Consider the following 71590-nt stretch of genomic DNA (forward strand, 5'->3'; position numbering starts at 1 on the left):
TTTCTGGATTGTTTAAAAGAATGCAGTCTATTGCATTGAGCTAAAATGAATTGGTGCCAATATTCTACTCTTATTAGGAAGTGAAAACAATTTGGGTACAGTTTCCAGAGATGCTCAACTTGATTTCCAAACCATTAGTATTTTGGCTGTCAACACTGGCAGGGCACCTACAATCATGGCCCTTAAGGGTGTCAAAAATCAATTTCCAGACTTTGTAAACAAACATCCAGCTCTTGGTGCATGAATGGTTTCTTCAGAAGAGCCATTGCAAATCGTTGTAAAGCCTTTTTTATGGTGAAGGAGGGGCAACAAAAGAGAAGGGGCAGCATAGGACGTGAACATGTCCCAACACCGTGCCCTACCCTGCATAGAATGCAATGTACAGGTAACAAAATCACAAGGGCCTTGGTGAGATGTGCATTAGAATTGTATACCTCAACATAGGGGGTATATGTCATCTCTGCCACCTACTGCATGAAGACCAGCAGCTTATCACCTGTCCAGTTTGAAGGTGTTGACCAAAGTACGTTTATAGCACAGACTCTGAAATGGGGGGGCCTCTGGGACATCTCTGTAATGCCTGAGTCTGTGGGACAGGAGAGCAGGGAAACTGGTCACATTTGTCACCTCAGCAAAGTGGTAGCAAGATGTGGCCATTCAGTCTCACGAGGTCACTGGCTTACTTATGGTCCAGGCTACGTAACTAATGCCATCAATGTTGTGTTTCATTCTCAAATAGAAAAGCACCTCCAAAGGACTTTTACACCCAGAATATACATTGTGCGTGACAACACATGAGGTTTCGGTCAATGTGAAGGATGCTGGAAATTATGATGTGTTCCTTCCAAATTTCTCTTGATCTCATCTTCAAAACAAAATCATTTCAATGGATGGCTTGTGGTTGACCTAAGTTTAGCTCCTCTGCCATGGCTCTGACCTCCAGATGAGTGCTCCAAATGTTACCTGAGGTGTGCCAGTGACAAATTGTGTGTGTGCCTCTACAACAGGATTGGTCATTTACAGATTCTTTGGGATTTTAAAGGGGCCACTTTTGCTGCCTACACTAACCTGTAGAGGCTCTGCAGTATCTTTAGTTTGTGAATATGGGGATATTTGAAACCTACCGCATGCAGTACAAATTCATCATGCCAAAAAAAGGCCTGAGCTGCTTCATTTGAAGTGCTCGGTAGAACGCAGTTTACCTTGTTGTAGAAGGTGTTGAGCTTCTTGTGTTGTTGGAGCTGCACTCGTCCAGCCAAGTGGAGAGCATTTCATCACACTCCTGACTGGTGTCACAGAATTCCCTACACCCATTAGCAATAATGCCGGTAGTTGCAAACGTGTTACAAGAAATTAACAGCGAGTTGTCAACCCCCTGATCTTTCCTTCTAGTAGTTGACCCAGGCTGCTTGGTTAAGCACTTTTATTTTTATTTATTTATTTTTTTGCAACAATTTTTATACCATTGGATGGGCAGGATATTCCATTGACAAGGTCATTTTTAAAAAAATTCATTTATGGGATGTGGGCTTCGCTGGCTGGGCCAGCATTTATTGCCCATCCCTGAAGGAGGAGGAGGAGGTGGTGGTGGTGGTGAGCTACCTTCTTGAACCACTGCAGTCCATGTGGTGAAGGTGTACCCATAGTGCTGTTAGGAAGGGAGTTCCAGGATTTTGACCCAGCTATGGTGAAGGAATAGCAATATATTTCCAAGCCAGGATAGTGAGTGGTTTGGAAGGGAACTTCTACGTGGTGGTTTTCTCATGTATCTGCTGCCCTTGTCCTTCAAGATGGTAGTAGTCGTGGGTTTGGAAGGTGCTGTCGAAGGAGCCTTGGCGAATTCCTGCAATGCATCTTGTAGATGGTACACGTTGCTACTGTGTGTTGATGGTTGAGGGAATGAATGTTTGTGGACAAGTGTAGCTTAAGCTCGATAGGACAACGTGCTCCTTCAGAGATCCAGCACTGATCTGATGGGTAGAATGTCCTCCAGTGCTGTAACCAATGATATTAGATACTCTGTCCATATCCTAGGCTTTCCCTGTCTATCATCCCAGCTGTGTATGATCTGATGGTGTTCCCTTCACAAGCCCCTGTCGAGGTGCTATGTGTTTGCCTTATTTCAATATTAACTGTGTGCAGTCTCTTTGACCTTATACTGTGACTGAGTGCTTGAGAAAGCAGTTCATACATCACCTTCCTCCCTCTTGAGACTTTGGCCTGCTCTGCAGAGCTCTTTCCATATCCAGAGTATTGATCTCAGTCAGACCTCCCACTCATACCATGCTAACTGGCACTAAGTCTCACTTTCTTATGCTGTGCTCAGCACTAAATTTCTTGGCGTTGTGGGTGTGTTTTCCATAGCCTGGCTCTTTCTTTTCCCAGGAAGCCTTCGTAAACGGCCTCAGCATACAATCTGGCAACGTGCTCTCTTTTCCCCAGCTGCTCTACAAAGGTGACAACTTTACACCCCTGGTGGCAGAAATGTTATTCTTGAATCTGCAGCCTTAGCTGAATGCAGCAATTTCTCAGTTGCAGGATGTACCTTTTTTTTTCCTGAGTGAGCTTGAGAATGAATGAAAATTTTTCAGAGCAAATGGATTTGCCATCCTCCTTCAAATTCCTCAGGAAGCGCACCCTTTTGTGAGCAGGGCTAGAAGGGGTGGAATGTACAGAAGAATGGGGAGAGAGCAGTCCCCTCGCGTGACTCAAGGGGTTCACACAGACTCGAGGGTCAAATGGCCTCCCTTTGCATTGTTACATTCCATGATGACTCCAAAGCAGGATGGTGTGTTACTCAGCAAGGCTTGCAGGCAATGCTATTGTGAACTGGGACAATCAAGATTGTCTGTCTGTACAATTTGTTGCAGCATCAACTACAGTTGTCATCTGAAGCTTCATATGGCAATGTTCATTTAGTGAAATGCTTCCTTAGAGTAGATCAGGCAGGCATCAATTTGCCCTAAAATCCTGGAGCTGTGTAAAGTCTGAACAAGTGCATGACCTAGATGTTAAGTGTTCTGAATGGGTGCATCACATTTACAACACTTGCATTTGGCAGGGCAGTGATGAGTTCATTTTTGTTTTAAAGAAAGGAAACATGGGCTAGGGCGAGTCCTGAGCTCTGGTAATTAGGACACAAGTGATGTGGTGGGCAGATGCTGATACTGGTCAGATGGAATATTGGAAGTGGAGATGGAGGTGAAATGGGTGCTGTGCCACCACCAATTTTAACATCATTTTAACTTCCCAGTGTTTAATGCAGTTTGTTCGTGTAATACAGGATTAAGTTTAAAAACAAACACTGGAATATGACCTTGGAAACTCAAAAAAAGCCCAAATTTTTAAAGAGCACTACTCTGGTTTGGTTTTCCCTTTTCTTTAACAGTAAGATATGGAGCTGTAACATGGGCCTTCTAAGCAGTGACTCTTGGCAGAATGTTTAGTGGCCAGTTTCTGCTGTGTGATTTCTAGCATTTCTGTAAAATCTTGATTTGATTTTAGTGGTTCTTGTGTTCATTTAAGCAAATGTGGGACCCCTTTCCCTCAGCAGACTGTCACTGACAGCAATGAGTGTTCATCTGTCCTTGTCGTGTAATTGATCTCCCTATATTTTCTGAACATCAACTTGAATAGGCAAACAAAGCACCCCTCTCAACATCTTTTGCTTTTGGGGGATTTCTGATAGTACGGTGGACACGTGTTGGGGAGTAAGAAGCTGGGGGAAGTCTGGAGGGTATTAAATAATAAAAAGGTACATGTCTTTATTACATCATCTGATTTCTGGATTGTTTAAAAGAATGCAGTCTATTGCATTGAGCTAAAATGAATTGGTGCCAATATTCTACTCTTATTAGGAAGTGAAAACAATTTGGGTACAGTTTCCAGAGATGCTCAACTTGATTTCCAAACCATTAGTATTTTGGCTGTCAACACTGGCAGGGCACCTACAATCATGGCCCTTAAGGGTGTCAAAAATCAATTTCCAGACTTTGTAAACAAACATCCAGCTCTTGGTGCATGAATGGTTTCTTCAGAAGAGCCATTGCAAATCGTTGTAAAGCCTTTTTTATGGTGAAGGAGGGGCAACAAAAGAGAAGGGGCAGCATAGGACGTGAACATGTCCCAACACCGTGCCCTACCCTGCATAGAATGCAATGTACAGGTAACAAAATCACAAGGGCCTTGGTGAGATGTGCATTAGAATTGTATACCTCAACATAGGGGGTATATGTCATCTCTGCCACCTACTGCATGAAGACCAGCAGCTTATCACCTGTCCAGTTTGAAGGTGTTGACCAAAGTACGTTTATAGCACAGACTCTGAAATGGGGGGGCCTCTGGGACATCTCTGTAATGCCTGAGTCTGTGGGACAGGAGAGCAGGGAAACTGGTCACATTTGTCACCTCAGCAAAGTGGTAGCAAGATGTGGCCATTCAGTCTCACGAGGTCACTGGCTTACTTATGGTCCAGGCTACGTAACTAATGCCATCAATGTTGTGTTTCATTCTCAAATAGAAAAGCACCTCCAAAGGACTTTTACACCCAGAATATACATTGTGCGTGACAACACATGAGGTTTCGGTCAATGTGAAGGATGCTGGAAATTATGATGTGTTCCTTCCAAATTTCTCTTGATCTCATCTTCAAAACAAAATCATTTCAATGGATGGCTTGTGGTTGACCTAAGTTTAGCTCCTCTGCCATGGCTCTGACCTCCAGATGAGTGCTCCAAATGTTACCTGAGGTGTGCCAGTGACAAATTGTGTGTGTGCCTCTACAACAGGATTGGTCATTTACAGATTCTTTGGGATTTTAAAGGGGCCACTTTTGCTGCCTACACTAACCTGTAGAGGCTCTGCAGTATCTTTAGTTTGTGAATATGGGGATATTTGAAACCTACCGCATGCAGTACAAATTCATCATGCCAAAAAAAGGCCTGAGCTGCTTCATTTGAAGTGCTCGGTAGAACGCAGTTTACCTTGTTGTAGAAGGTGTTGAGCTTCTTGTGTTGTTGGAGCTGCACTCGTCCAGCCAAGTGGAGAGCATTTCATCACACTCCTGACTGGTGTCACAGAATTCCCTACACCCATTAGCAATAATGCCGGTAGTTGCAAACGTGTTACAAGAAATTAACAGCGAGTTGTCAACCCCCTGATCTTTCCTTCTAGTAGTTGACCCAGGCTGCTTGGTTAAGCACTTTTATTTTTATTTATTTATTTTTTTGCAACAATTTTTATACCATTGGATGGGCAGGATATTCCATTGACAAGGTCATTTTTAAAAAAATTCATTTATGGGATGTGGGCTTCGCTGGCTGGGCCAGCATTTATTGCCCATCCCTGAAGGAGGAGGAGGAGGTGGTGGTGGTGGTGAGCTACCTTCTTGAACCACTGCAGTCCATGTGGTGAAGGTGTACCCATAGTGCTGTTAGGAAGGGAGTTCCAGGATTTTGACCCAGCTATGGTGAAGGAATAGCAATATATTTCCAAGCCAGGATAGTGAGTGGTTTGGAAGGGAACTTCTACGTGGTGGTTTTCTCATGTATCTGCTGCCCTTGTCCTTCAAGATGGTAGTAGTCGTGGGTTTGGAAGGTGCTGTCGAAGGAGCCTTGGCGAATTCCTGCAATGCATCTTGTAGATGGTACACGTTGCTACTGTGTGTTGATGGTTGAGGGAATGAATGTTTGTGGACAAGTGTAGCTTAAGCTCGATAGGACAACGTGCTCCTTCAGAGATCCAGCACTGATCTGATGGGTAGAATGTCCTCCAGTGCTGTAACCAATGATATTAGATACTCTGTCCATATCCTAGGCTTTCCCTGTCTATCATCCCAGCTGTGTATGATCTGATGGTGTTCCCTTCACAAGCCCCTGTCGAGGTGCTATGTGTTTGCCTTATTTCAATATTAACTGTGTGCAGTCTCTTTGACCTTATACTGTGACTGAGTGCTTGAGAAAGCAGTTCATACATCACCTTCCTCCCTCTTGAGACTTTGGCCTGCTCTGCAGAGCTCTTTCCATATCCAGAGTATTGATCTCAGTCAGACCTCCCACTCATACCATGCTAACTGGCACTAAGTCTCACTTTCTTATGCTGTGCTCAGCACTAAATTTCTTGGCGTTGTGGGTGTGTTTTCCATAGCCTGGCTCTTTCTTTTCCCAGGAAGCCTTCGTAAACGGCCTCAGCATACAATCTGGCAACGTGCTCTCTTTTCCCCAGCTGCTCTACAAAGGTGACAACTTTACACCCCTGGTGGCAGAAATGTTATTCTTGAATCTGCAGCCTTAGCTGAATGCAGCAATTTCTCAGTTGCAGGATGTACCTTTTTTTTTCCTGAGTGAGCTTGAGAATGAATGAAAATTTTTCAGAGCAAATGGATTTGCCATCCTCCTTCAAATTCCTCAGGAAGCGCACCCTTTTGTGAGCAGGGCTAGAAGGGGTGGAATGTACAGAAGAATGGGGAGAGAGCAGTCCCCTCGCGTGACTCAAGGGGTTCACACAGACTCGAGGGTCAAATGGCCTCCCTTTGCATTGTTACATTCCATGATGACTCCAAAGCAGGATGGTGTGTTACTCAGCAAGGCTTGCAGGCAATGCTATTGTGAACTGGGACAATCAAGATTGTCTGTCTGTACAATTTGTTGCAGCATCAACTACAGTTGTCATCTGAAGCTTCATATGGCAATGTTCATTTAGTGAAATGCTTCCTTAGAGTAGATCAGGCAGGCATCAATTTGCCCTAAAATCCTGGAGCTGTGTAAAGTCTGAACAAGTGCATGACCTAGATGTTAAGTGTTCTGAATGGGTGCATCACATTTACAACACTTGCATTTGGCAGGGCAGTGATGAGTTCATTTTTGTTTTAAAGAAAGGAAACATGGGCTAGGGCGAGTCCTGAGCTCTGGTAATTAGGACACAAGTGATGTGGTGGGCAGATGCTGATACTGGTCAGATGGAATATTGGAAGTGGAGATGGAGGTGAAATGGGTGCTGTGCCACCACCAATTTTAACATCATTTTAACTTCCCAGTGTTTAATGCAGTTTGTTCGTGTAATACAGGATTAAGTTTAAAAACAAACACTGGAATATGACCTTGGAAACTCAAAAAAAGCCCAAATTTTTAAAGAGCACTACTCTGGTTTGGTTTTCCCTTTTCTTTAACAGTAAGATATGGAGCTGTAACATGGGCCTTCTAAGCAGTGACTCTTGGCAGAATGTTTAGTGGCCAGTTTCTGCTGTGTGATTTCTAGCATTTCCAGCGACTTTCTGCCCTGGGGTTTCACCTCAGCATACGTATTGTGCACCTCTTGTGCACACTTCACAAGCTTGCTACTGCCAGGATTACTACTTTTGCTTTACTTTGCAAAGTAAGCTACACTTGACTGATCCTCTGCTCAGTGCTAATTTTGCTGTTTGGATGGCGCTGAATATGCTAAAGTTCATCCAGAGGCATCCAAGTCCATGATATTACCCTCGCTGCTTAAGCAACACTTGGCCATAGGCACATACCTGCTGCATAATCCATTTGGTCAGCATCAGCCCTGATAATTTTTGTGTGTTAAATAAACCAATATCATTAGAGGATGATGGTAATACTCAAAAGTATAGCACGCGTGCAATTTCCCTTGTTCTCCAGTCTGAAGTCGCTGGCCATTAGTGACTGATACTGATAAACATTTTGATTATTATCAATGACTCAGAATCCTTGCATTTGAAGAACACTCTTTTTTTCAATTTGTGTGATTACGTCTAATAATGACCCTGGAACAAATTCCAGGCAGATTCTGTGAATCTGCTTTTACAAGCTCCGCTCCTTCTTCCAATCACAGCACCTCTTGCAGATGGAGAGCTTCAAATGCAAAGGGGAATGAGCTGGTTGAGTGGGTGAACCTGCTGAAAGTAATGTCTGGGAAGAGTGGAATCAGATTAAAGCTTAACTGTTTTTATTGTTAATTCAACAATTTACAGACTTTATTATATCCTTTGGGAGGAAGGGACTTGCCTGAAGGTGGCAGCTCCAAGTTTTACTTCGCAGACTTTTTTTGTACAATTATCACATGAGAGATCTGGATTTTGCTCATCGTGTCCAGAGGTGAAATGAGAACTACCAGAATGTTGACTGAAGCTTTGCACTTTCACACCGATTTTAATTTGGCGGGGAGGTTTTCTTTCCGGGACAGAGATGAGCATTTTAGAAGATGCAGGCAGCAAATCAACTTGCAGATTCACACTGTCGGCATGAAGCTTAAATGACCAAATAGTGTCTATGGGGGAGAATTGTTGATACACGTACCTATAGGTCCTATAGGGTGTAATAGACAGAGATACCTTGATGTCAACTGACCCACAAGTTTCAGTTCCCAGCATGTGCACCTTTTGTATGGAAGCTCAGAGCTGGCAATGTGAATTCATAACTTGCACCTTTTATGGAGCCTGCTATTACATACTGACTCAGCTACAATTAACAATTAATGTTTTCAAAAGCACTTGAAGTTATTAAGCAATTAATTAATTAAGACATTAATTGCGTAAAAAGACAGACAATTAAGCACAGCTTGCTTTTGTGTCTGTCTGGGGGTTGAGTAACTGGAATTTTGATGTTGCTGAAATTGTCTGGAGTTGGATTCCAGACTTTGATTTTTCTTGCATCCCCTCCAAAACTTTCAAGAAAAGGATCATTAAAGGAAATTGCATGATGGTTCAAACCACAATGCAGGTGCTGTAGTGTCCGGACTGTCACATGACCGGCTGCGAGAGAAACACAGCTGGGAAGATGCTGGGTTAACAGCAGTGCAGTAATATTTTAACAGGAGCAATTACAGCACGAAGATATCGGGATTGGGAGGGTCCAAAATAACAGGCAACACTGAATTAACGCAAGAGTTATTTGAATTCATCTCTGAAAACAATACTGTTGTGACTTTCTTAATTCATTGGAGCACTTCTAATGCAGTAACTTTAAACTGGTGCTGAAAACTGACAGGTATGTTGGCTGTATATTTCTGCTCTGTTTCTCTGCAGCATCCTTCCTGCTGCACTAATACTGGTTTCAGGCTAGCTGAGCACTGATCAAACAATCAAACCATTACCAACTGAGGCAGGAGGGGATCTCCTAGAAAAGTTTCAGGTTCTCTTGACATATGAATGATTTCATATTTTGCAATTTACATTAACTAATGACGTGAATGTGTTCAATCCCAAGTACCAATACTTGATAGTAATGCAAAAGGGTTTCACCCTTACAGTAAACAGCTCTTAAACTGCTGTTGGAATTGATTTTTAGTTTCACCCTAGATGAAAGCCAATCCAGTAGATTCCAGATAAATTTTTCCATAAGCCCATTTTCATACTCATAGGTTGCTATATTATTCGATACGTAAACATTGCAAAGAATATGATCGAACCTCTCCAAAATATAGGATTGTGGGAGTGAACAAAGCATTTTGAGAAGCTCTTTGTCAGTATAAAAACTCGTGGTCTTAGATTGACAGGTGGCAATTAAACGGTGGAGTTATAATAGGCCCTGATATCTTGGAATGATTTAATAGTAAAAGACAGCCAAGAGTATAAACCGGTACCCAACACTTTCCCTTTCCATCCTCCTTTTTCACTGTCAGTGGTAAAGTAAGAGCTTTCAGCCCAGAGATCAATTAGTGCAGAGGGATTACTGTACATTGAAAGACACGGCATGTCTAACCCAAGCAAACACTTTCAATGTTTCCTGTCATCCAGCCAGCAGTGATCTGCAGCTGGATATTATCATCTCCACACAGAATAGAATCATAGAAAGTTTATGGCACAAAGCGGCCACTTGGCCCATTGTGTCTGCTCGGGCTGAAAAACGAGCCACCCAGCCTAATCCCACTTTCCAGCATTTAGTCTGTAACCCTGCAGGTTCCGGCATTTTAAGGTGCATATCCAGACACGCTTTTAAATGAGTGTTTCTGCTTCTACTAATCTTCAAACTTCTTGATCATTCCCCCTACATTTACATCCAAATTATTAGATATACCTCAAAAAGCAGGGGATCTAATACACGTCAACCCACAAATGCAACTATTTATATGGAAGTATTTCTTCTAGAGCGGCTGAGGTGGGATGTGGTCGTGTTTTATGGAGAAGGTGATGGTTGGGACTGAGCACAAAAAGATCAGTTCTATTGATTTGAAATTTTCACTTGAAATAATAAAGTAATAACGAGCATCACTGCGGTCCTGCAGCTGAACCTTGTAGAGTTTAAAGACTTTCCATTCTGGAACTACCTCACTCATTAAAAATTGGTTCCAGTGTCATTATTAGACCTGCATGTTAAGGACTAGCTGACTACACCTTTTGTAGCCTTCATGTGTACTGTGTATGGAAAAGCCTCAAACCATCCTTGTTCCTGTGAAAGGTCTTTGCATTTTGGTGATGTTTCTTTAACAGGATGTGCACAGCAGCTTGACCAGCTCCAGCTCAAAGGATTTTCCCAGCAGTGGCTGCTCTCACTCCAGGCCTTTATCTGTACCTCAGATCAGCAGGAGCTGAATACAAGATTTGTGCCAGCAGGTACAGGCTAGGTTGGGAGTGGACAAAACTGCAGCATTTCAGGTTCTACTTGGAATTTACTCAGATATAAAGAGTCAAATGTTTCTCCTTTAGCAGCCACTACAAAAAGAGTACAGAGCACTGATCTATTACAGAGCATTGTAAACTGTGAGGAGGACAGTATAGAACTTCAAAAGAACATAGACAAGTTGGTAGAGTGGGCAGATAGGTGGCAGATGAAGCTCAATGCGGAGAAGTGTGAGGGGATGCACTTTGGTACAAAGAACATGGAGAGACAATATAAAATAAGGGGTACAATTCTTAAGGACGTGGCGGAGCAGAGGGATCGGGGTGTTTATGTGCATAGGTCATTGAAGGTGGCAGGACAGTGGTGCGAGCAGTTAGTAAAGCATGCAGTATCCTGGGCTTTATTAAGAGGAGCATAGAGTACAAGAGTGGAGAGGTTATGCTGAGCTCATATAAGATGCTATTTAGCCCTCAGCTGGAGTATTGTGTCCAGCTCTGGGCACCACACTATAGAACGGATGTGAACACATTGGAGAGAGTGCAGAAGAGGTTTACAAATATGTCTCCGGGGTAAGAAACTTCAGTTACGAAGATAGATTGGAAACGTTGGGACTGTTCTCCTTGGAGAAGAGAAGGCTAAGAGGAGATTTGATAGAGGTGTTCAAAATCATGAGGGGGCTGGATAGAGTAGATAGGAAGAATCTGTTCCCGCTCTGAAAAGGATCGAGACCGAGAGAGCACAGGTTTAAAGTGATTTACAAAAGAAGCAAACGTGATGTGAGAAAAATCTTTTTCACACAGCGAGTGGTTCGAGTATGGAATGCACTGCCTGGAAGTGTGGTGGAGGCAGGTTCAATCGAGGCATTCAAGAGGATTATCACTAGATGATTATTTGAATAGAAACAATGTGCAAGGGTAAGGGGAAAAGGGAGGAGAATGGTGCTAAGTCATAATGCTCATTCGGAGAGCTGGTGTAAATATGATGGGCCAAATGGTCTCCTTCTGAACCCTAACAATTCTGTGATTCTGTGACATTATCTGATTGGTTTTCCTTGTGGGAACTTTTATGTTTTTCATTCTAATGGTTCAGTTTCTGCTGTGTTTCTCAACCAAGAGGCAATCATTTCTATTCCTGCTCGCTACTGGATGGTGCAAAATACTTCAATCAATTAAATATTTTTGAAGTGCTGATATCTGTTGTGATGCTGGAAATGTGTCAGTTAATTTACTCACAGCAAAGTCCCACATACAGAAATGACATCATGACAAATAATGTTTTCAGTAATGTTGGTTGAAGGAGAAATATTGGCCAGGAGACCAGGGAGAATTCGGCCACTCTTTCTTGAATAGTGCCATGGAATATTTTGCATCCAGTTATGATGTTAGCTGGAATATCTGCTCAATTCTCTGGGGTGATACTAGATCTCACACAACCCTCTTCCCACAGAAAAACAGCAGTTTAGAGGTCTACTAATGGAAGTCAAATTACTTTTGGTTATTTTAATGGACTATCTCTTTAAATCTATGAGCAGTGGGCAGCCCAGCTCCACAAGCTTTTCACACACAATCTGGAAACAGGCTTTTTATTGGGGTGTGGGGAGCTGTGTAGCTGTTGGGATGAGGCTCTTTGTCAGAACACAGTACTCTCCAAACAAAGGGTCAAAGGGACTCGAAATGTTAGCTGTGTTTCTCTCTCCACAGATGCTGCTGGACCTGCTGAGCTTTTCCAGCATTTTTTGTTCTTGTTTCAGATTTCTATCTGCATCCAGCATCCATCAGCAGTATTTTGCATTTACTCTCTGATCAAATCATGAGTTGTCTGCAATTTTCCGTTTGAATGTCAGACCTGATCTGCAGGGTGTCTTTGTTTTCAATGTGTCTCACTTCTCACTTCCTTGCATGTCTGACCTATCCACATGTTCTTTGTTTTGCTAATGTCTTTAATTTCTTCAATGCTTCTTTCCATTGTTTCCATCTCACTCAACAATGCAGCAGTTTACATCACAGAAACGAGCTGAGATAATTTCACTTTGGGTACAATCGGGAAATTGCACGGGAAGAACACTTGAAATTGTGCAGGTTAGGTTAGGCTTCTGGCCACCAATTCATTTGGAAAATCATGAATGCAAAATCTCCCTGAACCAACGCAACAAGGCAGAATAATAAAAAGTAACTTTATTTTCTCTGTATTCCTTGATGCATTTGAATGGTAGGTGACAGATAATGTTTCAGTGATATATCTGAAACTGGTTTATTGTAATAAAATGAGAATTTGTAATCTGGGTGACCAGTTGTCCCTGAGTAAGCTGATTTAAAATGGCAGAAAAAAAATTATACTGAACCACTTAATTGTTTCATTGGGACACATCAGTAAGTTTCTTATTAAATTAAACAATTCTGATGCGACAAAAACTTTTAAAACATGCCGATGTCCACTACATGCTTTAACCTGGTCTTGCAGGGTATAGCAGAATGGTGCAACTCCCCTGTTTACGATGAGCAGATGTAACAGTCAACAGAACAATGTTTTTACAGCTGCCTGACCATGCTTTACATTTCTTCTGAAACTGCTCCTCATTAAGAGTTGCTTTTCTCACCTTCAATGTGCCATTTACATGTGGGTATTTGCGCTGAAGTTCAGCTCAGGGCCTTGCAATTTTTCTCCTGTGCAGCTAGGCCAGACACTGCCCCCTGTTGGATTTCTGTGCAACTGCAGGCACAACCACACTAAGGCAGTTGTCCACGTTAGAAAATAGGGTGACAGCACCTGTACCCCGCTTCACCCTGTTGGCTGCAGTTTCTTTTGCCTGTGCCAGCCTTCCTATCCTTTGTGCTGTACTCTCCTTCCCTCCACTTTCCTCAGCACAGCCTTAGTGAACCCAAGACCACGGCTCATTCTTCTAAACTCCAGAAAATATTGGCCACTCCATTCAATCTTTACTGAACCATTGTTGCATCCCTACTATGGAAAATATATCCTTCATTTGGTGAGGAGACCAAAACAATGGTACACAATACTCTGGGTATGATCTCGCCAAAGCTCCGTTTGTTGCAGCAAGAATTCATGTAAACACAAATAAGGATCCTCGGCTTTATAAATTGAGGCGTGGAGTCCAAAGGGAAGGAAGTTATGCCAAACCGTTATGATACACTGGTTAGGCTACAGCTGAAGGAACAGGAAGTGACGGAAGGTAAGAAATGCTTTATCTGATTGTGCTGTGCAGCAACACAAAGGTTGACAATTCTTCAGGTGTGAACCCTGGTGAGCACCACTGATCTTTTCCAACTATTAAACCACTGTCCAATAGCACAGAGTGAAATGTGCTCCTGTTACATTTTCCTGAAACTGAAGTCGGTTAAACACAGCAGCCCATGTTGAGCAATGTACATTGAGTTTGGCTGCTGGGTAGTGATGCAGCAATGATGTCATTAGCACAGTGACCTAAGACGCCCCAATGCTCAGGCCCAAGAATCCAGGCCCAAGTGTCACTCCGTGCTGAGATTCTACCTCTTCCCGGTGTTGGGAAGAATGGATATGGCTATGTTACCAGAGAACGCTCCATTCAGTTGGAACCTGCTGTATCACCTATCCCTTGTGGAACAGTTTATGCAGAAAAACCTGTTGACCACAAGTCCATCAGGCAGTGGGCTGCACATATTGTAATGTGGTCCTGCGGGAAAAGGAGATAGTGAATGCTGTCGGGTGGTTTCCTGAGCTGACTGTCAAAGTAATTTGGAAGAATGCCTCATCACCAAAACTTTCAAATTAGCATTAGGATGTAGCTTGGCTGATAGTGACAAAGGCCCTCCCCATCATGTGCATGACGGGTGTGGACACCTGCCTCATCAGCTTGGATCAGGAGAAGGCCTTTGACAGAATATCGCACACCTACATGGGGGATGTGCTCTCCAAAATGGGCTTTGGGGAGGGAATTCGAAATTGGATCCAACTGCTCTACACTAACATCAGTAGCGCAGTATCAATCAATGGGTGGGAAACAGATAGCTTTCCGATTAAATCTGGAGTCAGGCAGGGCTGTCCTCTCTCGCCTGTCCTTTTCGTGTGTTGCATAGAACCCTTTGCCGAGTCCATCAGGAAGGATCCGGGCATAAGAGGAGTGACGATCCCAGGCAGTGGAGGCACTCAGGTAAAAGCCTCCCTGTACATGGACGACGTCGCCGTCTTCTGCTCGGATCCGCTGTCGGTGCGCAGACTGATGCACATCTGCGACCAGTTCGAACTGGCCTCGGGAGCCAAGGTAAATCGTGGGAAGAGCGAGGCCATGTTCTTTGGGAACTGGGCTGACCGATCCTTTGTCCCCTTCACTGTCAGGGCTGACGGCCTGAAGGTGCTGGGGATATGGTTCGGAGGGACCGGGGCATGCGTTAGAAACTGGAAGGAGCGAGTGGCTATGGTGAAGAGGAAACTGGGCATGTGGGAGCGACGCTCCCTCTCCATTGCGGGTAAGAACCTGGTCATCAGGTGCGAGGTACTCTCGCTGTTGCTGTACGTGGCGCAGGTCTGGCCCATTCCAGACTCCTGCGCGACGGCGATCACTCGAGCCATCTTCCGCTTTATCTGGAGGTCGAAAATGGATCGTGTCCGCAGGGAAGCGATGTACAAGCCTCTAGATAAAGGGGGAAAAAACGTGCCCAACATCGCCCTCATACTGATGGCCACCTTTGTGTGCGGCTGCATCAAGCGGTGCGTAGACCCTCAGTACGCAAACACCAAGTGTCACTACGTGCTGAGGTTCTACCTGTCCCCGGTGTTGCGAAGGATGGGTCTGGCCACGCTGCCGCGGAACGCTCCAAGTAGTTGGACCGTGCCGTACCACCTGTCCCTGGTGGAAAAATTTATGCAGTAAAACACCTTTGACCAAAAGTCCATCAGGCAGTGGTCAGCACGTAACGTCCTAGAGGCCCTGAGGGATAAGGAGAGGGTGGACCCTGTGGGATGGTTCCCCGAGCAGACTGTCAAAGTCATTTGGCAGAATGCCTCATCGCCAGAACTTTCCAACAAGCACCAAGACGTAGCTTGGCTGGTGGTGAGAAAGGCCCTCCCCGTCAGATCCTTCCTACACGCCAGGAGGCTCACCCCCTCTGCACGTTGCCCTCGAGGTGGCTGTGGTGGGGAAGAGACCGTTGTTCACCTCCTTGTGGATTGTGCCTTTGCAAAGAAAGTCTGGAGAGAGATGCAGTGGTTGCTGTCGAGGTTCATCCCGAGCAGTTCTGTGACACAGGACTCTGTGCTCTACGGGCTGTTCCCAGGGACACACACCGAGACAAACATCGACTGCAGCTGGAGGATCATCAACTCGGTGAAAGAGGCGCTTTGGTCTGCCCGAAACTTGTTGGTCTTCCAGCACAAAGAGTTGTCCCCGACCGATTGTTGCGGACTGGCACAATCCAAAGTCCAGGACTACGTGCTGAGGGACGCACTAAAGCTTGGGGCAGCTGCCGCAAAGGCGCAATGGGGAAGGGTCGCTGTCTAAGACCTTTCTACCACAGCGCACCGAGAGACTGGGAACTGTTTGGAGCCCCTCGGGCTGTACAGATCAAAATGAAAGGCTGTAAATGACTGTAATATTGTTTGTACTGATGCACCTGGTGATACATTTTGTAAAAGTTTAACCTGGATTGTACCCTTGTAATGTTGTTTTTGAAATGGTTTGGAATGTGGTTGAAGATATTTTATGAATAAAGTATATTTTTACAAATAAAAAAAAAATCTGTTCTTATCAGTTTAATATCTGATACGTCCCTTATCTGGGGACCATATATTAAATTGATTTTTGGAGCAGGGAGATGGAATAGGGGCTTGCTCCGTCCACTCCACGCATCGACCCGGTATTGCAGTATCTCTGGGAATGGTGCACCACCCCTTTCCAGGGGATTTTCAATGCTAAAAATAGTTTTCTTACAAACATCTGCTTTCTTTACTTTTCAAAACCCAACTTTCTTTCTTTCTCACTCACCCGCACCATCTACACACAAAAAACACGCACGCTCACCCAACGCTCACAGACACCACTCTCATCTCACAAACACTCTACCTCACTCATACAAAAACATCTTTCACTTGCAAATACACCTCTCAAACACTCTCTCAGCTGCACCTTTCGCCTCACAACATTTTCAACCAGCTCTCTGCTGCCGCTCCCGCCCGCTGCTGCTGCTGCTGCTGATACAGTAACAGTCAAAACTCACACCTCAAAGCTCACACACTTTACACAGCTACTCGGAAACGTCTACATCCACGTTCACACAATCCTTACACTGCACAAGGAGCCCATTCCGCCCGTCGTGACTGCACCAGCTCTCCCAATGAACATTTCACTTCGTGCCATTCTCCTGCCTTCTCCACGTAACCCAGCACATGCTTTCTTTTCAAATAATCATCTCATTCCCTCTTCAATTGAACCTGCCTCCGCCACGCTATCAGGCGGTGCATTCCAGACCCTGACCACTCGCTGCTCCTATCACTTTTGCTTCTTCTGCTAGTTACTTTAAACCTGTGCCCGCTCCTTCTCGATCCTTTCATCGGTGCAAGCAGTTTCTCCCTATCTACTCTCTCCAGATACCTCATGATTTTCAATACCTCTATCAAGTCTCCTCTCAGACTTCTTTTCCCCAAGGAATACAGTCCCAACTTCTCCAATCTTACTTCATAACTCAACTTCCTCGCCCCTGGAACCAAACTCGTAAACCTCTTCTGCACTCTCTCCAATGCCTTCACTACCCTCCTAAAATGCAAGTCAAAATGCAATCCATCAGAGTCAGCATGGCTTTATGAAGACTAAATCGTGTTTGACTAAATTGCTAGAGTTCTTTGAAGATGTGACAAGCAAAGTGGATAATGGCGATCCTGTAGATGTAGTATGTCTGGACTTCCAGAAGGCATTTGATAAGGTGCCGCACAAAAGATTAATACACAAGATAAGATCACACGCAGCTAAGGGTAATATATTTGCTTGGATAGAGCTTTGGCTAACCAACAGAAAGCAGAGAGTCAGGATAAATGGGTCTTTTGTGGATGGCAAGCTGTAACTAGTGGGGTGCCACAGGGTTCGGTCCTTGGGCCCCAACTATTTACTTGGATTCAGGAGTAGAAGGTACCATAGCTAAATTTGCAGATGACACCAAAATAGGTGGGAAAGTAAGTTGCAGTGAAGAAATGAGAAATTTACAAATGGATATGGACAGGTTAGGTGAATGGGCCAAAATTTGGCAGATGGAGTTTAACGTGGATAAGTGAGGTTATCCAGTTCAGCTCCTACAGGCAATGGTCACGGTGGTGGTCCCACGGGCCATCGATCTGGTCGGGCGGAAACGACTCTCGTTCCTCCGGCCTGGGTATTCTGCTGCGGGGAGGCAACTTCACCGTCTCCGAGGTCAAGGAGGTGGTGGGCGGGCGACTCCTCGTAGCAGACGTAATGTACAAGAACGCTCCACTCCGGTTAATTAACGTGTATGGCCCGTCACAAGGAGCTGAGCGGCTGGAGGTTTTTCAGCAGCTCCCACTGCTGCTGGCGACCTCCAGGCCGGTCATTCTGGGCGGGGACTTCAACTGCATCATCGATGCGGCTGGACGATCCGGCAGGGCCGGAAGCAGATTGGACGCTACGTCCAGATCCCTGATGGAAACAGTTAAGGATGCCAAGCTGCACGACGTCTTCAGCAACCCTGCAGACGGAGCGCAGCGTAGATACACCTGGTCGCGGCCAGACGGGTCCATTCGTTCCAGGATAGACTTCCTCTTTGTGTCCCGTGCATTCACAGTCAGATCCACCGAGGTCAAGCCGGTGTTCTTCTCTGACCACTGCATCCTACTGGCGGACTGCCACTTGGAGAAGGACCTGAGGGTGGGCAGGGGGGCATGGAAGCTATTCGTGCAACTGCTGACCCCAGAGAACATTGAGGAGCTCAAGAGGGCTTATGAAGGTTGGAGAACCATGAAACCCCTCTTTGAGTCCCTGACACACTGGTGGGAAGCGATCAAGGGAAACACCAAGAGGTTTTTCATCCTCAAAAGCATCCAGAAAGCTAGAAAGGAAGAGAGGGAAATGTCCCGACTCCAGAAAAAGATGCAGAATCTGCTCCGGCTGCAGTCGGTGGGGGTCGATGTCAAGGAAGAACTCCAAGAGGTGAAGAGCCAGCAAGCCTCGCACTTTGCCTCCAAGAACATCTTCCGTTCCAGAGTCCGCTCCGTGGAGCAGGATGAGACGTGCTCACGTTTCTTCTTCCAAAAGGAACAGAGAGAGAGCTCTGTGTTCAGCAGCCTGAATGAAGAAGACAGATCAGTAAAGTCAGCGCAGTCCGACATTTTGAGGATCAGCAAATCCTTTTATGCCGGATTTTATGACGTGAAGCCGACGGACAGCACGGCCTCCCAGTCCTCCTTGTCCTCTATCACGGAGGTCTTAGGCGACAGTACACGGGAGAGGCTGGACAAACCGCGAACTCCTGACGAACTGACTTAGGCCCTTGAGTCCTTCGAGAAGAGTAAATCTCCCCAGAAGCGACGGCTTGCCGGCGGAGTTGTATTGGGCTCTGTGGGACTGGATGGGCCCAGACCTGCTAGGGGTGTACGAGAGTATGCTCCTGGCCGGCAGTATGTCAGAATCCATGAGGAAAGGCATCATCACCCTCATGTACAAGCACAAGGAAGAAAGGGAGGAAATTAGAAATTGGCGACCCATTTCACTGTTGAATGTGGACTATAAGATTCTGTCCAAGGTCATCGCCAATCGGGTCAAATCCGCTCTGGAATTGGTGATACACCCTGACCAGACCTGCACTGTGCCGGGCAGGAAGATCTCTGACAGCCTGGCGCTGCTCAGGGATACGATTGCCTATGTGCAGGACAGGGGTGTGGACACCTGCCTCATCAGCCTGGATTAGGAGAAAGCCTTTGACAGAATATCGCACACCTACATGGTGGATGTGCTCTCAAAATGGGGTTTGGGGAGGGAATTCGCAATTGGATCCAGTTGGATCCTACTCTACACTAACATCAGTAGCGCAGTCTCAATCAATGGGTGGGAATCAGATAGCTTTCCAATTAAATCTGGAGTCAGGCAGGGCTGTCCTCTCTCGCCTGTTCTTTGCTGAGTCCATCAGGAAGGATCCGGGCATTAGAGGAGTTACGATCCCAGGCAGTGGAGGCACTCAGATCAAAGCCTCCCTGTACATGGACGATGTCGCCGTCTTCTGTTCTGATCCGCTGTCGGTGTGCAGACTGATCCACATCTGCGACCAGTTCGAACTGGACTCGGGAGCCAAGGTAAATCGTGGGAAGAGCGAGGCCGTGTTCTTTGGGAACTGGGCTGACCGATCCTTTGTCCCCTTCACCGTCAGTGCTGACGGCCTGAAGGTGCTGGGGATATGGTTCAGAGGGACCGGGGTATGCGTTAGAAACTGGAAGGATCCAGTGTCTATGGTGAAAAGGAAACTGGGAATCTGGGAGCGACGCTTCCTCTCCGTTGCGGGTAAGAACCTGGTCATCAGGTGTGAGGCACTCTCGCTGTTGCTGTACATGGCGCAGGTCTGGCCCATTCCAGACTGCTGCGCGACGGCGATCACCCGAGCCATCTTCCGCTTTATCTGGAGGTCGAAAATGGATCGTGTCCGCAGGGACGCGCTGTATAAGCCTCTAGATAAAGGGGGAATAAACGTGCCCAACATCGCCCTCACACTGATGGCCACCTTTGTGTGCGGCTGTATCAAGCTGTGCGTAGACCCTCGGTACGCAAACACCAGGTGTCACTACGTGCTGAGGTTCTACCTGTCCCCGGTTTAGCGAAGGATGGGTGTGGCCACGCTGCCGCGGAACGCTCCAAGTAGTTGGACCGTGCCGTACCACCTGTCCCTGGTGGAAAACTTTATGCAGAAAAACACCTTTGACCCCAAGTCCATCAGGCAGTGGTCGGCACGTAACGTCCTATAGGCCCTGCGGGGAAAGGAGATGGTGGATCCTGTGCGATGTTTCCCCGAGCAGACTGTCAAAGTCGTTTGGCAGAATGCCTCGTCTCCAGAACTTTCCAACAAGCACCAAGACGTAGCTTGGCTGGTGGTGAGAAATGCCCTCCCCGTCAGATCCTTCCTGAAGTCTCACCCTCTCTGCATGTTGACCTCGAGGTGGCTGTCGTGGGGACGAGACCGTTGTTCACCTCTTTGTGGAATGTGCGTTTGCAAAGAAGGTCTGCAGAGAGTTGCCGTGGTTTTTGTCGCGGTTCATCCCAAGCAGTTCTGTGACACAGGTCTCTGTGCTCTACGTGTTGATCCCAGGGACAGGGACGCACATCGAGACAAGCAGGTGGAGGATCATCTACTCGGTGAAAGACGCTCTTTGGTCTGCCCGAAACTTGTTGGTCTTCCAGTGCAATGAGTTGTCCCCAGCAGAGTGTTGCAGACTGGCTGGCACATTCCAAGGCCGAGGACTACGTGCTGAGGGACGCACTAAAGCTTGGGGCAGCCGCCACAAATGCGCAGTGGGGAACGGTCGCTGTCTAAGACCTTTCAGCCATAGTGCACCGAGGGACTGGGAAAGGTATGGACCCCTCGGCCTGAAAGACTCACATTGAATGTATGCAGTGAATATTACATTTATCACAATTGTATTGAAGCACCTCAGAGTGCAACATGATCTATGTAGATAACTTGAATACTATTGCACTGTCTGACTGCCTGTAATGAGCATGTTGAAATGTCTGTAATGTTCATTGATCGTATTGAAGCGTCGCAGGGTGCGACATGATCTATTTGAAAAACTGGAATATGATTGCACTTTTTGCGATGGCCATTTTGAAATGTTTTGTAATGTTCTTTCAGATATTTTATGGATAAGGTATATTTTTCCACAAAAAAACGACAACAGTTACAAAGAAAACCAACAGCAGCAACAACAGCTCTTCTCCACAGTCTGAATTAGAATTTCAGAGTCAGAAAACAGAGCAAAAAAACACGCAGCGTCCTGAAATGACAAACCTGAAATGAAAGTGTACTTAGTGTATCAAGCCTTTAAACTGCATTGCTGAAAACTCCTTCCTGCCTGCTAGTGCAACAAGATGCTGCAAAGTATATTACACAGCGAATCAGGCCTTCAGTCGTCTTGACTTGTGCAGCTCCAGTGACTTCAGGCCTCCAAAAGCAGGCCAGTATTTGAAAGGGCTCCTCTTGACAAGTGTAAGACCCTGATCAAACTAAATATTTTAATTTTCTTAACCAGTGAGATTGAACGAACCGTGATGCATGTCCAAGACAAAATAGAATATAAAGCAATGTAAAGTAAATTAATAACAAATTGAGAAAGTAAATATGGAACACAAAATATTTTAAAACTAGGGCACAGGTTAAAAACATGATCCTAATTTCTGTTGAACTGAATGAGGCGAGTCATTACAGTGCGTGACCGATTTGTTTAAGTGTGCGGGCCCATTAAACTTTTTGCACAGCCGCGCAAATTTAAAGGGGCTTATGTGGCGGTGTGTCTGTGAGGAAACCTCTCCTCATATCTTGTATCCCACTGTGAAATCGTCTTCAGCTCCCAAATTGCACTCAGACAATGTGCTACATTTGCATATTGTGCAGGAGTCGGGGGAGGGGTCATGGGGCTGCCCCTTGTCTCTGTACTTGAAACGGCAGCCAGGCAGCAACTGTAGTGCTTCCTCAAATCCAACCTGAAGAAAAGGCAAGACATGTTGGGTGCTGAGAGGGAGAAGCATTGCCACTTTAGGTTCTACTTGGATTTTACTGAGGTAAAAGGTGATTGAAAAAGTCAAGCCTTTCTCCCCTAGCAGTTACCACTGAGGACAGAAATAATACCGAGCGCTGATCTATCACCGAGCACTGAGGCCGGCCAAGGGGAGGCATCTGAAAGCTGCAGAGAGAGCAAGAAGCCAGGATGGACGACTGAGAATACTGGCTGAGATAGACAGCAAAAACTGTGACACAAGCTCAGGTAAGCGTGGTGTTTTGCAGTTCAAGTTCATCACTTTGTGACAGTATAGGTATTTTTCACTTTCCTAGGATAAGGCTGTTCCCTTTCTAGAAGTTAGAAACAGCCGTGCAGATGTATTTTCTGCGCTCCTTTGCTTGCCTGCTGAATAGGACTGATGGGAGGGGAAAAGGTGATTAAAAGAGAGCCGACATCATTGCAGGCTGGCAGATGGTGTGCTGTGCTGTGCACGCAGGTGGTTTTGTTGTTTGGCTTGTGTGTGACTTCTGGTTGAAGCTGAAAGATTTCTAAAATTTTGAAGGAAATAATCTTCGAGAAGGGGAGAAACATTTTCAACATTTTAACAGGATCTAAGGCTGTTCGCTGTGTCGTACCTGTACTTATCCTTGCTGCCACCTGCCTTCTCACTGCTGATCATCATCTTGTGTTATTATAATGATATAATGCATTGGACTTATTTACTGTGACTTCATAACATGACACATTTCCCTTCTGGTGATGTCATGCTGACATCCCGTAAAGGAAATAGACCAACAGTCAGCCCAAAAGAAGGCCCAATGCCAAGCAAAGGAAGCCCATAAACGAGGATGCTAGACAGCTCGTACAAAAGAAAGCAGGGCATCAGGAAACAACTCAACAGCAACTGACGTAGTACTCTCCAGGTTCAGTGCAGGAGAAGCACTGGAATCAGTAAAAAGTAATGCCCCTACATGTCTGAACATACAACTTAGGAGCAGGAGTAGGCCACTGGGCCCCAAGAGCCTGCTCCACTACTCAGAAGATCATGGCTGATCCGATTGTAACCTCAACCCCACATTCCTGCCTACCAGCGATAACCTTCCAACCCCGCCTTGTTAATCTATCCAGCTCTGTCTTGAAAATATTCAAAGACTCTGTTTCCACCACCTTTCGAGGAAGAGAGTTCCAAGGACTCTCTACACTCTGGGAGAAACGCTGCTGACTTTGCCTTCCCTGTAGATGTGGAAGGACTTTAGCTGCATACCTGGTCAGCTGGCAAGCTCCACAGACCGATCGGCGCAGGCTTGGAGGGCCGAAGTGCTGTACTTTTTTTTCTTCTTTGTTCTTTGACTGCTCAAGCTGAAAGCAAAGACAAAAATACAGCAGGCCTCGATCGAAGAACTCCTCTGCGCTGTGAGCTAGTTGCTCACACGGAAACTCAGCTACAAAGACTCATGGATTGTCTCTCATGCCTGTCACGTGTTCTCCCTTGTGACTGAGTGTTTCTCGAAATTTTCCATTACCTGCCAGTTACACGACACATCTAGCGCAACCGTAGACAGCGACCTTTCTCCATTACGCCTTTGCCCCAAACTTTAGTGCGTCCCTCAGCACGTAGTCCTGGACCTTGGAATGTGCCAACTCTTTGCAATGGAAGACCAACAAGTTTCGGACAGCCAAAGAGTGTCTTTCACCGAGTGGATCCTCCGGCGGTAGTTGATGTTTGTCTCGGCGTGTGTCCCTGGGAACAGCCCCTGGAGCACAGAGTCCATACCTGTGTCACGGAACTGCTCGGGATGCACCTCGACAAGAACCACGGCCACTCTCTTCAGAGTTCTGGTGATGAGGCATTCTGCCAAATGACCCTGACGGTCTGTTCGGCGAACCGTCTGCCGGAATCCACCATCTCCTTTTCCCGCAGGGCCTCTAGGGTGATACGTGCTAACCACTGCCTGATGGACTTGCGGACAAAGGTGTTTCTCTGCATAAGTTTTTCCACACGGGGCAGGTGATACGGCACTTGGAGCGTTCCGCGGCAGGGTGGCCAGACCCATCCTTCGCAACACCAGGGACAGGTAGAACCTCAGCACGTAGTGACGCTTGGTGTTTGGGTCTACACACAGCTTGATACTGCCATACACAAAGGTGGCCATCAGGATGAGGGTGATGTTGGGCATGTTTTTTCCCCCTTCATCCAGAGTTTTTTTACATCATGTCCCTGCAAACAGGATCAACTTTTGACCTCCAGATAAAGCGGAAGATGGCTGGCGTGATCGCCACAGCGCAGGAGTGAGGAATGGGCCAGACCTGCGCCACGTACAGCAACACCTGTCCCTGGTGGAAAAATTTATGCAGAAAAACACCTTTGACCACAAGTCCATCAGGCAGTGGTCAGCACGTAACGTCCTAGAGGCCCTGAGGGAAAAGGAGAGGGTGGACCCTGTGGGATGGTTCCCCGAGCAGACTGTCAAAGTCATTTGGCAGAATGCCTCATCGCCAGAACTTTCCAACAAGCACCAAGACGTAGCTTGGCTGGTGGTGAGAAAGGCCCTCCCCGTCAGATCCTTCCTACACGCCAGGAGGCTCACCCCCTCTGCACGTTGCCCTCGAGGTGGCTGTGGTGGGGAAGAGACCGTTGTTCACCTCCTTGTGGATTGTGCCTTTGCAAAGAAAGTCTGGAGAGAGATGCAGTGGTTGCTGTCGAGGTTCATCCCGAGCAGTTCTGTGACACAGGACTCTGTGCTCTACGGGCTGTTCCCAGGGACACACACCGAGACAAACATCGACTGCAGCTGGAGGATCATCAACTCGGTGAAAGAGGCGCTTTGGTCTGCCCGAAACTTGTTGGTCTTCCAGCACAAAGAGTTGTCCCCGACCGATTGTTGCGGACTGGCACAATCCAAAGTCCAGGACTACGTGCTGAGGGACGCACTAAAGCTTGGGGCAGCTGCCGCAAAGGCGCAATGGGGAAGGGTCGCTGTCTAAGACCTTTCTACCACAGCGCACCGAGAGACTGGGAACTGTTTAGAGCCCCTCGGGCTGTACAGCTCAAAATGAAAGGCTGTAAATGATTGTAATATTGTTTGTACTGATGCACCTGGTGATACATTTTGTAAAAGTTTAACCTGGATTGTACCCTTGTAATGTTGTTTTTGAAATGGTTTGGAATGTGATTGAAGATATTTTATGAATAAAGTATATTTTTACAAAAAAAAAAAAAAAATCTGTTCTTATCAGTTTAATATCTGATACGTCCCTTATCTGGGGACCATATATTAAATTGATTTTTGGAACAGGGAGATGGAATAGGGGCTTGCTCCGTCCACTCCACGCATCGACCCGGTATTGCAGTATCTCTGGGAATGGTGCACCACCCCTTTCCAGGGGATTTTCAATGCTAAAAATAGTTTTCTTACAAACATCTGCTTTCTTTACTTTTCAACATGCACATCTTTCAAAACCCAACTTTCTTTCTTTCTCACTCACCCGCACCATCTACACACAAAAAACACGCACGCTCACCCAACGCTCACAGACACCACTCTCATCTCACAAACACTCTACCTCACTCATACAAAAACATCTTTCACTTGCAAATACACCTCTCAAACACTCTCTCAGCTGCACCTTTCGCCTCACAACATTTTCAACCAGCTCTCTGCTGCCGCTCCCGCCCGCTGCTGCTGCTGCTGATACAGCAACAGTCAAAACTCACACCTCAAAGCTCACACACTTTACACAGCTACTCGGAAACGTCTACATCCACGTTCACACAATCCTTACACTGCACAAGGAGCCCATTCCGCCCGTCGTGACTGCACCAGCTCTCCCAATGAACATTTCACTTCGTGCCATTCTCCTGCCTTCTCCACGTAACCCAGCACATGCTTTCTTTTCAAATAATCATCTCATTCCCTCTTCAATTGAACCTGCCTCCGCCACGCTATCAGGCGGTGCATTCCAGACCCTGACCACTCGCTGCTCCTATCACTTTTGCTTCTTCTGCTAGTTACTTTAAACCTGTGCCCGCTCCTTCTCGATCCTTTCATCGGTGCAAGCAGTTTCTCCCTATCTACTCTCTCCAGATACCTCATGATTTTCAATACCTCTATCAAGTCTCCTCTCAGACTTCTTTTCCCCAAGGAATACAGTCCCAACTTCTCCAATCTTACTTCATAACTCAACTTCCTCGCCCCTGGAACCAAACTCGTAAACCTCTTCTGCACTCTCTCCAATGCCTTCACTACCCTCCTAAAATGCAAGTCAAAATGCAATCCATCAGAGTCAGCATGGCTTTATGAAGACTAAATCGTGTTTGACTAAATTGCTAGAGTTCTTTGAAGATGTGACAAGCAAAGTGGATAATGGCGATCCTGTAGATGTAGTATGTCTGGACTTCCAGAAGGCATTTGATAAGGTGCCGCACAAAAGATTAATACACAAGATAAGATCACACGCAGCTAAGGGTAATATATTTGCTTGGATAGAGCTTTGGCTAACCAACAGAAAGCAGAGAGTCAGGATAAATGGGTCTTTTGTGGATGGCAAGCTGTAACTAGTGGGGTGCCACAGGGTTCGGTCCTTGGGCCCCAACTATTTACTTGGATTCAGGAGTAGAAGGTACCATAGCTAAATTTGCAGATGACACCAAAATAGGTGGGAAAGTAAGTTGCAGTGAAGAAATGAGAAATTTACAAATGGATATGGACAGGTTAGGTGAATGGGCCAAAATTTGGCAGATGGAGTTTAACGTGGATAAGTGAGGTTATCCAGTTCAGCTCCTACAGGCAATGGTCACGGTGGTGGTCCCACGGGCCATCGATCTGGTCGGGCGGAAACGACTCTCGTTCCTCCGGCCTGGGTATTCTGCTGCGGGGAGGCAACTTCACCGTCTCCGAGGTCAAGGAGGTGGTGGGCGGGCGACTCCTCGTAGCAGACGTAATGTACAAGAACGCTCCACTCCGGTTAATTAACGTGTATGGCCCGTCACAAGGAGCTGAGCGGCTGGAGGTTTTTCAGCAGCTCCCACTGCTGCTGGCGACCTCCAGGCCGGTCATTCTGGGCGGTGACTTCAACTGCATCATCGATGCGGCTGGACGATCCGGCAGGGCCGGCAGCAGATTGGACGCTACGTCCAGATCCCTGATGGAAACAGTTAAGGATGCCAAGCTGCACGACGTCTTCAGCAACCCTGCAGACGGAGCGCAGCGTAGATACACCTGGTCGCGGCCAGACGGGTCCATTCGTTCCAGGATAGACTTCCTCTTTGTGTCCCGTGCATTCACAGTCAGATCCACCGAGGTCAAGCCGGTGTTCTTCTCTGACCACTGCATCCTACTGGCGGACTGCCACTTGGAGAAGGACCTGAGGGTGGGCAGGGGGGCATGGAAGCTATTCGTGCAACTGCTGACCCCAGAGAACATTGAGGAGCTCAAGAGGGCTTATGAAGGTTGGAGAACCATGAAACCCCTCTTTGAGTCCCTGACACACTGGTGGGAAGCGATCAAGGGAAACACCAAGAGGTTTTTCATCCTCAAAAGCATCCAGAAAGCTAGAAAGGAAGAGAGGGAAATGTCCCGACTCCAGAAAAAGATGCAGAATCTGCTCCGGCTGCAGTCGGTGGGGGTCGATGTCAAGGAAGAACTCCAAGAGGTGAAGAGCCAGCAAGCCTCGCACTTTGCCTCCAAGAACATCTTCCGTTCCAGAGTCCGCTCCGTGGAGCAGGATGAGACGTGCTCACGTTTCTTCTTCCAAAAGGAACAGAGAGAGAGCTCTGTGTTCAGCAGCCTGAATGAAGAAGACAGATCAGTAAAGTCAGCGCAGTCCGACATTTTGAGGATCAGCAAATCCTTTTATGCCGGATTTTATGACGTGAAGCCGACGGACAGCACGGCCTCCCAGTCCTCCTTGTCCTCTATCACGGAGGTCTTAGGCGACAGTACACGGGAGAGGCTGGACAAACCGCGAACTCCTGACGAACTGACTTAGGCCCTTGAGTCCTTCGAGAAGAGTAAATCTCCCCAGAAGCGACGGCTTGCCGGCGGAGTTGTATTGGGCTCTGTGGGACTGGATGGGCCCAGACCTGCTAGGGGTGTACGAGAGTATGCTCCTGGCCGGCAGTATGTCAGAATCCATGAGGAAAGGCATCATCACCCTCATGTACAAGCACAAGGAAGAAAGGGAGGAAATTAGAAATTGGCGACCCATTTCACTGTTGAATGTGGACTATAAGATTCTGTCCAAGGTCATCGCCAATCGGGTCAAATCCGCTCTGGAATTGGTGATACACCCTGACCAGACCTGCACTGTGCCGGGCAGGAAGATCTCTGACAGCCTGGCGCTGCTCAGGGATACGATTGCCTATGTGCAGGACAGGGGTGTGGACACCTGCCTCATCAGCCTGGATTAGGAGAAAGCCTTTGACAGAATATCGCACACCTACATGGTGGATGTGCTCTCAAAATGGGGTTTGGGGAGGGAATTCGCAATTGGATCCAGTTGGATCCTACTCTACACTAACATCAGTAGCGCAGTCTCAATCAATGGGTGGGAATCAGATAGCTTTCCAATTAAATCTGGAGTCAGGCAGGGCTGTCCTCTCTCGCCTGTTCTTTGCTGAGTCCATCAGGAAGGATCCGGGCATTAGAGGAGTTACGATCCCAGGCAGTGGAGGCACTCAGATCAAAGCCTCCCTGTACATGGACGATGTCGCCGTCTTCTGTTCTGATCCGCTGTCGGTGTGCAGACTGATCCACATCTGCGACCAGTTCGAACTGGACTCGGGAGCCAAGGTAAATCGTGGGAAGAGCGAGGCCGTGTTCTTTGGGAACTGGGCTGACCGATCCTTTGTCCCCTTCACCGTCAGTGCTGACGGCCTGAAGGTGCTGGGGATATGGTTCAGAGGGACCGGGGTATGCGTTAGAAACTGGAAGGATCCAGTGTCTATGGTGAAAAGGAAACTGGGAATCTGGGAGCGACGCTTCCTCTCCGTTGCGGGTAAGAACCTGGTCATCAGGTGTGAGGCACTCTCGCTGTTGCTGTACATGGCGCAGGTCTGGCCCATTCCAGACTGCTGCGCGACGGCGATCACCCGAGCCATCTTCCGCTTTATCTGGAGGTCGAAAATGGATCGTGTCCGCAGGGACGCGCTGTATAAGCCTCTAGATAAAGGGGGAATAAACGTGCCCAACATCGCCCTCACACTGATGGCCACCTTTGTGTGCGGCTGTATCAAGCTGTGCGTAGACCCTCGGTACGCAAACACCAGGTGTCACTACGTGCTGAGGTTCTACCTGTCCCCGGTTTAGCGAAGGATGGGTGTGGCCACGCTGCCGCGGAACGCTCCAAGTAGTTGGACCGTGCCGTACCACCTGTCCCTGGTGGAAAACTTTATGCAGAAAAACACCTTTGACCCCAAGTCCATCAGGCAGTGGTCGGCACGTAACGTCCTATAGGCCCTGCGGGGAAAGGAGATGGTGGATCCTGTGCGATGTTTCCCCGAGCAGACTGTCAAAGTCGTTTGGCAGAATGCCTCGTCTCCAGAACTTTCCAACAAGCACCAAGACGTAGCTTGGCTGGTGGTGAGAAATGCCCTCCCCGTCAGATCCTTCCTGAAGTCTCACCCTCTCTGCATGTTGACCTCGAGGTGGCTGTCGTGGGGACGAGACCGTTGTTCACCTCTTTGTGGAATGTGCGTTTGCAAAGAAGGTCTGCAGAGAGTTGCCGTGGTTTTTGTCGCGGTTCATCCCAAGCAGTTCTGTGACACAGGTCTCTGTGCTCTACGTGTTGATCCCAGGGACAGGGACGCACATCGAGACAAGCAGGTGGAGGATCATCTACTCGGTGAAAGACGCTCTTTGGTCTGCCCGAAACTTGTTGGTCTTCCAGTGCAATGAGTTGTCCCCAGCAGAGTGTTGCAGACTGGCTGGCACATTCCAAGGCCGAGGACTACGTGCTGAGGGACGCACTAAAGCTTGGGGCAGCCGCCACAAATGCGCAGTGGGGAACGGTCGCTGTCTAAGACCTTTCAGCCATAGTGCACCGAGGGACTGGGAAAGGTATGGACCCCTCGGCCTGAAAGACTCACATTGAATGTATGCAGTGAATATTACATTTATCACAATTGTATTGAAGCACCTCAGAGTGCAACATGATCTATGTAGATAACTTGAATACTATTGCACTGTCTGACTGCCTGTAATGAGCATGTTGAAATGTCTGTAATGTTCATTGATCGTATTGAAGCGTCGCAGGGTGCGACATGATCTATTTGAAAAACTGGAATATGATTGCACTTTTTGCGATGGCCATTTTGAAATGTTTTGTAATGTTCTTTCAGATATTTTATGGATAAGGTATATTTTTCCACAAAAAAACGACAACAGTTACAAAGAAAACCAACAGCAGCAACAACAGCTCTTCTCCACAGTCTGAATTAGAATTTCAGAGTCAGAAAACAGAGCAAAAAAACACGCAGCGTCCTGAAATGACAAACCTGAAATGAAAGTGTACTTAGTGTATCAAGCCTTTAAACTGCATTGCTGAAAACTCCTTCCTGCCTGCTAGTGCAACAAGATGCTGCAAAGTATATTACACAGCGAATCAGGCCTTCAGTCGTCTTGACTTGTGCAGCTCCAGTGACTTCAGGCCTCCAAAAGCAGGCCAGTATTTGAAAGGGCTCCTCTTGACAAGTGTAAGACCCTGATCAAACTAAATATTTTAATTTTCTTAACCAGTGAGATTGAACGAACCGTGATGCATGTCCAAGACAAAATAGAATATAAAGCAATGTAAAGTAAATTAATAACAAATTGAGAAAGTAAATATGGAACACAAAATATTTTAAAACTAGGGCACAGGTTAAAAACATGATCCTAATTTCTGTTGAACTGAATGAGGCGAGTCATTACAGTGCGTGACCGATTTGTTTAAGTGTGCGGGCCCATTAAACTTTTTGCACAGCCGCGCAAATTTAAAGGGGCTTATGTGGCGGTGTGTCTGTGAGGAAACCTCTCCTCATATCTTGTATCCCACTGTGAAATCGTCTTCAGCTCCCAAATTGCACTCAGACAATGTGCTACATTTGCATATTGTGCAGGAGTCGGGGGAGGGGTCATGGGGCTGCCCCTTGTCTCTGTACTTGAAATGGCAGCCAGGCAGCAACTGTAGTGCTTCCTCAAATCCAACCTGAAGAAAAGGCAAGACATGTTGGGTGCTGAGAGGGAGAAGCATTGCCACTTTAGGTTCTACTTGGATTTTACTGAGGTAAAAGGTGATTGAAAAAGTCAAGCCTTTCTCCCCTAGCAGTTACCACTGAGGACAGAAATAATACCGAGCGCTGATCTATCACCGAGCACTGAGGCCGGCCAAGGGGAGGCATCTGAAAGCTGCAGAGAGAGCAAGAAGCCAGGATGGACGACTGAGAATACTGGCTGAGATAGACAGCAAAAACTGTGACACAAGCTCAGGTAAGCGTGGTGTTTTGCAGTTCAAGTTCATCACTTTGTGACAGTATAGGTATTTTTCACTTTCCTAGGATAAGGCTGTTCCCTTTCTAGAAGTTAGAAACAGCCGTGCAGATGTATTTTCTGCGCTCCTTTGCTTGCCTGCTGAATAGGACTGATGGGAGGGGAAAAGGTGATTAAAAGAGAGCCGACATCATTGCAGGCTGGCAGATGGTGTGCTGTGCTGTGCACGCAGGTGGTTTTGTTGTTTGGCTTGTGTGTGACTTCTGGTTGAAGCTGAAAGATTTCTAAAATTTTGAAGGAAATAATCTTCGAGAAGGGGAGAAACATTTTCAACATTTTAACAGGATCTAAGGCTGTTCGCTGTGTCGTACCTGTACTTATCCTTGCTGCCACCTGCCTTCTCACTGCTGATCATCATCTTGTGTTATTATAATGATATAATGCATTGGACTTATTTACTGTGACTTCATAACATGACACATTTCCCTTCTGGTGATGTCATGCTGACATCCCGTAAAGGAAATAGACCAACAGTCAGCCCAAAAGAAGGCCCAATGCCAAGCAAAGGAAGCCCATAAACGAGGATGCTAGACAGCTCGTACAAAAGAAAGCAGGGCATCAGGAAACAACTCAACAGCAGCTGACGTAGTACTCTCCAGGTTCAGTGCAGGAGAAGCACTGGAATCAGTAAAAAGTAATGCCCCTACATGTCTGAACATACAACTTAGGAGCAGGAGTAGGCCACTGGGCCCCAAGAGCCTGCTCCACTACTCAGAAGATCATGGCTGATCCGATTGTAACCTCAACCCCACATTCCTGCCTACCAGCGATAACCTTCCAACCCCGCCTTGTTAATCTATCCAGCTCTGTCTTGAAAATATTCAAAGACTCTGTTTCCACCACCTTTCGAGGAAGAGAGTTCCAAGGACTCTCTACACTCTGGGAGAAACGCTGCTGACTTTGCCTTCCCTGTAGATGTGGAAGGACTTTAGCTGCATACCTGGTCAGCTGGCAAGCTCCACAGACCGATCGGCGCAGGCTTGGAGGGCCGAAGGGCCTGTTCCTGTGCTGTACTTTTTTTTCTTCTTTGTTCTTTGACTGCTCAAGCTGAAAGCAAAGACAAAAATACAGCAGGCCTCGATCGAAGAACTCCTCTGCGCTGTGAGCTAGTTGCTCACACGGAAACTCAGCTACAAAGACTCATGGATTGTCTCTCATGCCTGTCACGTGTTCTCCCTTGTGACTGAGTGTTTCTCGAAATTTTCCATTACCTGCCAGTTACACGACACATCTAGCGCAACCGTAGACAGCGACCTTTCTCCATTATGCCTTTGCCCCAAACTTTAGTGCGTCCCTCAGCACGTAGTCCTGGACCTTGGAATGTGCCAACTCTTTGCAATGGAAGACCAACAAGTTTCGGACAGCCAAAGAGTGTCTTTCACCGAGTGGATCCTCCGGCGGTAGTTGATGTTTGTCTCGGCGTGTGTCCCTGGGAACAGCCCCTGGAGCACAGAGTCCATACCTGTGTCACGGAACTGCTCGGGATGCACCTCGACAAGAACCACGGCCACTCTCTTCAGAGTTCTGGTGATGAGGCATTCTGCCAAATGACCCTGACGGTCTGTTCGGCGAACCGTCCGCCGGAATCCACCATCTCCTTTTCCCGCAGGGCCTCTAGGGTGATACGTGCTAACCACTGCCTGATGGACTTGCGGACAAAGGTGTTTCTCTGCATAAGTTTTTCCACACGGGGCAGGTGATACGGCACTTGGAGCGTTCCGCGGCAGGGTGGCCAGACCCATCCTTCGCAACACCAGGGACAGGTAGAACCTCAGCACGTAGTGACGCTTGGTGTTTGGGTCTACACACAGCTTGATACTGCCATACACAAAGGTGGCCATCAGGATGAGGGTGATGTTGGGCATGTTTTTTCCCCCTTCATCCAGAGTTTTTTTACATCATGTCCCTGCAAACAGGATCCACTTTTGACCTCCAGATAAAGCGGAAGATGGCTGGCGTGATCGCCACAGCGCAGGAGTGAGGAATGGGCCAGACCTGCGCCACGTACAGCAACACCTGTCCCTGGTGGAAAAATTTATGCAGAAAAACACCTTTGACCACAAGTCCATCAGGCAGTGGTCAGCACGTAACGTCCTAGAGGCCCTGAGGGAAAAGGAGAGGGTGGACCCTGTGGGATGGTTCCCCGAGCAGACTGTCAAAGTCATTTGGCAGAATGCCTCATCGCCAGAACTTTCCAACAAGCACCAAGACGTAGCTTGGCTGGTGGTGAGAAAGGCCCTCCCTGTCAGATCCTTCCTACACGCCAGGAGGCTCACCCCCTCTGCACGTTGCCCTCGAGGTGGCTGTGGTGGGGAAGAGACCGTTGTTCACCTCCTTGTGGATTGTGCCTTTGCAAAGAAAGTCTGGAGAGAGATGCAGTGGTTGCTGTCGAGGTTCATCCCGAGCAGTTCTGTGACACAGGACTCTGTGCTCTACGGGCTGTTCCCAGGGACACACACCGAGACAAACATCGACTGCAGCTGGAGGATCATCAACTCGGTGAAAGACGCGCTTTGGTCTGCCCGAAACTTGTTGGTCTTCCAGCACAAAGAGTTGTCCCCGACCGATTGTTGCGGACTGGCACAATCCAAAGTCCAGGACTACGTGCTGAGGGACGCACTAAAGCTTGGGGCAGCTGCCGCCAAGGCGCAATGGGGAAGGGTCGCTGTCTAAGACCTTTCTACCACAGCGCACCGAGAGACTGGGAACTGTTTAGAGCCCCTCGGGCTGTACAGATCAAAATGAAAGGCTGTAAATGATTGTAATATTGTTTGTACTGATGCACCTGGTGATACATTTTGTAAAAGTTTAACCTGGATTGTACCCTTGTAATGTTGTTTTTGAAATGGTTTTGAATGTGATTGAAGATTTTTTATGAATAAAGTATATTTTTACAAAAAGAAAAAAAAAAATCTGTTCTTATCAGTTTAATATCTGATACGTCCCTTATCTGGGGACCATATATTAAATTGATTTTTGGAGCAGGGAGATGGAATAGGGGCTTGCTCCGCCCACTCCACGCATCGACCCGGTATTGCAGTATCTCTGGGAATGGTGCACCACCCCTTTCCAGGGGATTTTCAATGCTAAAAATAGATTTCTTACAAACATCTGCTTTCTTTACTTTTCAACATGCACATCTTTCAAAACACAACTTTCTTTCTTTCTCATCGCTTCTCGGCCTTTTGGCTAAGATCAAGTGTAGTGTTGCAGGGGCGACACCATGGTCCTGCCAAGGCAAGGTCGGGATGGAAGGGCGATAACCAATCGCAATCCGAATCCATACCGTGGGTTACCTATCACCGTCCGAGTCACGGTGAACCACAGTGACGAAGGAGGATCACCTATGGATCGGGGCTTCTTCACCAGGAGGATCCTGTTGAAGGCGTGCGGCTTCCAAGCTACGGAGATCTTCACCCTGCACGACTCCCGCAAAGGTGGTTATTTCGACGTGACTTTCAAGCGAGTGGCAGACTGCGTCCGGCTCCTGAGGGTGTTCGAGGAGAAGAGAGACCTGCCGGAGATGAAGATCCTGACGGCGGAGCCGCACTTTTCTCTGCCGTTGCAACGGGAACGTGAGGTGATGGTGCATGTGTACAACCCCTTCGTCCCTGTCGCCGACGTGGTCACCTTCCTCACCAGGTACTTCGATAAGGTGGGGAGCGGCACCGAGATTCGAGACGACTTGGGGATCTGGACAGGCAAACGCCTGTTTAAGGTCACGCTAAAGACCGATGGTAAGGGAGCCATTTTCCACCCTCCCTCCAGTTTCGCCATCGGGGGAAACCGGGGCTACCTGGTCTACGCTGGGCAACCCAAGCATTGTCGCTCATGCGGCAAGGCTGGTCATGTGGCGGCCAACTGCAGCGCCTCCCTCTGCAAGATCTGCAAACAGGAAGGGCACCAGACAAAAGACTGCAAACAGGCCAAGTGCTGCAACCTGTGTGGCGAGGCAAGTCACCTCTACAGGACCTGCCCCAAACGCTGCCGTACTTACGCACAGGCAGCCAAAGCCGACCAGGGGGAAGCAGAAGAAATGTTCCGTGTCACTCCAACCACCAAGGCCCCCAGGGAGCTCAACGGGACAAAGGAGGACACAGAGAGAGACAAGGTGGAGAAAGAGATTGAGGCAACAGAGAGCCAATCAACAGCACTACCCCCTGAACCTTCCAGTCCTCAGGACAGCGAATCAATGGAGGAGGAGGCAGCAGTGGAAAAGCAGCAGGGGGAGTGGCGGACGGTGAAGAACAAGAAAAGTAAGAGGGAGCGAAGAAGAAGCAAAGGCGTTTCCCAGAGAAGCGGCAAGAGGCGTCTCCCATCCGACACGGATGACATGGGCAGCAGCTCTTCGGATGATGAAGTGCCAGAGCGGCACCGACAGAAGAGGCGGCAAAGCTCCAGGGCGTTGGAGGACGAGACACCCGAACTCCAGAAAATTGGAGACAACAAGGAGCCCAGCGCACCCCAACTTAGCCTGCAACCTGAGGAGGCCAGTGCACCACAGCCCCTGGAATCTGGGAGCAGTGAGGCAATCATCGCACCCCAGCTCCAGGAAGCCGGGAACAGCAACCCCCCAGAGGGGGTGAGTTTTGGAGAAGCTTCTCCAGCAAAGGTCACCTCAAAACCCGCTCACTACGTGAACCTCCAGATGCCACTGGAGCAGAACACGGCCAAGGAGATCTACCTCAGCCCATCCAAAGTGAAGGAATTTGAGCTCACTACGGGTATGAAGGAGCAGACTAAAGGTCTGGGACTCTCAGAGACAGTGGGTTTGGTAGGAGAATAAATGCTTTAAAATGGGTTTAAAGATTGTATCCATAAATGTGCGTAGCATTAAATCTACTACGCGATGTGTTGCGACCTTGGACTACCTAGCCAAGGTCAAAGCTGACCTGTTGTTTCTGCAGGAGTGTGCGATACCGCACCTCAGCTCCTACAGGCAATGGTCACGATGGTGGTCCCACGGGCCATCGATCTGGTCGGGCGGAAACGACTCTCGTTCCTCCGGCCTGGGTATTCTGCTGCGGGGAGGCAACTTCACCGTCTCCGAGGTCAAGGAGGTGGTGGGCGGGCGACTCCTGGTAGCAGACGTAATGTACAAGAACGCTCCACTCCGGTTAATTAACGTGTATGGGCCGGCACAAGGGGCTGAGCGGCTGGAGGTTTTTCAGCAGCTCCCACTGCTGCTGGCGACCTCCAGGCCGGTCATTCTGGGCGGGGACTTCAACTGCATCATCGATGCGGCTGGACGATCCGGCAGGGCCGGAAGCAGATTGGACGCTACGTCCAGATCCCTGATGGAAACAGTTAAGGATGCCAAGCTGCACGACGTCTTCAGCAACCCTGCAGACGGAGCGCAGCGTAGATACACCTGGTCGCGGCCAGACGGGTCCATTCGTTCCAGGATAGACTTCCTGTTTGTGTCCCGTGTATTCACAGTCAGATCCACCGAGGTCAAGCCGGTGTTCTTCTCTGACCACTGCCTCCTACTGGCGGACTGCCACTTGGAGGAAGACCTGAGGGTGGGCAGGGGGGCATGGAAGCTAAATGTGCAACTGCTGACCCCAGAGAACATTGAGGAGCTCAAGAGGGATTACAAAGGTTGGAGAACCGTGAAACCCCTCTTTGAGTCCCTGACACACTGGTGGGAAGTGATCAAGGGAAGCATCAAGAGGTTTTTCATCCGCAAAGGCACCCAGAAAGCTAGAAAGGAACAGAGGGAAATGTCCCGACTCCAGGAAAAGATGCAGAATCTGCTCCGGCTGCGGTCGATGGGGGTCGATGTCAAGCAGGAGCTCCAAGAGGTGAAAGGCCAGCAAGCCTCGCACTTTGCCTCGGAGGCCTCCAAGATCATCTTCCGTTCCAGAGTCCGCTCCGTGGAGCAGGATGAGACGTGCTCACGTTTCTTCTTCCAAAAGGTACACAGAGAGCGCTCTGTGATCAGCAGCCTGAAGGAAGAAGACGGCTCAGTAAAGTCATCACGGTCCGACATTCTGAGGATCAGCAAATCCTTTTATGCCGGACTGTATGACGTGAAGCCCACGGACAGCACGGCCTCCCAGTCCTTCCTGTCCTCTATCACGGAGGTCTTAGACCACAGTACGCGGGAGAGCCTAGACAAACCGCTAACTCCTGACGAACTGACTAAGGCCCTCGAGTCCTTCGAGAAGAGTAAAACCCCCGGAAGCGACGGCCTGCCGGCGGAGTTGTATTCGGCTCTGTGGGACTTGATCGGCCCAGACCTGCTAGAAGTGTACGAGAGTATGCTCCTGGCCGGCAGCATGTCAGAATCCATGAGGAAAGGCATCATCACCCTCATCTACAAGCACAAGGGGGAAAGGGAGGAAATTAGAAATTGGCGACCCATTTCACTGTTGAATGTGGACTATAAGATTCTGTCCAAGGTCATCGCCAACCGGGTCAAATCCGCTCTGGAATTGGTGATTCACCCTGACCAGACCTGCTCTGTGCCAGGCAGGAAGATCTCTGACAGCCTGGCGCTGCTCAGGGATACGATTGCCTATGTACAGGACAGGGGTGTGGATACCTGCCTCATCAGCTTGGATCAGGAGAAGGCCTTTGACAGAATATCGCACACCTACATGGGGGATGTGCTCTCCAAAATGGGCTTTGGGGAGGGAATTCGAAATTGGATCCAACTGCTCTACGCTAACATCAGTAGCGCAGTCTCAATCAATGGGTGGGAAACAGATAGCTTCCCGATTAAATCTGGAGTCAGGCAGGGCTGTCCTCTCTCGCCTGTCCTTTTCGTGTGCTGCATAGAACCCTTTGCCGAGTCCATCAGGAAGGATCCGGGCATAAGAGGAGTGACGATCCCAGGCAGTGGAGGCACTCAGGTAAAAGCCTCCCTGTACATGGACGACGTCGCCGTTTTCTGCTCGGATCCGCTGTCGGTGCGCAGACTGATGCACGTCTGCGACCAGTTCGAACTGGCCTCGGGAGCCAAGGTAAATCGTGGGAAGAGCGAGGCCATGTTCTTTGGGAACTGGGCTGACCGATCCTTTGTCCCCTTCACTGTCAGGGCTGACGGCCTGAAGGTGCTGGGGATATGGTTCGGAGGGACCGGGGCATGCGTTAGAAACTGGAAGGAGCGAGTGGCTATGGTGAAAAGGAAACTGGGCATGTGGGAGCGACGCTCCCTCTCCATTGCGGGTAAGAACCTGGTCATCAGGTGTGAGGTACTCTCGCTGTTGCTGTACGTGGCGCAGGTCTGGCCCATTCCACACTCCTGTGCGATGGCGATCACTCGAGCCATCTTCCGCTTTATCTGGAGGTCGAAAATGGATCGTGTCTGCAGGGACGCGATGTACAAGCCTCTAGATAAAGGGGGAAAAAACGTGCCCAACATCGCCCTCATACTGATGGCCACCTTTGTGTGTGGCTGCATCAAGCGGTGCGTAGACCCTCAGTACGCAAACACCAAGTGTCACTACGTGCTGAGGTTCTACCTGTCCCCGGTGTTGCGAAGGATGGGTCTGGCCACGCTGCCGCGGAACGCTCCAAGTAGTTGGACCGTGCCGTACCACCTGTCCCTGGTGGAAAAATTTATGCAGAAAAACACCTTTGACCACAAGTCCATCAGGCAGTGGTCAGCACGTAACGTCCTAGAGGCCCTGAGGGAAAAGGAGAGGGTGGACCCTGTGGGATGGTTCCCCGAGCAGACTGTCAAAGTCATTTGGCAGAATGCCTCATCGCCAGAACTTTCCAACAAGCACCAAGACGTAGCTTGGCTGGTGGTGAGAAAGGCCCTCCCCGTCAGATCCTTCCTACACGCCAGGAGTCTCACCCCCTCTGCACGTTGCCCTCGAGGTGGCTGTGGTGGGGAAGAGACCGTTGTTCACCTCCTTGTGGATTGTGCCTTTGCAAAGAAAGTCTGGAGAGAGATGCAGTGGTTGCTGTCGAGGTTCATCCCGAGCAGTTCTGTGACACAGGACTCTGTGCTCTACGGGCTGTTCCCAGGGACACACACCGAGACAAACATCGACTGCAGCTGGAGGATCATCAACTCGGTGAAAGAGGCGCTTTGGTCTGCCCGAAACTTGTTGGTCTTCCAGCACAAAGAGTTGTCCCCGACCGATTGTTGCGGACTGGCACAATCCAAAGTCCAGGACTACGTGCTGAGGGACGCACTAAAGCTTGGGGCAGCTGCCGCAAAGGCGCAATGGGGAAGGGTCGCTGTCTAAGACCTTTCTACCACAGCGCACCGAGAGACTGGGAACTGTTTAGAGCCCCTCGGGCTGTACAGATCAAAATGAAGGGCTGTAAATGATTGTAATATTGTTTGTACTGATGCACCTGGTGATACATTTTGTAAAAGTTTAACCTGGATTGTAAGCTTGTAATGTTGTTTTTGAAATGGTTTTGAATGTGATTGAAGATTTTTTATGAATAAAGCATATTTTTACAAAAAAAAAATAAAAATCTGTTCTTATCAGTTTAATATCTGATACGTCCCTTATCTGGGGACCATATATTAAATTGATTTTTGGAGCAGGGAGATGGAATAGGGGCTTGCTCCGTCCACTCCACGCATCGACCCGGTATTGCAGTATCTCTGGGAATGGTGCACCACCCCTTTCCAGGGGATTTTCAATGCTAAAAATAGTTTTCTTACAAACATCTGCTTTCTTTACTTTTCAACATGCACATCTTTCAAAACACAACTTTCTTTCTTTCTCATCGCCAAGGTAAATCGTGGGAAGAGCGAGGCCATGTTCTTTGGGAACTGGGCTGACCGATCCTTTGTCCCCTTCACTGTCAGGGCTGACGGCCTGAAGGTGCTGGGGATATGGTTCGGAGGGACCGGGGCATGCGTTAGAAACTGGAAGGAGCGAGTGGCTATGGTGAAAAGGAAACTGGGCATGTGGGAGCGACGCTCCCTCTCCATTGCGGGTAAGAACCTGGTCATCAGGTGTGAGGTACTCTCGCTGTTGCTGTACGTGGCGCAGGTCTGGCCCATTCCACACTCCTGCGCGATGGCGATCACCCGAGCCATCTTCCGCTTTATCTGGAGGTCGACAATGGATCGTGTCTGCAGGGACGCGATGTACAAGCCTCTAGATAAAGGGGGAATAAACGTGCCCAACATCGCCCTCACACTGATGGCCACCTTTGTGTGCGGCTGTATCAAGCTGTGCGTAGACCCTCGGTACGCAAACACCAGGTGTCACTACGTGCTGAGGTTCTACCTGTCCCCGGTTTAGCGAAGGATGGGTGTGGGCACGCTGCCGCGGAACGCTCCAAGTAGTTGGACCGTGCCGTACCACCTGTCCCTGGTGGAAAACTTTATGCAGAAAAACACCTTTGACCCCAAGTCCATCAGGCAGTGGTCGGCACGTAACGTCCTATAGGCCCTGCGGGGAAAGGAGATGGTGGATCCTGTGCGATGTTTCCCCGAGCAGACTGTCAAAGTCGTTTGGCAGAATGCCTCGTCTCCAGAACTTTCCAACAAGCACCAAGACGTAGCTTGGCTGGTGGTGAGAAATGCCCTCCCCGTCAGATCCTTCCTGAAGTCTCACCCTCTCTGCATGTTGACCTCGAGGTGGCTGTCGTGGGGACGAGACCGTTGTTCACCTCTTTGTGGAATGTGCGTTTGCAAAGAAGGTCTGCAGAGAGTTGCCGTGGTTTTTGTCGCGGTTCATCCCAAGCAGTTCTGTGACACAGGTCTCTGTGCTCTACGTGTTGATCCCAGGGACAGGGACGCACATCGAGACAAGCAGGTGGAGGATCATCTACTCGGTGAAAGACGCTCTTTGGTCTGCCCGAAACTTGTTGGTCTTCCAGTGCGATGAGTTGTCCCCAGCAGAGTGTTGCAGACTGGCTGGCACATTCCAAGGCCGAGGACTACGTGCTGAGGGACGCACTAAAGCTTGGGGCAGCCGCCACAAATGCGCAGTGGGGAACGGTCGCTGTCTAAGACCTTTCAGCCATAGTGCACCGAGGGACTGGGAAAGGTATAGACCCCTCGGCCTGAAAGACTCACATTGAATGTATGCAGTGAATATTACATTTATCACAATTGTATTGAAGCACCTCAGAGTGCAACATGATCTATGTAGATAACTTGAATACTATTGCACTGTCTGACTGCCTGTAATGAGCATGTTGAAATGTCTGTAATGTTCATTGATCGTATTGAAGCGTCGCAGGGTGCGACATGATCTATTTGAAAAACTGGAATATGATTGCACTTTTTGCGATGGCCATTTTGAAATGTTTTGTAATGTTCTTTCAGATATTTTATGGATAAGGTATATTTTTCCACAAAAAAACGACAACAGTTACAAAGAAAACCAACAGCAGCAACAACAGCTCTTCTCCACAGTCTGAATTAGAATTTCAGAGTCAGAAAACAGAGCAAAAAAACACGCAGCGTCCTGAAATGACAAACCTGAAATGAAAGTGTACTTAGTGTATCAAGCCTTTAAACTGCATTGCTGAAAACTCCTTCCTGCCTGCTAGTGCAACAAGATGCTGCAAAGTATATTACACAGCGAATCAGGCCTTCAGTCGTCTTGACTTGTGCAGCTCCAGTGACTTCAGGCCTCCAAAAGCAGGCCAGTATTTGAAAGGGCTCCTCTTGACAAGTGTAAGACCCTGATCAAACTAAATATTTTAATTTTCTTAACCAGTGAGATTGAACGAACCGTGATGCATGTCCAAGACAAAATAGAATATAAAGCAATGTAAAGTAAATTAATAACAAATTGAGAAAGTAAATATGGAACACAAAATATTTTAAAACTAGGGCACAGGTTAAAAACATGATCCTAATTTCTGTTGAACTGAATGAGGCGAGTCATTACAGTGCGTGACCGATTTGTTTAAGTGTGCGGGCCCATTAAACTTTTTGCACAGCCGCGCAAATTTAAAGGGGCTTATGTGGCGGTGTGTCTGTGAGGAAACCTCTCCTCATATCTTGTATCCCACTGTGAAACCGTCTTCAGCTCCCAAATTGCACTCAGACAATGTGCTACATTTGCATATTGTGCAGGAGTCGGGGGAGGGGTCATGGGGCTGCCCCTTGTCTCTGTACTTGAAATGGCAGCCAGGCAGCAACTGTAGTGCTTCCTCAAATCCATCCTGAAGAAAAGGCAAGACATGTTGGGTGCTGAGAGGGAGAAGCATTGCCACTTTAGGTTCTACTTGGATTTTACTGAGGTAAAAGGTGATTGAAAAAGTCAAGCCTTTCTCCCCTAGCAGTTACCACTGAGGACAGAAATAATACCGAGCGCTGATCTATCACCGAGCACTGAGGCCGGCCAAGGGGAGGCATCTGAAAGCTGCAGAGAGAGCAAGAAGCCAGGATGGACGACTGAGAATACTGGCTGAGATAGACAGCAAAAACTGTGACACAAGCTCAGGTAAGCGTGGTGTTTTGCAGTTCAAGTTCATCACTTTGTGACAGTATAGGTATTTTTCACTTTCCTAGGATAAGGCTGTTCCCTTTCTAGAAGTTAGAAACAGCCGTGCAGATGTATTTTCTGCGCTCCTTTGCTTGCCTGCTGAATAGGACTGATGGGAGGGGAAAAGGTGATTAAAAGAGAGCCGACATCATTGCAGGCTGGCAGATGGTGTGCTGTGCTGTGCACGCAGGTGGTTTTGTTGTTTGGCTTGTGTGTGACTTCTGGTTGAAGCTGAAAGATTTCTAAAATTTTGAAGGAAATAATCTTCGAGAAGGGGAGAAACATTTTCAACATTTTAACAGGATCTAAGGCTGTTCGCTGTGTCGTACCTGTACTTATCCTTGCTGCCACCTGCCTTCTCACTGCTGATCATCATCTTGTGTTATTATAATGATATAATGCATTGGACTTATTTACTGTGACTTCATAACATGACACATTTCCCTTCTGGTGATGTCATGCTGACATCCCGTAAAGGAAATAGACCAACAGTCAGCCCAAAAGAAGGCCCAATGCCAAGCAAAGGAAGCCCATAAACGAGGATGCTAGACAGCTCGTACAAAAGAAAGCAGGGCATCAGGAAACAACTCAACAGCAGCTGACGTAGTACTCTCCAGGTTCAGTGCAGGAGAAGCACTGGAATCAGTAAAAAGTAATGCCCCTACATGTCTGAACATACAACTTAGGAGCAGGAGTAGGCCACTGGGCCCCAAGAGCCTGCTCCACTACTCAGAAGATCATGGCTGATCCGATTGTAACCTCAACCCCACATTCCTGCCTACCAGCGATAACCTTCCAACCCCGCCTTGTTAATCTATCCAGCTCTGTCTTGAAAATATTCAAAGACTCTGTTTCCACCACCTTTCGAGGAAGAGAGTTCCAAGGACTCTCTACACTCTGGGAGAAACGCTGCTGACTTTGCCTTCCCTGTAGATGTGGAAGGACTTTAGCTGCATACCTGGTCAGCTGGCAAGCTCCACAGACCGATCGGCGCAGGCTTGGAGGGCCGAAGGGCCTGTTCCTGTGCTGTACTTTTTTTTCTTCTTTGTTCTTTGACTGCTCAAGCTGAAAGCAAAGACAAAAATACAGCAGGCCTCGATCGAAGAACTCCTCTGCGCTGTGAGCTAGTTGCTCACACGGAAACTCAGCTACAAAGACTCATGGATTGTCTCTCATGCCTGTCACGTGTTCTCCCTTGTGACTGAGTGTTTCTCGAAATTTTCCATTACCTGCCAGTTACACGACACATCTAGCGCAACCGTAGACAGCGACCTTTCTCCATTACGCCTTTGCCCCAAACTTTAGTGCGTCCCTCAGCACGTAGTCCTGGACCTTGGAATGTGCCAACTCTTTGCAATGGAAGACCAACAAGTTTCGGACAGCCAAAGAGTGTCTTTCACCGAGTGGATCCTCCGGCGGTAGTTGATGTTTGTCTCGGCGTGTGTCCCTGGGAACAGCCCCTGGAGCACAGAGTCCATACCTGTGTCACGGAACTGCTCGGGATGCACCTCGACAAGAACCACGGCCACTCTCTTCAGAGTTCTGGTGATGAGGCATTCTGCCAAATGACCCTGACGGTCTGTTCGGCGAACCGTCCGCCGGAATCCACCATCTCCTTTTCCCGCAGGGCCTCTAGGGTGATACGTGCTAACCACTGCCTGATGGACTTGCGGACAAAGGTGTTTCTCTGCATAAGTTTTTCCACACGGGGCAGGTGATACGGCACTTGGAGCGTTCCGCGGCAGGGTGGCCAGACCCATCCTTCGCAACACCAGGGACAGGTAGAACCTCAGCACGTAGTGACGCTTGGTGTTTGGGTCTACACACAGCTTGATACTGCCATACACAAAGGTGGCCATCAGGATGAGGGTGATGTTGGGCATGTTTTTTCCCCCTTCATCCAGAGTTTTTTTACATCATGTCCCTGCAAACAGGATCCACTTTTGACCTCCAGATAAAGCGGAAGATGGCTGGCGTGATCGCCACAGCGCAGGAGTGAGGAATGGGCCAGACCTGCGCCAAATACAGCAACACCTGTCCCTGGTGGAAAAATTTATGCAGAAAAACACCTTTGACCACAAGTCCATCAGGCAGTGGTCAGCACGTAACGTCCTAGAGACCCTGAGGGAAAAGGAGAGGGTGGACCCTGTGGGATGGTTCCCCGAGCAGACTGTCAAAGTCATTTGGCAGAATGCCTCATCGCCAGAACTTTCCAACAAGCACCAAGACGTAGCTTGGCTGGTGGTGAGAAAGGCCCTCCCCGTCAGATCCTTCCTACACGCCAGGAGTCTCACCCCCTCTGCACGTTGCCCTCGAGGTGGCTGTGGTGGGGAAGAGACCGTTGTTCGCCTCCTTGTGGATTGTGCCTTTGCAAAGAAAGTCTGGAGAGAGATGCAGTGGTTGCTGTCGAGGTTCATCCCGAGCAGTTCTGTGACACAGGACTCTGTGCTCTACGGGCTGTTCCCAGGGACACACACCGAGACAAACATCGACTGCAGCTGGAGGATCATCAACTCGGTGAAAGAGGCGCTTTGGTCTGCCCGAAACTTGTTGGTCTTCCAGCACAAAGAGTTGTCCCCGACCGATTGTTGCGGACTGGCACAATCCAAAGTCCAGGACTACGTGCTGAGGGACGCACTAAAGCTTGGGGCAGCTGCCGCAAAGGCGCAATGGGGAAGGGTCGCTGTCTAAGACCTTTCTACCACAGCGCACCGAGAGACTGGGAACTGTTTAGAGCCCCTCGGGCTGTACAGATCAAAATGAAAGGCTGTAAATGATTGTAATATTGTTTGTACTGATGCACCTGGTGATACATTTTGTAAAAGTTTAACCTGGATTGTACCCTTGTAATGTTGTTTTTGAAATGGTTTTGAATGTGATTGAAGATTTTTTATGAATAAAGTATATTTTTACAATAAAAAAAAAAAATCTGTTCTTATCAGTTTAATATCTGATACGTCCCTTATCTGGGGACCATATATTAAATTGATTTTTGGAGCAGGGAGATGGAATAGGGGCTTGCTCCGCCCACTCCACGCATCGACCCGGTATTGCAGTATCTCTGGGAATGGTGCACCACCCCTTTCCAGGGGATTTTCAATGCTAAAAATAGATTTCTTACAAACATCTGCTTTCTTTACTTTTCAACATGCACATCTTTCAAAACACAACTTTCTTTCTTTCTCATCGCTTCTCGGCCTTTTGGCTAACATCAAGTGTAGTGTTGCAGGGGCGACACCATGGTCCTGCCAAGGCAAGGTCGGGATGGAAGGGCGATAACCAATCGCAATCCGAATCCATACCGTGGGTTACCTATCACCGTCCGAGTCACGGTGAACCACAGCGACGAAGGAGGATCACCTATGGATCGGGGCTTCTTCACCAGGAGGATCCTGTTGAAGGCGTGCGGCTTCCATGCTACGGAGATCTTCACCCTGCACGACTCCCGCAAAGGTGGTTATTTTGACGTGACGTTCAAGCGAGTGGCAGACTGCGTCCGGCTCCTGAGGGTGTTCGAGGAGAAGAGAGACCTGCCGGAGATGAAGATCCTGACGGCGGAGCCGCACTTTTCTCTGCCGTTGCAACGGGAACGTGAGGTGATGGTGCATGTGTACAACCCCTTCGTCCCTGTCGCCGACGTGGTCACCTTCCTCACCAGGTACTTCGATAAGGTGGGGAGCGGCACCGAGATTCGAGACGACTTGGGGATCTGGACAGGCAAACGCCTGTTTAAGGTCACGCTAAAGACCGATGGTAAGGGAGCCATTTTCCACCCTCCTTCCAGTTTCGCAATCGGGGGAAACCGTGGCTACCTGGTCTACGCTGGGCAACCCAAGCATTGTCGCTCATGCGGCAAGGCTGGCCATGTGGCGGCCAACTGCAGCGCCTCCCTCTGCAAGATCTGCAAACAGGAAGGGCACCAGACAAAAGACTGCAAACAGGCCAAGTGCTGCAACCTGTGTGGCGAGGCAAGTCACCTCTACAGGACCTGCCCCAAACGCTGCCGTACTTACGCACAGGCAGCCAAAGCCGACCAGGGGGAAGCAGAAGAAAGGTTCCGTGTCACTCCAACCACCAGGGCCCCCAGGGAGCTCAACGGGACAAAGGAGGACACAGAGAGAGACAAGGTGGAGAAAGAGATTGAGGCAACAGAGAGCCAATCAACAGCACTACCCCCTGAACCTTCCAGCCCTCAGGACAGCGAATCAATGGAGGAGGAGGCAGCAGTGGAAAAGCAGCAGGGGGAGTGGCAGACGGTGAAGAACAAGAAAAGTAAGAGGGAGCGAAGAAGAAGCAAAGGCGTTTCCCAGAGAAGCGGCAAGAGGCGTCTCCCATCCGACACGGATGACAAGGGCAGCAGCTCTTCGGATGAGGAAGTGCCAGAGCGGCACCGACAGAAGAGGCGGCAAAGCTCCAGGGCGTTGGAGGACGAGACACCCGAGCTCCAGAAAATTGGAGACAACAAGGAGCCCAGCGCACCCCAACTTTGCCTGCAACCTGAGGAGGCCAGTGCACCACAGCCCCTGGAATCTGGGAGCAGTGAGGCAATCATCGCACCCCAGCTCCAGGAAGCCGGGAACAGCAACCCCCCAGAGGGGGTGAGTTTTGGAGAAACTTCTCCAGCAAAGGTCATCTCAAAACCCGCTCACTACGTGAACCTCCAGATGCCACTGGAGCAGAACACGGCCAAGGAGATCTACCTCAGCCCATCCAAAGTGAAGGAATTTGAGCTCACTACGGGTATGAAGGAGCAGACTAAAGGTCTGGGACTCTCAGAGACAGTGGGTTTGGTAGGAGAATAAATGCTTTAAAATGGGTTTAAAGATTGTATCCATAAATGTGCGTAGCATTAAATCTACTACGCGATGTGTTGCGACCTTGGACTACCTAGCCAAGGTCAAAGCTGACCTGTTGTTTCTGCAGGAGTGTGCGATACCGCACCTCAGCTCCTACAGGCAATGGTCACGATGGTGGTCCCACGGGCCATCGATCTGGTCGGGCGGAAACGACTCTCGTTCCTCCGGCCTGGGTATTCTGCTGCGGGGAGGCAACTTCACCGTCTCCGAGGTCAAGGAGGTGGTGGGCGGGCGACTCCTGGTAGCAGACGTAATGTACAAGAACGCTCCACTCCGGTTAATTAACGTGTACGGCCCGGCACAAGGGGCTGAGCGGCTGGAGGTTTTTCAGCAGCTCCCACTGCTGCTGGCGACCTCCAGGCCGGTCATTCTGGGCGGGGACTTCAACTGCATCATCGATGCGGCTGGACGATCCGGCAGGGCCGGAAGCAGATTGGACGCTACGTCCAGATCCCTGATGGAAACAGTTAAGGATGCCAAGCTGCACGACGTCTTCAGCAACCCTGCAGACGGAGCGCAGCGTAGATACACCTGGTCGCGGCCAGACGGGTCCATTCGTTCCAGGATAGACTTCCTGTTTGTGTCCCGTGCATTCACAGTCAGATCCACCGAGGTCAAGCCGGTGTTCTTCTCTGACCACTGCCTCCTACTGGCGGACTGCCACTTGGAGGAAGACCTGAGGGTGGGCAGGGGGGCATGGAAGCTAAATGTGCAACTGCTGACCCCAGAGAACATTGAGGAGCTCAAGAGGGATTACAAAGGTTGGAGAACCGTGAAACCCCTCTTTGAGTCCCTGACACACTGGTGGGAAGTGATCAAGGGAAGCATCAAGAGGTTTTTCATCCGCAAAGGCACCCAGAAAGCTAGAAAGGAACAGAGGGAAATGTCCCGACTCCAGGAAAAGATGCAGAATCTGCTCCGGCTGCAGTCGATGGGGGTCGATGTCAAGGAGGAGCTCCAAGAGGTGAAGGGCCAGCAAGCCTCGCACTTTGCCTCGGAGGCCTCCAAGATCATCTTCCGTTCCAGAGTCCGCTCCGTGGAGCAGGATGAGACGTGCTCACGTTTCTTCTTCCAAAAGGTACACAGAGAGCGCTCTGTGATCAGCAGCCTGAAGGAAGAAGACGGCTCAGTAAAGTCATCACGGTCCGACATTCTGAGGATCAGCAAATCCTTTTATGCCGGTCTGTATGACGTGAAGCCCACGGACAGCACGGCCTCCCAGTCCTTCCTGTCCTCTATCACGGAGGTCTTAGACCACAGTACGCGGGAGAGCCTAGACAAACCGCTAACTCCTGACGAACTGACTAAGGCCCTCGAGTCCTTCGAGAAGAGTAAAACCCCCGGAAGCGACGGCCTGCCGGCGGAGTTGTATTCGGCTCTGTGGGACTTGATCGGCCCAGACCTGCTAGAAGTGTACGAGAGTATGCTCCTGGCCGGCAGCATGTCAGAATCCATGAGGAAAGGCATCATCACCCTCATCTACAAGCACAAGGGGGAAAGGGAGGAAATTAGAAATTGGCGACCCATTTCACTGTTGAATGTGGACTATAAGATTCTGTCCAAGGTCATCGCCAACCGGGTCAAATCCGCTCTGGAATTGGTGATTCACCCTGACCAGACCTGCTCTGTGCCAGGCAGGAAGATCTCTGACAGCCTGGCGCTGCTCAGGGATACGATTGCCTATGTACAGGACAGGGGTGTGGATACCTGCCTCATCAGCTTGGATCAGGAGAAGGCCTTTGACAGAATATCGCACACCTACATGGGGGATGTGCTCTCCAAAATGGGCTTTGGGGAGGGAATTCGAAATTGGATCCAACTGCTCTACGCTAACATCAGTAGCGCAGTCTCAATCAATGGGTGGGAAACAGATAGCTTTCCGATCAAATCTGGAGTCAGGCAGGGCTGTCCTCTCTCGCCTGTCCTTTTCGTGTGCTGCATAGAACCCTTTGCCGAGTCCATCAGGAAGGATCCGGGCATAAGAGGAGTGACGATCCCAGGCAGTGGAGGCACTCAGGTAAAAGCCTCCCTGTACATGGACGACGTCGCCGTTTTCTGCTCGGATCCGCTGTCGGTGCGCAGACTGATGCACGTCTGCGACCAGTTCGAACTGGCCTCGGGAGCCAAGGTAAATCGTGGGAAGAGCGAGGCCATGTTCTTTGGGAACTGGGCTGACCGATCCTTTGTCCCCTTCACTGTCAGGGCTGACGGCCTGAAGGTGCTGGGGATATGGTTCGGAGGGACCGGGGCATGCGTTAGAAACTGGAAGGAGCGAGTGGCTATGGTGAAAAGGAAACTGGGCATGTGGGAGCGACGCTCCCTCTCCATTGCGGGTAAGAACCTGGTCATCAGGTGTGAGGTACTCTCGCTGTTGCTGTACGTGGCGCAGGTCTGGCCCATTCCACACTCCTGCGCGATGGCGATCACTCGAGCCATCTTCCGCTTTATCTGGAGGTCGAAAATGGATCGTGTCTGCAGGGACGCGATGTACAAGCCTCTAGATAAAGGGGGAAAAAACGTGCCCAACATCGCCCTCATACTGATGGCCACCTTTGTGTGTGGCTGCATCAAGCGGTGCGTAGACCCTCAGTACGCAAACACCAAGTGTCACTACGTGCTGAGGTTCTACCTGTCCCCGGTGTTGCGAAGGATGGGTCTGGCCACGCTGCCGCGGAACGCTCCAAGTAGTTGGACCGTGCCGTACCACCTGTCCCTGGTGGAAAAATTTATGCAGAAAAACACCTTTGACCACAAGTCCATCAGGCAGTGGTCAGCACGTAACGTCCTAGAGGCCCTGAGGGATAAGGAGAGGGTGGACCCTGTGGGATGGTTCCCCGAGCAGACTGTCAAAGTCATTTGGCAGAATGCCTCATCGCCAGAACTTTCCAACAAGCACCAAGACGTAGCTTGGCTGGTGGTGAGAAAGGCCCTCCCCGTCAGATCCTTCCTACACGCCAGGAGTCTCACCCCCTCTGCACGTTGCCCTCGAGGTGGCTGTGGTGGGGAAGAGACCGTTGTTCACCTCCTTGTGGATTGTGCCTTTGCAAAGAAAGTCTGGAGAGAGATGCAGTGGTTGCTGTCGAGGTTCATCCCGAGCAGTTCTGTGACACAGGACTCTGTGCTCTACGGGCTGTTCCCAGGGACACACACCGAGACAAACATCGACTGCAGCTGGAGGATCATCAACTCGGTGAAAGACGCGCTTTGGTCTGCCCGAAACTTGTTGGTCTTCCAGCACAAAGAGTTGTCCCCGACCGATTGTTGCGGACTGGCACAATCCAAAGTCCAGGACTACGTGCTGAGGGACGCACTAAAGCTTGGGGCAGCTGCCGCCAAGGCGCAATGGGGAAGGGTCGCTGTCTAAGACCTTTTTACCACAGCGCACCGAGAGACTGGGAACTGTTTAGAGCCCCTCGGGCTGTACAGATCAAAATGAAAGGCTGTAAATGATTGTAATATTGTTTGTACTGATGCACCTGGTGATACATTTTGTAAAAGTTTAACCTGGATTGTACCCTTGTAATGTTGTTTTTGAAATGGTTTTGAATGTGATTGAAGATTTTTTATGAAAAAAGTATATTTTTACAAAAAAAAAAAAAAAAATCTGTTCTTATCAGTTTAATATCTGATACGTCCCTTATCTGGGGACCATATATTAAATTGATTTTTGGAGCAGGGAGATGGAATAGGGGCTTGCTCCGTCCACTCCACGCATCGACCTGGTATTGCAGTATCTCTGGGAATGGTGCACCACCCCTTTCCAGGGGATTTTCAATGTTAAAAATAGTTTTCTTACAAACATCTGCTTTCTTTACTTTTCAACATGCACATCTTTCAAAACACAACTTTCTTTCTTTCTCATCGCTTCTCGGCCTTTTGGCTAAGATCAAGTGTTGCAGGAGCGACACCATGGTCATGCCATGGCAAGGTCGGGATGGAAGGCCGATAACCAATCGCAATCCGAATTCATACCGTGGGTTACCTATCACCGTCCGAGTCACGGTGAACCACAGCGACGAAGGAGGATCACCTATGGATCGGGGCTTCTTCACCAGGAGGATCCTGTTGAAGGCGTGTGGCTTCCAAGCTACGGAGATCTTCACCCTGCACGACTCCCGCAAAGGTGGTTATTTTGACGTCACGTTCAAGCGAGTGGCAGACTGCGTCCGGCTCCTGAGGGTGTTCGAGGAGAAGAGAGACCTGCCGGAGATGAAGATCCTGACGGCGGAGCCGCACTTTTCTCTGCCGTTGCAACGGGAACGTGAGGTGATGGTGCATGTGTACAACCCCTTCGTCCCTGTCGCCGACGTGGTCACCTTCCTCACCAGGTACTTCGATAAGGTGGGGAGCGGCACTGAGATTCGAGACGACTTGGGGATCTGGACAGGCAAACGCCTGTTTAAGGTCACGCTAAAGACCGATGGTAAGGGAGCCATTTTCCACCCTCCTTCCAGTTTCGCTATCGGGGGAAACCGTGGCTACCTGGTCTACGCTGGGCAACCCAAGCATTGTCGCTCATGCGGCAAGGCTGGTCATGTGGCGGCCAACTGCAGCGCCTCCCTCTGCAAGATCTGCAAACAGGAAGGGCACCAGACAAAAGACTGCAAACAGGCCAAGTGCTGCAACCTGTGTGGCGAGGCAAGTCACCTCTACAGGACCTGCCCCAAACGCTGCCGTACTTACGCACAGGCAGCCAAAGCCGACCACGGGGAAGCAGAAGAAATGTTCCGTGTCACTCCAACCACCAAGGCCCCCAGGGAGCTCAACGGGACAAAGGAGGACACAGAGAGAGACAAGGTGGAGAAAGAGATTGAGGCAACAGAGAGCCAATCAACAGCACTACCCCCTGAACCTTCCAGTCCTCAGGACAGCGAATCAATGGAGGAGGAGGCAGCAGTGGAAAAGCAGCAGGGGGAGTGGCGGACGGTGAAGAACAAGAAAAGTAAGAGGGAGCGAAGAAGAAGCAAAGGCGTTTCCCAGAGAAGCGGCAAGAGGCGTCTCCCATCCGACACGGATGACAAGGGCAGCAGCTCTTCGGATGATGAAGTGCCAGAGCGGCACCGACAGAAGAGGCGGCAAAGCTCCAGGGCGTTGGAGGACGAGACACCCGAGCTCCAGAAAATTGGAGACAACAAGGAGACCAGCGCACCCCAACTTTGCCTGCAACCTGAGGAGGCCAGTGCACCACAGCCCCTGGAATCTGGGAGCAGTGAGGCAATCATCGCACCCCAGCTCCAGGAAGCCGGGAACAGCAACCCCCCAGAGGGGGTGAGTTTTGGAGAAGCTTCTCCAGCAAAGGTCATCTCAAAACCCGCTCACCACGTGAACCTCCAGATGCCACTGGAGCAGAACACGGCCAAGGAGATCTACCTCAGCCCATCCAAAGTGAAGGAATTTGAGCTCACTACGGGTATGAAGGAGCAGACTAAAGGTCTGGGACTCTCAGAGACAGTGGGTTTGGTAGGAGAATAAATGCTTTAATATGGGTTTAAAGATTGTATCCATAAATGTGCGTAGCATTAAATCTACTACGCGATGTGTTGCGACCTTGGACTACCTAGCCAAGGTCAAAGCTGACCTGTTGTTTCTGCAGGAGTGTGCGATACCGCACCTCAGCTCCTACAGGCAATGGTCACGATGGTGGTCCCACGGGCCATCGATCTGGTCGGGCGGAAACGACTCTCGTTCCTCCGGCCTGGGTATTCTGCTGCGGGGAGGCAACTTCACCGTCTCCGAGGTCAAGGAGGTGGTGGGCGGGCGACTCCTGGTAGCAGACGTAATGTACAAGAACGCTCCACTCCGGTTAATTAACGTGTACGGCCCGGCACAAGGGGCTGAGCGGCTGGAGGTTTTTCAGCAGCTCCCACTGCTGCTGGCGACCTCCAGGCCGGTCATTCTGGGCGGGGACTTCAACTGCATCATCGATGCGGCTGGACGATCCGGCAGGGCCGGAAGCAGATTGGACGCTACGTCCAGATCCCTGATGGAAACAGTTAAGGATGCCAAGCTGCACGACGTCTTCAGCAACCCTGCAGACGGAGCGCAGCGTAGATACACCTGGTCGCGGCCAGACGGGTCCATTCGTTCCAGTATAGACTTCCTGTTTGTGTCCCGTGCATTCACAGTCAGATCCACCGAGGTCAAGCCGGTGTTCTTCTCTGACCACTGCCTCCTACTGGCGGACTGCCACTTGGAGGAAGACCTGAGGGTGGGCAGGGGGGCATGGAAGCTAAATGTGCAACTGCTGACCCCAGAGAACATTGAGGAGCTCAAGAGGGATTACAAAGGTTGGAGAACCGTGAAACCCCTCTTTGAGTCCCTGACACACTGGTGGGAAGTGATCAAGGGAAGCATCAAGAGGTTTTTCATCCTCAAAGGCACCCAGAAAGCTAGAAAGGAACAGAGGGAAATGTCCCGACTCCAGGAAAAGATGCAGAATCTGCTCCGGCTGCGGTCGATGGGGGTCGATGTCAAGGAGGAGCTCCAAGAGGTGAAGGGCCAGCAAGCCTCGCACTTTGCCTCGGAGGCCTCCAAGATCATCTTCCGTTCCAGAGTCCGCTCCGTGGAGCAGGATGAGACGTGCTCACGTTTCTTCTTCCAAAAGGTACACAGAGAGCGCTCTGTGATCAGCAGCCTGAAGGAAGAAGACGGCTCAGTAAAGTCATCACGGTCCGACATTCTGAGGATCAGCAAATCCTTTTATGCCGGACTGTATGACGTGAAGCCCACGGACAGCACGGCCTCCCAGTCCTTCCTGTCCTCTATCACGGAGGTCTTAGACCACAGTACGCGGGAGAGCCTAGACAAACCGCTAACTCCTGACGAACTGACTAAGGCCCTCGAGTCCTTCGAGAAGAGTAAAACCCCCGGAAGCGACGGCCTGCCGGCGGAGTTGTATTCGGCTCTGTGGGACTTGATCGGCCCAGACCTGCTAGAAGTGTACGAGAGTATGCTCCTGGCCGGCAGCATGTCAGAATCCATGAGGAAAGGCATCATCACCCTCATCTACAAGCACAAGGGGGAAAGGGAGGAAATTAGAAATTGGCGACCCATTTCACTGTTGAATGTGGACTATAAGATTCTGTCCAAGGTCATCGCCAACCGGGTCAAATCCGCTCTGGAATTGGTGATTCACCCTGACCAGACCTGCTCTGTGCCAGGCAGGAAGATCTCTGACAGCCTGGCGCTGCTCAGGGATACGATTGCCTATGTACAGGACAGGGGTGTGGATACCTGCCTCATCAGCTTGGATCAGGAGAAGGCCTTTGACAGAATATCGCACACCTACATGGGGGATGTGCTCTCCAAAATGGGCTTTGGGGAGGGAATTCGAAATTGGATCCAACTGCTCTACACTAACATCAGTAGCGCAGTCTCAATCAATGGGTGGGAAACGGATAGCTTTCCGATTAAATCTGGAGTCAGGCAGGGCTGTCCTCTCTCGCCTGTCCTTTTCGTGTGCTGCATAGAACCCTTTGCCGAGTCCATCAGGAAGGATCCGGGCATAAGAGGAGTGACGATCCCAGGCAGTGGAGGCACTCAGGTAAAAGCCTCCCTGTACATGGACGACGTCGCCGTCTTCTGCTCGGATCCGCTGTCGGTGCGCAGACTGATGCACGTCTGCGACCAGTTCGAACTGGCCTCGGGAGCCAAGGTAAATCGTGGGAAGAGCGAGGCCATGTTCTTTGGGAACTGGGCTGACCGATCCTTTGTCCCCTTCACTGTCAGGGCTGACGGCCTGAAGGTGCTGGGGATATGGTTCGGAGGGACCGGGGCATGCGTTAGAAACTGGAAGGAGCGAGTGGCTATGGTGAAAAGGAAACTGGGCATGTGGGAGCGACGCTCCCTCTCCATTGCGGGTAAGAACCTGGTCATCAGGTGTGAGGTACACTCGCTGTTGCTGTACGTGGCGCAGGTCTGGCCCATTCCACACTCCTGCGCGATGGCGATCACTCGAGCCATCTTCCGCTTTATCTGGAGGTCGAAAATGGATCGTGTCCGCAGGGACGCGATGTACAAGCCTCTAGATAAAGGGGGAAAAAACGTGCCCAACATCGCCCTCATACTGATGGCCACCTTTGTGTGTGGCTGCATCAAGCGGTGCGTAGACCCTCAGTACGCAAACACCAAGTGTCACTACGTGCTGAGGTTCTACCTGTCCCCGGTGTTGCGAAGGATGGGTCTGGCCACGCTGCCGCGGAACGCTCCAAGTAGTTGGACCGTGCCGTACCACCTGTCCCTGGTGGAAAAATTTATGCAGAAAAACACCTTTGACCACAAGTCCATCAGGCAGTGGTCAGCACGTAACGTCCTAGAGGCCCTGAGGGAAAAGGAGAGGGTGGACCCTGTGGGATGGTTCCCCGAGCAGACTGTCAAAGTCATTTGGCAGAATGCCTCATCGCCAGAACTTTCCAACAAGCACCAAGACGTAGCTTGGCTGGTGGTGAGAAAGGCCCTCCCCGTCAGATCCTTCCTACACGCCAGGAGTCTCACCCCCTCTGCACGTTGCCCTCGAGGTGGCTGTGGTGGGGAAGAGACCGTTGTTCACCTCCTTGTGGATTGTGCCTTTGCAAAGAAAGTCTGGAGAGAGATGCAGTGGTTGCTGTCGAGGTTCATCCCGAGCAGTTCTGTGACACAGGACTCTGTGCTCTACGGGCTGTTCCCAGGGACACACACCGAGACAAACATCGACTGCAGCTGGAGGATCATCAACTCGGTGAAAGAGGCGCTTTGGTCTGCCCGAAACTTGTTGGTCTTCCAGCACAAAGAGTTGTCCCCGACCGATTGTTGCGGACTGGCACAATCCAAAGTCCAGGACTACGTGCTGAGGGACGCACTAAAGCTTGGGGCAGCTGCCGCAAAGGCGCAATGGGGAAGGGTCGCTGTCTAAGACCTTTCTACCACAGCGCACCGAGAGACTGGGAACTGTTTAGAGCCCCTCGGGCTGTACAGATCAAAATGAAAGGCTGTAAATGATTGTAATATTGTTTGTACTGATGCACCTGGTGATACATTTTGTAAAAGTTTAACCTGGATTGTACCCTTGTAATGTTGTTTTTGAAATGGTTTTGAATGTGATTGAAGATTTTTTATGAATAAAGTATATTTTTACAAAAAAAAAAAAAAATCTGTTCTTATCAGTTTAATCCAACTGCTCTACACTAACATCAGTAGCGTAGTCTCAATCAATGGGTGGGAAACAGATAGCTTTCCGATCAAATCTGGAGTCAGGCAGGGCTGTCCTCTCTCGCCTGTCCTTTTCGTGTGCTGCATAGAACCCTTTGCCGAGTCCATCAGGAAGGACCGGGCATTAGAGGAGTGACGATCCCAGGCAGTGGAGGCACTCAGGTAAAAGCCTCCCTGTACATGGACGACGTCGCCGTTTTCTGCTCGGATCCGCTGTCGGTGCGCAGACTGATGCACGTCTGCGACCAGTTCGAACTGGCCTCGGGAGCCAAGGTAAATCGTGGGAAGAGCGAGGCCATGTTCTTTGGGAACTGGGCTGACCGATCCTTTGTCCCCTTCACTGTCAGGGCTGACGGCCTGAAGGTGCTGGGGATATGGTTCGGAGGGACCGGGGCATGCGTTAGAAACTGGAAGGAGCGAGTGGCTATGGTGAAAAGGAAACTGGGCATGTGGGAGCGACGCTCCCTCTCCATTGCGGGTAAGAACCTGGTCATCAGGTGTGAGGTACTCTCGCTGTTGCTGTACGTGGCGCAGGTCTGGCCCATTCCAGACTCCTGCGCGACGGCGATCACTCGAGCCATCTTCCGCTTTATCTGGAGGTCGAAAATGGATCGTGTCCGCAGGGACGCGATGTACAAGCCTCTAGATAAAGGGGGAAAAAACGTGCCCAACATCGCCCTCATACTGATGGCCACCTTTGTGTGTGGCTGCATCAAGCGGTGCGTAGACCCTCAGTACGCAAACACCAAGTGTCACTACGTGCTGAGGTTCTACCTGTCCCCGGTGTTGCGAAGGATGGGTCTGGCCACGCTGCCGCGGAACGCTCCAAGTAGTTGGACCGTGCCGTACCACCTGTCCCTGGTGGAAAAATTCATGCAGAAAAACACCTTTGACCACAAGTCCATCAGGCAGTGGTCAGCACGTAACGTCCTAGAGGCCCTGAGGGATAAGGAGAGGGTGGACCCTGTGGGATGGTTCCCCGAGCAGACTGTCAAAGTCATTTGGCAGAATGCCTCATCGCCAGAACTTTCCAACAAGCACCAAGACGTAGCTTGGCTGGTGGTGAGAAAGGCCCTCCCCGTCAGATCCTTCCTACACGCCAGGAGTCTCACCCCCTCTGCACGTTGCCCTCGAGGTGGCTGTGGTGGGGAAGAGACCGTTGTTCACCTCCTTGTGGATTGTGCCTTTGCAAAGAAAGTCTGGAGAGAGATGCAGTGGTTGCTGTCGAGGTTCATCCCGAGCAGTTCTGTGACACAGGACTCTGTGCTCTACGGGCTGTTCCCAGGGACACACACCGAGACAAACATCGACTGCAGCTGGAGGATCATCAACTCGGTGAAAGAGGCGCTTTGGTCTGCCCGAAACTTGTTGGTCTTCCAGCACAAAGAGTTGTCCCCGACCGATTGTTGCGGACTGGCACAATCCAAAGTCCAGGACTACGTGCTGAGGGACGCACTAAAGCTTGGGGCAGCTGCCGCAAAGGCGCAATGGGGAAGGGTCGCTGTCTAAGACCTTTCTACCACAGCGCACCGAGAGACTGGGAACTGTTTAGAGCCCCTCGGGCTGTACAGATCAAAATGAAAGGCTGTAAATGATTGTAATATTGTTTGTACTGATGCACCTGGTGATACATTTTGTAAAAGTTTAACCTGGATTGTACCCTTGTAATGTTGTTTTTGAAATGGTTTGGAATGTGATTGAAGATATTTTATGAATAAAGTATATTTTTACAAAAAAAGAAAAAAATCTGTTCTTATCAGTTTAATATCTGATACGTCCCTTATCTGGGGACCATATATTAAATTGATTTTTGGAGCAGGGAGATGGAATAGGGGCTTGCTCCGTCCACTCCACGCATCGACCCGGTATTGCAGTATCTCTGGGAATGGTGCACCACCCCTTTCCAGGGGATTTTCAATGCTAAAAATAGTTTTCTTACAAACATCTGCTTTCTTTACTTTTCAACATGCACATCTTTCAAAACACAACTTTCTTTCTTTCTCATCGCTTCTCGGCCTTTTGGCTAAGATCAAGTGTTGCAGGGGCGACACCATGGTCCTGCCAAGGCAAGGTCGGGATGGAAGGGCGATAACCAATCGCAATCCGAATCCATACCGTGGGTTACCTATCACCGTCCGAGTCACGGTGAACCACAGCGACGAAGGAGGATCACCTATGGATCGGGGCTTCTTCACCAGGAGGATCCTGTTGAAGGCGTGCGGCTTCCAAGCTATGGAGATCTTCACCCTGCACGACTCCCGCAAAGGTGGTTATTTTGACGTGACGTTCAAGCGGGTGGCAGACTGCGTCCGGCTCCTGAGGGTGTTCGAGGAGAAGAGAGACCTGCCGGAGATGAAGATCCTGACGGCGGAGCCGCACTTTTCTCTGCCGTTGCAACGGGAACGTGAGGTGATGGTGCATGTGTACAACCCCTTCGTCCCTGTCGCCGACGTGGTCACCTTCCTCACCAGGTACTTCGATAAGGTGGGGAGCGGCACTGAGATTCGAGACGACTTGGGGATCTGGACAGGCAAACGCCTGTTTAAGGTCACGCTAAAGACCGATGGTAAGGGAGCCATTTTCCACCCTCCTTCCAGTTTCGCTATCGGGGGAAACCGTGGCTACCTGGTCTACGCTGGGCAACCCAAGCATTGTCGCTCATGCGGCAAGGCTGGTCATGTGGCGGCCAACTGCAGCGCCTCCCTCTGCAAGATCTGCAAACAGGAAGGGCACCAGACAAAAGACTGCAAACAGGCCAAGTGCTGCAACCTGTGTGGCGAGGCAAGTCACCTCTACAGGACCTGCCCCAAACGCTGCCGTACTTACGCACAGGCAGCCAAAGCCGACCAGGGGGAAGCAGAAGAAAGGTTCCGTGTCACTCCAACCACCAAGGCCCCCAGGGAGCTCAACGGGACAAAGGAGGACACAGAGAGAGACAAGGTGGAGAAAGAGATTGAGGCAACAGAGAGCCAATCAACAGCACTACCCCCTGAACCTTCCAGTCCTCAGGACAGCGAATCAATGGAGGAGGAGGCAGCAGTGGAAAAGCAGCAGGGGGAGTGGCGGACGGTGAAGAACAAGAAAAGTAAGAGGGAGCGAAGAAGAAGCAAAGGCGTTTCCCAGAGAAGCGGCAAGAGGCGTCTCCCATCCGACACGGATGACAAGGGCAGCAGCTCTTCGGATGATGAAGTGCCAGAGCGGCACCGACAGAAGAGGCGGCAAAGCTCCAGGGCGTTGGAGGACGAGACACCCGAGCTCCAGAAAATTGGAGACAACAAGGAGCCCAGCGCACCCCAACTTTGCCTGCAACCTGAGGAGGCCAGTGCACCACAGCCCCTGGAATCTGGGAGCAGTGAGGCAATCATCGCACCCCAGCTCCAGGAAGCCGGGAACAGCAACCCCCCAGAGGGGGTGAGTTTTGGAGAAGCTTCTCCAGCAAAGGTCATCTCAAAACCCGCTCTCTACGTGAACCTCCAGATGCCACTGGAGCAGAACACGGCCAAGGAGATCTACCTCAGCCCATCCAAAGTGAAGGAATTTGAGCTCACTACGGGTATGAAGGAGCAGACTAAAGGTCTGGGACTCTCAGAGACAGTGGGTTTGGTAGGAGAATAAATGCTTTAAAATGGGTTTAAAGATTGTATCCATAAATGTGCGTAGCATTAAATCTACTACGCGATGTGTTGCGACCTTGGACTACCTAGCCAAGGTCAAAGCTGACCTGTTGTTTCTGCAGGAGTGTGCGATACCGCACCTCAGCTCCTACAGGCAATGGTCACGACGGTGGTCCCACGGGCCATCGATCTGGTCGGGCGGAAACGACTCTCGTTCCTCCGGCCTGGGTATTCTGCTGCGGGGAGGCAACTTCACCGTCTCCGAGGTCAAGGAGGTGGTGGGCGGGCGACTCCTGGTAGCAGACGTAATGTACAAGAACGCTCCACTCCGGTTAATTAACGTGTATGGCCCGGCACAAGGGGCTGAGCGGCTGGAGGTTTTTCAGCAGCTCCCACTGCTGCTGGCGACCTCCAGGCCGGTCATTCTGGGCGGGGACTTCAACTGCATCATCGATGCGGCTGGACGATCCGGCAGGGCCGGAAGCAGATTGGACGCTACGTCCAGATCCCTGATGGAAACAGTTAAGGATGCCAAGCTGCACGACGTCTTCAGCAACCCTGCAGACGGAGCGCAGCGTAGATACACCTGGTCGCGGCCAGACGGGTCCATTCGTTCCAGGATAGACTTCCTGTTTGTGTCCCGTGCATTCACAGTCAGATCCACCGACGTCAAGCCGGTGTTCTTCTCTGACCACTGCCTCCTACTGGCGGACTGCCACTTGGAGGAAGACCTGAGGGTGGGCAGGGGGGCATGGAAGCTAAATGTGCAACTGCTGACCCCAGAGAACATTGAGGAGCTCAAGAGGGATTACAAAGGTTGGAGAACCGTGAAACCCCTCTTTGAGTCCCTGACACACTGGTGGGAAGTGATCAAGGGAAGCATCAAGAGGTTTTTCATCCGCAAAGGCACCCAGAAAGCTAGAAAGGAACAGAGGGAAATGTCCCGACTCCAGGAAAAGATGCAGAATCTGCTCCGGCTGCGGTCGATGGGGGTCGATGTCAAGCAGGAGCTCCAAGAGGTGAAAGGCCAGCAAGCCTCGCACTTTGCCTCGGAGGCCTCCAAGATCATCTTCCGTTCCAGAGTCCGCTCCGTGGAGCAGGATGAGACGTGCTCACGTTTCTTCTTCCAAAAGGTACACAGAGAGCGCTCTGTGATCAGCAGCCTGAAGGAAGAAGACGGCTCAGTAAAGTCATCACGGTCCGACATTCTGAGGATCAGCAAATCCTTTTATGCCGGACTGTATGACGTGAAGCCCACGGACAGCACGGCCTCCCAGTCCTTCCTGTCCTCTATCACGGAGGTCTTAGACCACAGTACGCGGGAGAGCCTAGACAAACCGCTAACTCCTGACGAACTGACTAAGGCCCTCGAGTCCTTCGAGAAGAGTAAAACCCCCGGAAGCGACGGCCTGCCGGCGGAGTTGTATTCGGCTCTGTGGGACTTGATCGGCCCAGACCTGCTAGAAGTGTACGAGAGTATGCTCCTGGCCGGCAGCATGTCAGAATCCATGAGGAAAGGCATCATCACCCTCATCTACAAGCACAAGGGGGAAAGGGAGGAAATTAGAAATTGGCGACCCATTTCACTGTTGAATGTGGACTATAAGATTCTGTCCAAGGTCATCGCCAACCGGGTCAAATCCGCTCTGGAATTGGTGATTCACCCTGACCAGACCTGCTCTGTGCCAGGCAGGAAGATCTCTGACAGCCTGGCGCTGCTCAGGGATACGATTGCCTATGTACAGGACAGGGGTGTGGATACCTGCCTCATCAGCTTGGATCAGGAGAAGGCCTTTGACAGAATATCGCACACCTACATGGGGGATGTGCTCTCCAAAATGGGCTTTGGGGAGGGAATTCGAAATTGGATCCAACTGCTCTACGCTAACATCAGTAGCGCAGTCTCAATCAATGGGTGGGAAACAGATAGCTTCCCGATTAAATCTGGAGTCAGGCAGGGCTGTCCTCTCTCGCCTGTCCTTTTCGTGTGCTGCATAGAACCCTTTGCCGAGTCCATCAGGAAGGATCCGGGCATAAGAGGAGTGACGATCCCAGGCAGTGGAGGCACTCAGGTAAAAGCCTCCCTGTACATGGACGACGTCGCCGTTTTCTGCTCGGATCCGCTGTCGGTGCGCAGACTGATGCACGTCTGCGACCAGTTCGAACTGGCCTCGGGAGCCAAGGTAAATCGTGGGAAGAGCGAGGCCATGTTCTTTGGGAACTGGGCTGACCGATCCTTTGTCCCCTTCACTGTCAGGGCTGACGGCCTGAAGGTGCTGGGGATATGGTTCGGAGGGACCGGGGCATGCGTTAGAAACTGGAAGGAGCGAGTGGCTATGGTGAAAAGGAAACTGGGCATGTGGGAGCGACGCTCCCTCTCCATTGCGGGTAAGAACCTGGTCATCAGGTGTGAGGTACTCTCGCTGTTGCTGTACGTGGCGCAGGTCTGGCCCATTCCACACTCCTGCGCGATGGCGATCACTCGAGCCATCTTCCGCTTTATCTGGAGGTCGAAAATGGATCGTGTCTGCAGGGACGCGATGTACAAGCCTCTAGATAAAGGGGGAAAAAACGTGCCCAACATCGCCCTCATACTGATGGCCACCTTTGTGTGTGGCTGCATCAAGCGGTGCGTAGACCCTCAGTACGCAAACACCAAGTGTCACTACGTGCTGAGGTTCTACCTGTCCCCGGTGTTGCGAAGGATGGGTCTGGCCACGCTGCCGCGGAACGCTCCAAGTAGTTGGACCGTGCCGTACCACCTGTCCCTGGTGGAAAAATTTATGCAGAAAAACACCTTTGACCACAAGTCCATCAGGCAGTGGTCAGCACGTAACGTCCTAGAGGCCCTGAGGGAAAAGGAGAGGGTGGACCCTGTGGGATGGTTCCCCGAGCAGACTGTCAAAGTCATTTGGCAGAATGCCTCATCGCCAGAACTTTCCAACAAGCACCAAGACGTAGCTTGGCTGGTGGTGAGAAAGGCCCTCCCCGTCAGATCCTTCCTACACGCCAGGAGTCTCACCCCCTCTGCACGTTGCCCTCGAGGTGGCTGTGGTGGGGAAGAGACCGTTGTTCACCTCCTTGTGGATTGTGCCTTTGCAAAGAAAGTCTGGAGAGAGATGCAGTGGTTGCTGTCGAGGTTCATCCCGAGCAGTTCTGTGACACAGGACTCTGTGCTCTACGGGCTGTTCCCAGGGACACACACCGAGACAAACATCGACTGCAGCTGGAGGATCATCAACTCGGTGAAAGAGGCGCTTTGGTCTGCCCGAAACTTGTTGGTCTTCCAGCACAAAGAGTTGTCCCCGACCGATTGTTGCGGACTGGCACAATCCAAAGTCCAGGACTACGTGCTGAGGGACGCACTAAAGCTTGGGGCAGCTGCCGCAAAGGCGCAATGGGGAAGGGTCGCTGTCTAAGACCTTTCTACCACAGCGCACCGAGAGACTGGGAACTGTTTAGAGCCCCTCGGGCTGTACAGATCAAAATGAAGGGCTGTAAATGATTGTAATATTGTTTGTACTGATGCACCTGGTGATACATTTTGTAAAAGTTTAACCTGGATTGTAAGCTTGTAATGTTGTTTTTGAAATGGTTTTGAATGTGATTGAAGATTTTTTATGAATAAAGCATATTTTTACAAAAAAAAAAAAAAATCTGTTCTTATCAGTTTAATATCTGATACGTCCCTTATCTGGGGACCATATATTAAATTGATTTTTGGAGCAGGGAGATGGAATAGGGGCTTGCTCCGTCCACTCCACGCATCGACCCGGTATTGCAGTATCTCTGGGAATGGTGCACCACCCCTTTCCAGGGGATTTTCAATGCTAAAAATAGTTTTCTTACAAACATCTGCTTTCTTTACTTTTCAACATGCACATCTTTCAAAACACAACTTTCTTTCTTTCTCATCGCCAAGGTAAATCGTGGGAAGAGCGAGGCCATGTTCTTTGGGAACTGGGCTGACCGATCCTTTGTCCCCTTCACTGTCAGGGCTGACGGCCTGAAGGTGCTGGGGATATGGTTCGGAGGGACCGGGGCATGCGTTAGAAACTGGAAGGAGCGAGTGGCTATGGTGAAAAGGAAACTGGGCATGTGGGAGCGACGCTCCCTCTCCATTGCGGGTAAGAACCTGGTCATCAGGTGTGAGGTACTCTCGCTGTTGCTGTACGTGGCGCAGGTCTGGCCCATTCCACACTCCTGCGCGATGGCGATCACCCGAGCCATCTTCCGCTTTATCTGGAGGTCGACAATGGATCGTGTCTGCAGGGACGCGATGTACAAGCCTCTAGATAAAGGGGGAATAAACGTGCCCAACATCGCCCTCACACTGATGGCCACCTTTGTGTGCGGCTGTATCAAGCTGTGCGTAGACCCTCGGTACGCAAACACCAGGTGTCACTACGTGCTGAGGTTCTACCTGTCCCCGGTTTAGCGAAGGATGGGTGTGGCCACGCTGCCGCGGAACGCTCCAAGTAGTTGGACCGTGCCGTACCACCTGTCCCTGGTGGAAAACTTTATGCAGAAAAACACCTTTGACCCCAAGTCCATCAGGCAGTGGTCGGCACGTAACGTCCTATAGGCCCTGCGGGGAAAGGAGATGGTGGATCCTGTGCGATGTTTCCCCGAGCAGACTGTCAAAGTCGTTTGGCAGAATGCCTCGTCTCCAGAACTTTCCAACAAGCACCAAGACGTAGCTTGGCTGGTGGTGAGAAATGCCCTCCCCGTCAGATCCTTCCTGAAGTCTCACCCTCTCTGCATGTTGACCTCGAGGTGGCTGTCGTGGGGACGAGACCGTTGTTCACCTCTTTGTGGAATGTGCGTTTGCAAAGAAGGTCTGCAGAGAGTTGCCGTGGTTTTTGTCGCGGTTCATCCCAAGCAGTTCTGTGACACAGGTCTCTGTGCTCTACGTGTTGATCCCAGGGACAGGGACGCACATCGAGACAAGCAGGTGGAGGATCATCTACTCGGTGAAAGACGCTCTTTGGTCTGCCCGAAACTTGTTGGTCTTCCAGTGCGATGAGTTGTCCCCAGCAGAGTGTTGCAGACTGGCTGGCACATTCCAAGGCCGAGGACTACGTGCTGAGGGACGCACTAAAGCTTGGGGCAGCCGCCACAAATGCGCAGTGGGGAACGGTCGCTGTCTAAGACCTTTCAGCCATAGTGCACCGAGGGACTGGGAAAGGTATAGACCCCTCGGCCTGAAAGACTCACATTGAATGTATGCAGTGAATATTACATTTATCACAATTGTATTGAAGCACCTCAGAGTGCAACATGATCTATGTAGATAACTTGAATACTATTGCACTGTCTGACTGCCTGTAATGAGCATGTTGAAATGTCTGTAATGTTCATTGATCGTATTGAAGCGTCGCAGGGTGCGACATGATCTATTTGAAAAACTGGAATATGATTGCACTTTTTGCGATGGCCATTTTGAAATGTTTTGTAATGTTCTTTCAGATATTTTATGGATAAGGTATATTTTTCCACAAAAAAACGACAACAGTTACAAAGAAAACCAACAGCAGCAACAACAGCTCTTCTCCACAGTCTGAATTAGAATTTCAGAGTCAGAAAACAGAGCAAAAAAACACGCAGCGTCCTGAAATGACAAACCTGAAATGAAAGTGTACTTAGTGTATCAAGCCTTTAAACTGCATTGCTGAAAACTCCTTCCTGCCTGCTAGTGCAACAAGATGCTGCAAAGTATATTACACAGCGAATCAGGCCTTCAGTCGTCTTGACTTGTGCAGCTCCAGTGACTTCAGGCCTCCAAAAGCAGGCCAGTATTTGAAAGGGCTCCTCTTGACAAGTGTAAGACCCTGATCAAACTAAATATTTTAATTTTCTTAACCAGTGAGATTGAACGAACCGTGATGCATGTCCAAGACAAAATAGAATATAAAGCAATGTAAAGTAAATTAATAACAAATTGAGAAAGTAAATATGGAACACAAAATATTTTAAAACTAGGGCACAGGTTAAAAACATGATCCTAATTTCTGTTGAACTGAATGAGGCGAGTCATTACAGTGCGTGACCGATTTGTTTAAGTGTGCGGGCCCATTAAACTTTTTGCACAGCCGCGCAAATTTAAAGGGGCTTATGTGGCGGTGTGTCTGTGAGGAAACCTCTCCTCATATCTTGTATCCCACTGTGAAACCGTCTTCAGCTCCCAAATTGCACTCAGACAATGTGCTACATTTGCATATTGTGCAGGAGTCGGGGGAGGGGTCATGGGGCTGCCCCTTGTCTCTGTACTTGAAATGGCAGCCAGGCAGCAACTGTAGTGCTTCCTCAAATCCATCCTGAAGAAAAGGCAAGACATGTTGGGTGCTGAGAGGGAGAAGCATTGCCACTTTAGGTTCTACTTGGATTTTACTGAGGTAAAAGGTGATTGAAAAAGTCAAGCCTTTCTCCCCTAGCAGTTACCACTGAGGACAGAAATAATACCGAGCGCTGATCTATCACCGAGCACTGAGGCCGGCCAAGGGGAGGCATCTGAAAGCTGCAGAGAGAGCAAGAAGCCAGGATGGACGACTGAGAATACTGGCTGAGATAGACAGCAAAAACTGTGACACAAGCTCAGGTAAGCGTGGTGTTTTGCAGTTCAAGTTCATCACTTTGTGACAGTATAGGTATTTTTCACTTTCCTAGGATAAGGCTGTTCCCTTTCTAGAAGTTAGAAACAGCCGTGCAGATGTATTTTCTGCGCTCCTTTGCTTGCCTGCTGAATAGGACTGATGGGAGGGGAAAAGGTGATTAAAAGAGAGCCGACATCATTGCAGGCTGGCAGATGGTGTGCTGTGCTGTGCACGCAGGTGGTTTTGTTGTTTGGCTTGTGTGTGACTTCTGGTTGAAGCTGAAAGATTTCTAAAATTTTGAAGGAAATAATCTTCGAGAAGGGGAGAAACATTTTCAACATTTTAACAGGATCTAAGGCTGTTCGCTGTGTCGTACCTGTACTTATCCTTGCTGCCACCTGCCTTCTCACTGCTGATCATCATCTTGTGTTATTATAATGATATAATGCATTGGACTTATTTACTGTGACTTCATAACATGACACATTTCCCTTCTGGTGATGTCATGCTGACATCCCGTAAAGGAAATAGACCAACAGTCAGCCCAAAAGAAGGCCCAATGCCAAGCAAAGGAAGCCCATAAACGAGGATGCTAGACAGCTCGTACAAAAGAAAGCAGGGCATCAGGAAACAACTCAACAGCAGCTGACGTAGTACTCTCCAGGTTCAGTGCAGGAGAAGCACTGGAATCAGTAAAAAGTAATGCCCCTACATGTCTGAACATACAACTTAGGAGCAGGAGTAGGCCACTGGGCCCCAAGAGCCTGCTCCACTACTCAGAAGATCATGGCTGATCCGATTGTAACCTCAACCCCACATTCCTGCCTACCAGCGATAACCTTCCAACCCCGCCTTGTTAATCTATCCAGCTCTGTCTTGAAAATATTCAAAGACTCTGTTTCCACCACCTTTCGAGGAAGAGAGTTCCAAGGACTCTCTACACTCTGGGAGAAACGCTGCTGACTTTGCCTTCCCTGTAGATGTGGAAGGACTTTAGCTGCATACCTGGTCAGCTGGCAAGCTCCACAGACCGATCGGCGCAGGCTTGGAGGGCCGAAGGGCCTGTTCCTGTGCTGTACTTTTTTTTCTTCTTTGTTCTTTGACTGCTCAAGCTGAAAGCAAAGACAAAAATACAGCAGGCCTCGATCGAAGAACTCCTCTGCGCTGTGAGCTAGTTGCTCACACGGAAACTCAGCTACAAAGACTCATGGATTGTCTCTCATGCCTGTCACGTGTTCTCCCTTGTGACTGAGTGTTTCTCGAAATTTTCCATTACCTGCCAGTTACACGACACATCTAGCGCAACCGTAGACAGCGACCTTTCTCCATTACGCCTTTGCCCCAAACTTTAGTGCGTCCCTCAGCACGTAGTCCTGGACCTTGGAATGTGCCAACTCTTTGCAATGGAAGACCAACAAGTTTCGGACAGCCAAAGAGTGTCTTTCACCGAGTGGATCCTCCGGCGGTAGTTGATGTTTGTCTCGGCGTGTGTCCCTGGGAACAGCCCCTGGAGCACAGAGTCCATACCTGTGTCACGGAACTGCTCGGGATGCACCTCGACAAGAACCACGGCCACTCTCTTCAGAGTTCTGGTGATGAGGCATTCTGCCAAATGACCCTGACGGTCTGTTCGGCGAACCGTCCGCCGGAATCCACCATCTCCTTTTCCCGCAGGGCCTCTAGGGTGATACGTGCTAACCACTGCCTGATGGACTTGCGGACAAAGGTGTTTCTCTGCATAAGTTTTTCCACACGGGGCAGGTGATACGGCACTTGGAGCGTTCCGCGGCAGGGTGGCCAGACCCATCCTTCGCAACACCAGGGACAGGTAGAACCTCAGCACGTAGTGACGCTTGGTGTTTGGGTCTACACACAGCTTGATACTGCCATACACAAAGGTGGCCATCAGGATGAGGGTGATGTTGGGCATGTTTTTTCCCCCTTCATCCAGAGTTTTTTTACATCATGTCCCTGCAAACAGGATCAACTTTTGACCTCCAGATAAAGCGGAAGATGGCTGGCGTGATCGCCACAGCGCAGGAGTGAGGAATGGGCCAGACCTGCGCCACGTACAGCAACACCTGTCCCTGGTGGAAAAATTTATGCAGAAAAACACCTTTGACCACAAGTCCATCAGGCAGTGGTCAGCACGTAACGTCCTAGAGGCCCTGAGGGAAAAGGAGAGGGTGGACCCTGTGGGATGGTTCCCCGAGCAGACTGTCAAAGTCATTTGGCAGAATGCCTCATCGCCAGAACTTTCCAACAAGCACCAAGACGTAGCTTGGCTGGTGGTGAGAAAGGCCCTCCCCGTCAGATCCTTCCTACACGCCAGGAGGCTCACCCCCTCTGCACGTTGCCCTCGAGGTGGCTGTGGTGGGGAAGAGACCGTTGTTCACCTCCTTGTGGATTGTGCCTTTGCAAAGAAAGTCTGGAGAGAGATGCAGTGGTTGCTGTCGAGGTTCATCCCGAGCAGTTCTGTGACACAGGACTCTGTGCTCTACGGGCTGTTCCCAGGGACACACACCGAGACAAACATCGACTGCAGCTGGAGGATCATCAACTCGGTGAAAGAGGCGCTTTGGTCTGCCCGAAACTTGTTGGTCTTCCAGCACAAAGAGTTGTCCCCGACCGATTGTTGCGGACTGGCACAATCCAAAGTCCAGGACTACGTGCTGAGGGACGCACTAAAGCTTGGGGCAGCTGCCGCAAAGGCGCAATGGGGAAGGGTCGCTGTCTAAGACCTTTCTGCCACAGCGCACCGAGAGACTGGGAACTGTTTAGAGCCCCTCGGGCTGTACAGCTCAAAATGAAAGGCTGTAAATGATTGTAATATTGTTTGTACTGATGCACCTGGTGATACATTTTGTAAAAGTTTAACCTGGATTGTACCCTTGTAATGTTGTTTTTGAAATGGTTTTGAATGTGATTGAAGATATTTTATGAATAAAGTATATTTTTACAAAAAAAAAAAAATCTGTTCTTATCAGTTTAATATCTGATACGTCCCTTATCTGGGGACCATATATTAAATTGATTTTTGGAACAGGGAGATGGAATAGGGGCTTGCTCCGTCCACTCCACGCATCGACCCGGTATTGCAGTATCTCTGGGAATGGTGCACCACCCCTTTCCAGGGGATTTTCAATGCTAAAAATAGTTTTCTTACAAACATCTGCTTTCTTTACTTTTCAACATGCACATCTTTCAAAACACAACTTTCTTTCTTTCTCACTCACCCGCACCATCTACACACAAAAAACACGCACGCTCACCCAACGCTCACAGACACCACTCTCATCTCACAAACACTCTACCTCACTCATACAAAAACATCTTTCACTTGCAAATACACCTCTCAAACACTCTCTCAGCTGCACCTTTCGCCTCACAACATTTTCAACCAGCTCTCTGCTGCCGCTCCCGCCCGCTGCTGCTGCTGCTGCTGATACAGCAACAGTCAAAACTCACACCTCAAAGCTCACACACTTTACACAGCTACTCGGAAACGTCTACATCCACGTTCACACAATCCTTACACTGCACAAGGAGCCCATTCCGCCCGTCGTGACTGCACCAGCTCTCCCAATGAACATTTCACTTCGTGCCATTCTCCTGCCTTCTCCACGTAACCCAGCACATGCTTTCTTTTCAAATAATCATCTCATTCCCTCTTCAATTGAACCTGCCTCCGCCACGCTATCAGGCGGTGCATTCCAGACACTGACCACTCGCTGCTCCTATCACTTTTGCTTCTTCTGCTAGTTACTTTAAACCTGTGCCCGCTCCTTCTCGATCCTTTCATCGGTGCAAGCAGTTTCTCCCTATCTACTCTCTCCAGATACCTCATGATTTTCAATACCTCTATCAAGTCTCCTCTCAGACTTCTTTTCCCCAAGGAATACAGTCCCAACTTCTCCAATCTTACTTCATAACTCAACTTCCTCGCCCCTGGAACCAAACTCGTAAACCTCTTCTGCACTCTCTCCAATGCCTTCACTACCCTCCTAAAATGCAAGTCAAAATGCAATCCATCAGAGTCAGCATGGCTTTATGAAGACTAAATCGTGTTTGACTAAATTGCTAGAGTTCTTTGAAGATGTGACAAGCAAAGTGGATAATGGCGATCCTGTAG

The 71590-nt window shown here is 49.7% G+C and overlaps 9 pseudogenes; all 9 read left to right on the plus strand.

Annotated features, from left to right (window-relative positions):
• Positions 1–16265: 16265 nt before the first annotated feature.
• Positions 16266–16442, plus strand: LOC144669654 (U2 spliceosomal RNA; annotated as a pseudogene).
• A 9011-nt stretch (positions 16443–25453) lies between these two features.
• LOC144669669 (U2 spliceosomal RNA) lies at positions 25454–25632 on the plus strand (annotated as a pseudogene).
• Positions 25633–34668: 9036 nt separating this feature from the next.
• LOC144669683 (U2 spliceosomal RNA) lies at positions 34669–34848 on the plus strand (annotated as a pseudogene).
• A 5351-nt stretch (positions 34849–40199) lies between these two features.
• LOC144669642 (U2 spliceosomal RNA) lies at positions 40200–40378 on the plus strand (annotated as a pseudogene).
• A 5734-nt stretch (positions 40379–46112) lies between these two features.
• Positions 46113–46290, plus strand: LOC144669636 (U2 spliceosomal RNA; annotated as a pseudogene).
• A 5351-nt stretch (positions 46291–51641) lies between these two features.
• LOC144669780 (U2 spliceosomal RNA) lies at positions 51642–51821 on the plus strand (annotated as a pseudogene).
• Positions 51822–58972: 7151 nt separating this feature from the next.
• LOC144669631 (U2 spliceosomal RNA) lies at positions 58973–59150 on the plus strand (annotated as a pseudogene).
• Positions 59151–64496: 5346 nt separating this feature from the next.
• Positions 64497–64674, plus strand: LOC144669690 (U2 spliceosomal RNA; annotated as a pseudogene).
• A 5734-nt stretch (positions 64675–70408) lies between these two features.
• LOC144669677 (U2 spliceosomal RNA) lies at positions 70409–70584 on the plus strand (annotated as a pseudogene).
• The last annotated feature ends 1006 nt before the right edge of the window (positions 70585–71590 follow it).

This window comes from Cetorhinus maximus, chromosome 29, assembly GCF_964194155.1.
Source record: "Cetorhinus maximus chromosome 29, sCetMax3.hap1.1, whole genome shotgun sequence".
Lineage (NCBI taxonomy): Eukaryota > Metazoa > Chordata > Chondrichthyes > Lamniformes > Cetorhinidae > Cetorhinus > Cetorhinus maximus.